This window comes from Eleutherodactylus coqui, chromosome 8 (assembly GCF_035609145.1).
Source record: "Eleutherodactylus coqui strain aEleCoq1 chromosome 8, aEleCoq1.hap1, whole genome shotgun sequence".
NCBI classification, from domain to species: domain Eukaryota; kingdom Metazoa; phylum Chordata; class Amphibia; order Anura; family Eleutherodactylidae; genus Eleutherodactylus; species Eleutherodactylus coqui.
This window is the reverse complement of record NC_089844.1, coordinates 209,124,211-209,195,983: the sequence shown is the minus strand read 5'-3', so window position 1 is coordinate 209,195,983 and position 71,773 is coordinate 209,124,211. Positions and strand designations below refer to the sequence as shown.

At 48.5% G+C, this 71,773-nt stretch overlaps 2 protein-coding genes across 2 annotated transcripts; one reads left to right on the top strand and one right to left on the bottom strand.

Moving 5' to 3' along the window:
- Positions 1–14,032: 14,032 nt before the first annotated feature.
- Positions 14,033–29,211, bottom strand: HSPD1 (heat shock protein family D (Hsp60) member 1). Its single transcript, XM_066577270.1, has 12 exons — positions 29,076–29,211; positions 28,745–28,923; positions 27,276–27,528; positions 26,614–26,696; positions 25,255–25,350; positions 23,255–23,348; positions 21,944–22,112; positions 20,575–20,674; positions 19,086–19,331; positions 16,989–17,163; positions 15,872–16,050; positions 14,033–14,576 (listed from the first exon to the last, which is right to left on the bottom strand). Exons 2-12 carry the CDS (start codon positions 28,919–28,921, stop codon positions 14,418–14,420), a joined length of 1,731 nt encoding a protein of 576 aa, XP_066433367.1. The 5' UTR covers positions 28,922–28,923; positions 29,076–29,211; the 3' UTR covers positions 14,033–14,417.
- A 53-nt stretch (positions 29,212–29,264) lies between these two features.
- Positions 29,265–40,754, top strand: HSPE1 (heat shock protein family E (Hsp10) member 1). The gene is made up of 4 exons (XM_066577272.1): positions 29,265–29,402; positions 39,371–39,535; positions 40,389–40,478; positions 40,576–40,754. Exons 1-4 carry the CDS (start codon positions 29,400–29,402, stop codon positions 40,624–40,626), a joined length of 309 nt encoding a protein of 102 aa, XP_066433369.1. The 5' UTR covers positions 29,265–29,399; the 3' UTR covers positions 40,627–40,754.
- Positions 40,755–71,773: the final 31,019 nt, after the last annotated feature.

Genomic DNA, 71,773 nt, shown 5'->3' with positions numbered 1-71,773 from the left:
GGGTCACTGTATATGGGGGAACCAATATCTGACAACCAATCACAGCACAGCTTTCATTTTACCTCAGCAGTATGAGAAGTGAAAGCTGCGCTGTGATTGGTTGCTATACTGCTGAGGTAAGGGGAAAGCTGCATTGTGATTGGTTGCCATACTGCTGAGGTAAAGGGAAAGCTGCATTGTGATTGGTTGCCATACTGCTGAGGTAAAGTGAAAGCTATGCTGTGATTGGTTGCCATACTGCTGAGGTAAAGTGAAAGCTATGCTGTGATTGGTTGCCATACTGCTGAGGTAAAGTGAAAGCTGCGCTGTGATTGGTTGCTATACTGCTGAGGTAAAGTAAAAGCTGCACTGTGATTGGTTGCTATACTGTTGCGGTAAAGTGAAAGCTGTGCTATGGTTGGTTGCTATGGGCAGCAAAGACATTTCCTTTTAGACCACTTTCATAAGAGTGTAATGATGGCCTACTATTCCACAGTCCACACATATGTATGGGAATATGATTTAGTTTGTTACCCCACTACAGTCCTCTTCTCCTCATTCTGAAATGGCTGGTAACAGGGAGCAAGAGATACCATTTAACAGGAGGAGATATTGGCGCACATGGAGAATCACTGGGATGATTTCCCCATTTTATCTTCTGATAGTGATGGGAATAATTAGACCCGTTCTGCTGATATGTCGGACCGCACACTTATGGCGGTTTGTGAGAATTAGTAGCAGACGGTAAATATTTAGGTCAGCGTTATCGATATTCGGTAAAATACAGGTTTAATTATTTGTTCAATAGCTTATTTTTGGCAAGTTTGAGTTCCTAGGTGCGTCAGATATTGTTTTCCCATAAACTCCGCCCCCTTCTCATCCCTTAGCGGTTGAATTTCAAAAACTCCTTTCTCAGTATATCTCTGCATTCTACAAAGAAGCTGCTGCCCAAACTCCATGTTTGTAACTCCAGTAGTTTCAGCTCTGCAGTGATGAACATTTCATTTCATATGAATAGATACTGCGTTTCCCCAAAAATAAGCCCTAGCTACACTACATTAAAAAAAGAATACATTACCTATCAGGCTTGGTCCAGGCCCTTCCCGCTGCTCTCTAGGGGTTTGGCGAGGTTCCCGCAGTCCTCAGCCGCTCGTACATCATCACTTCCTGATTATCGGATTCATAAATCCTGCCTCCAGGAAGTGATGGCTGTGATTGGTTCTTCGACAAATGCTTGGCCAATCAATGCAGCACTCAATGAACCAATCACAGCCATCGCATTGGTTCATCCAGCACTGCATTGATTGACTGAGCATCGGTCGAAGAACCAATCAACAGCCGTCCCCGTTGTGAAGGCAGGATTTATGAATTAGCTGGGGACACTGCTCAGTGGCTGATTGGCTGAGCAACAGTCAAAAAAAAACAATCAACAGCCATTGCGTTGTAGAGGCGGCATTTCTGAATTGGCTGAGCTGCTAAGACAGCCCGGGGGCCCTTCAGAAGGCCCGTGGCTGCCATGACACCCGCTTGTCTTCTGCATTCAGCTGTTATACAGCCGAGCGCTGTGAACGGAGGATGCAGAAGATAAGCGGGCGTCCCCGCCTGTCTTCTGCATCCAGCTGTTCCCTGCTCGGTAATAGTGACACCCCCACAGGGGCCCCAGCGGTAATAGTGACCCCCCCACAGCGGTAATAGTGACCCCCCAACAGTGGCCCCAGTGGTAATAGTGACCCCCCACAGCTGCCCGCATTATAATAGTGACATCCTACAGCGGCCCCCAGTATAATAGTGACATCCCACAGTGTCCCCAGTAGTAATAGCGAGCTCCCACAGCGGCCCCCAGTATAATAGTGAGCTCCCACAGCGGCCCTCAGTAGTAAAAGTGACATCCCACGGTGACCCCAGTAATAATAGTGACATCTCACAGCGGCCCCCAGTATAATAGTGACATCCCATACTGGCCCTAGTATAATACTAACACTCCACAGCGGCCCCCAGTATAATAGTGACCTCCCACAGCGGCCCCCTGTATAATAGTGACCTCCCACAGCGGCCCCAGTATAATAGTGATCTCCCACAGTCGCCCCCCTGTAGTAATAGTGACATCCCACAGAGGCCCCCTGTATATTAGTGACCTCCCACAGCAGCCCCAGCAGTACTAGTGACATCCCACAGCGGCCCCCAGTATAATAGTGACATCCCATAGCGGCCCCAGTATAATACTAACACTCCACAGCGGCCCCCAGTATAATAGTGACCTCCCACAGCGGCCCCAGTATAATAGTGATCTCCCACAGTGGCCCACCTGTAATAATAGTGACCTCTCACAGCGTCCCCTGTATAATAGTGACCTCCCACAGCAGCCCCAGTATAATAGTGATCTCTCACAGTGACCCCCCTGTAGTAATAGTGACATCCCACAGCGCCTCCCTGTATATTAGTGACCTCCCATAGCAGCCCCAGCGGTACTAGTGATATCCCACAGCAGCCCCAGCGGTAATAGTGATATCCCACAGCGGCCCCCAGTAGTGATAGCGCTCCTCCTAAGACCAATGTACTTACCCCTTCCTCCTCGTGGAAGCTCCACTCCCCCTCTGCTCAGTGATGCTGCTGACGCTGATCCCGGGTGCACACTGTGACATCAGTATGCTGCTGGGTGCCTCCTCCCCCTGCACTTTCGGAACCTAAGAGGAGACGTCAGGGGAGGGGGGAGGAGGATCCCGGCTGCACACTGATGTCACAGTGTGCGCCGGGATCAGCGCAGCTAGCAGTGCACCTAAGTGAATGCCGGCAGGACAGCTGCAGCCCCTGCCGGTATTCACTAACTTGGTGAGTGGCGTGTGCCAGCGGGGAGGGCTCTGCGTGCCACCTCTGGCACGCATGCCATAGTTTCGCCACCACTGTCATATATCCTTCAGACATTTAACTCATCTAAGCTCATCTGCAGCTATAAATATAATTTAATACTTAAATCTAGAATAATTTAGGCTGCAATTATCATATCATTCCCAGAATGACTAACTATCTAAGGATCACTTCCCGGAAGTCTGGGACTCCACCTACCAATTAGCATAATACCCAGGTAGCAATTAGACTGAATAAACACCATTCTACCAGTATGAGAAGGTTTCAAGGTACATCTATCCAGCAAAAGTTTGCCTCACATGCTGTTGCATTCATTTTGATCCCATTTGTATAACAAGCAGTACAGTACAAACACAGTACACACAGTTCAAACATCGTCTATTCATTCACACAAAATACCCTGATTGATAATTCGGCAAGTGAAATAGAAACAGAGGATTGTATCTTTTCTCCAAATAGAAACACAATGCACAAAAGAACAAAGCTCCTCTACGCTGCTGTTTTGTGCCTGTCTGGTATGTGCCATCCAGAGACCCTGACAATCCTTAGAACATTTCACTTGCCCGCATTTTCCACCAAAAACTGTTATAGTAATTAATTTTGGTGATACTCAGCGGGTATTGTAACCTTATCAATCAGGTATGTCAAATTATTATTACAATGTATCAGAGAAGGAAACACATGATACTGTATGGAGTCTCAGGTTCTCTTCTGAAGTATAGTTATTGGATACATTTATAGTAAATCTGACAGGCTGATCACATGCTCACCCCCTCAGCATTCATTTAAATGACAATAAGCATTTTACAGTAAATAATAGTAAGGTTATTGTGTGCACCAGTAACATAAAACAAAGTTTAGAATATAGCTTTTTAAGTCACATTCTGGGATTAACATCAGTGTATCTGAGGTATGAGTTGCCCCTTGTTTAAAGACAAACAACTCACTACACCTTGTGTAGAAGGCACAAATACAAGGTCATCTATCACAAGGAATACTATTAGAAATCATATATAACTAATGCTGAACCACTGCTTTAAAAAAGAGACACAATGGCTGAAGGAATGATGTGCTTTCAAACCACATTGGTCTTCTCCTATTTCAAACTCTTTGATTCCTGTAAGGTATGAACATCCCACAGTAAGTCTTTAAACATTTCCCATTTACGATCTGTACTCTTATTTTTGAGGACACTGTCCCAGTCAGTATGGTTTAGTTCATCTCTGAGCTGGTCAAACGTTGCCTTCCTAAAGTTTAGTATTTTTGTAACTTCCCTATAAAACTTTCTACTGAAAGACAAGTTGAAATGTATTATATTATGGTCACTATTTCCCAGGTGCCTCCCAACCTGCACCCCTGTTATCCTGTTAGGTCTGTTGTTTAGTATTAAGTCCAAAATGGACGCCCCTCAGTCAGGTCCTGTACAAGCTGGGTGAGGTAATTATCTTTAATTATTGACAGAAACGTGTTACCGTTATGAGATCCGCAGGCTTTGGTTTCCCAGTTTATATCCGGATAGTAAAAGTCCCCCATAATAATTACCTCAGTGTGATTTGCCTCAGTGATAGATTTTCGGTGGCTTCTGTTATATTTGGTAGTGCATAGAGAATCCCTATGAGGATTTTATTACTATTTTTCCCTCAATGTATCTCTACCCACACAGACTCCACATGTTCATCTCCCTACCGTATATCTTTCCGTAATGTGGGCTTTAAATAGAATTTTACATAAAGACAAACCCCTCCCCCTTCCGGTTTTAACAATCCCTTCTGAACAGACTGTAACCCTGTAAATTCACTGCCCAGTCACAGCTTTTGTCCAACAAGGTCTCCGTTAATCCCACTATGTCAAAGTTTTCCTCACACATTATTACTTCCAGTTCATCTACCTTATTGCTCAGACTTCTAGCATTAGTCACCATACAGCTTAGAGAGTTGTGGTTATTTTTTATATTAAGTGTATCCCTAATAACTGTTTTTCCAATTCTAATTGTACTAACACCTCCCACCACTCCACCCCCATTTCCACTACTTAGTCCCAGGTCACTTTCTACACTATCTTTCCTCCTGGTTCTTCTCCCCCCAGTCCCTAGTTTAAACACTCATCCAACCTTCTAGCCTCTTCTCCCCCAGCACAGCTGCACCCTTCCTAATGAGATGCAGCCCATTCCTACGGCAGAGCCTGTAGCCAACAGCAAAGTCAGCCCAGTTCTCCAGGAACCCAAACCCCTCCTTCCTACACCAACTCTGGAGCCACTTGCTTACCTCCCTAATCTCCCGTGGCCTTTCTGGTGTGGTACATGGTACAGGTAGTATTTCAGAAGATACTACTTTGGAGGTCCTGGCCCTCAGCTTACATCCTAGTTACCTGAAATCATTTTTAAGGGTCGTCCACCTACCTCTAACTCTGTCATTGGTGCTAATGTGTAGCATGACCGCTGGATCCTCACCAGCCCCTCCCAGTAATCTGTCAACCCAATGCGCTGTATTCGAGTGCCAGGAAGAATACACACCATTCGACGATCCTGGTCTTTGCGGCAGAGTAAAGTCCCCCATAATAATGACCTCCCTGGGATTTGCTGCGTCAGCTATTTCCTTCAGTAATGGATTTTCCGTGGCTCCTGTCATATTTGTTGGTCTATAGAGCAGCAAACTCCTTTCCACGATGCAAATGGATCTCAGTGTTACAAGCTGCGCATTTAGACCCAGGATCTGGGCTTCCAAAAGTGCAACCTGCTCACATCTCGTACAGCGGTATGCACCCTCGTATGGCTGTACAGTATAATGTTAGGTCATGGAGTTGGGTCTATAGCTGTGTTTTTTTGTTTTTTTTTAACCCTTTCATAACGGAGGTGTTTTGGATCTTTCTACTCCTACTATGGACCAATTCACATTTCCGTATATTCGGGACATGTGTTGTCTGTGTATGCCAAGGACAGCACACGGCCCCATTATGGCCTATCAGGGTATTCACTTGCATGATTTTTCACACAGACTGATGGTGGTGGCTCGGTTTCACATACTCATCATCTGTCTGGAGAAGCCGCTAACCATCACTTCTGTGAATGGAGAACCCCTTCCTGACCTTGTCCATTACATCACCAGTCCCCTGATTCTCCAGTCTGGTATGTAGAGGAGGCTTCTTTCTATATTCTTTCTCTGTGTATTACAGCCTGACCACCAATGATGACGTCCGGCCCCGCTGCACTGCCATGGGACCGGAGGATCAGCTGATCGGAGGGGATCCTGAATGGCGGACACCTGCCATTCAACTATTGATGACCTAATAAGACCCTGGAATACTTCTTTAAGCCTGGGTTCACACAGGGTGGATTTGCCGCACGGAATTTCGCCGTGGCCGCTAATCTTGGGGTTAGCCAGCCATGTGGCCGAGATTTCTCAGAAATCTCGTCCACACGAGACAGCCAATCCGCTGCAGTAAGTCCGGCAAAAGATGCAGCATGTCTATTTATTGTTTACTTCTGTCGCGGCCGCGCTCTCCTCTGTGGGAGCGCTGGCCGCAACGTAAAAGCGAGCGGCCGGGCCGCTTCAAAGCCGCTGCGGGTTTTTCCGCGGCGCTTCTGCTGGCGGAAATCTCGCGGTTTTTGCTGCGGCCAAACCGCGGGAATACGCCCAGTGTGAACCCAGCCTATGGCTTCCTTTTTAATCTGCGGGGTCAGACCATGTACTTTATTTACTTCGATGCCCTTGTATGTTGGACGCACTGTGCAACCAATATACACATCCAATATAGCTACGCAGCGGCACTGCACAAGTTAGGCAATCAGTACTGGAGTTATCCCCATACTGCAGATTCTAATTGGCTGTCGAAATAGATTTCAAAAACTGAGATTAAGAGTTTTTCTGGGGATACAGGGCGCCCAATTTATTTCTAAATGTTTAAATGAACCCAATGAAAAAAAGCTTTTGGATCCTCTGCATCTTAACCCCTTAAAGACCAGTGTTTCAGTCCTAAAGCAGCAGATCTTTTTTAGCGGTTTTCCCATGCAATGGTTTTTTGGCCTGCCAACATTATTTTTGCAGAGTATTTCTTCCATGACATATAGAACTATTCTTTAATGCCTTTTTTCGCAGAAATGGTTTAAACATTTTTTTTATTATGTGTACAATAAAGTAAAAAAAAAATACAAGCTCTTTATTTTCAAAATTATTAAATTTTTATTAAAATAAAGTACCGGAAGGGGGTCACCATTTTGTTTTGATATATAATACAGACGTATTCCCGCGGCAGAGCTACGCTGTCTCCCTGTAATGGAAATATTTTTATGGCTATTTTGTAGTCATTAATCCTTGATTCTATATGTATACTAGCTGATATACCCGGCTTCGCCCGAGTTAATTTGGTACTGGTGTTTATCTGGTGTTCACACGGAAAATCTTCTGAAGTCGTGGTTACTTTAGAGATACTGGGGAAAAACATATGTTCACCATTTTGCATAGTTCTCTGCGTTACCCAGGAAACACCACGTGGAGGTAACCATGCGACGCTTCCTTTATATAAAATGACATCAGGAAGTGAGAGAATTAGATTACATATGTAAAATTTGGACGCTAATTCTTTTGCGCTTAGCATTGAATAATCGAGTTGGGACCCATTAACTTTTCATATTTATGACACAATCAATGCTCGTGCCAAATTTCACGTTTCTATGACACCGAAAAGTGAGAAAATTACATTCCGCACGTAAAATTTCGACGCCAATTCTTTTGCGCATAGAATTGAATAATCGAGTTGGGACCTATGAACTTTTCCTATTTATGACATAATCAATGCTTGTGCCAAATTTCAAGTTTCTATGACACCGGAAAGTGAGAAAATTACATTCCGCGCGTAAAATTTCGACGCCAATTCTTTTGCGCATAGAATTGAATAATCGAGTTGGGACCTATTAACTTTTCCTATTTATGACATAATCAATGCCCGTGCCAAATTTGAAGTTTTTATGACATTGGGAACTGAGAGATTTAGATTATGTACGTTAAATTTCGACGCCAATTCTTTTGCGCTAGAATTGAATAATCGAGTTGGGACCCATTAGCTTTTCCTATTTTCGAGATAATCTATGCTTGCGCCAAAATTCATGTTTCTACGACATCGGGAAGTTGGAGAACTTTTGGCAAGTCAGTCAGTCAGTCAGTCAGTCAGTCAGTGAGTCAGTGAGTCAGTGAGTCAGTCAGTCAGTCAGTCAGTCAGTCAGTCAGTCAGTCAGTCAGTCAGTCAGTGAGTCAGTGAGTCAGTGAGTCAGTCAGTCAGTCAGTCAGTCAGTCAGTCAGTCAGTCAGTCAGTCAGTGAGGGCTTTCGTCTTTATATATATATAGATACATATCTGAACAGGCTTTAATATATGAACTAGACCCCACATTCTAAGCACCTAACTCCAGACCTGTTCTACATGTTTTATTGTGGGTAACTAAGAGAATGGCTTTGGTGTTTGTTGTAACCACATGTGATCCCAATCTGTCTGTCTGTCTATATAGGAGCCGCCATATACATATCCATTGTCTAGGAGGTAGACCTTGTCTGACTAGATCTGGCCAATTCTACAGTTTGGTAACATCTTTGTTTTATGACGATACAAAGCTTGGCTATGACTAAGCAAGTCTTAGTGTATAAAATAGGACACAAATTGTAACAGATCCGAAGCATCTTGTACCTGTAAGGAGATGATCTCCTACAGTGTTGGTCCATGGAACCCGTCTGCCCGTCACTGTGGCTTCTCCAGTGAAAGATGAACTCCAGGCAGAAATGTTTAAGGCCTCATGTCCATGGGGAAAATCAGGCCCGCTCCGGATTCTCCATGTAGAATCTGCAGCGGGTCCCTCCTGCCCCGCGGACATGAGCGCTGAAAATCAGAATAAATGAGAATAAACTCACCTCCCATGCGCTCCGTTTCTTCTCTTCGCGGCGGCGCCATCTTCTCTGCATCGCGGCCGGATCTTCTTTCTTCGGCTCGGCGGATGCGCATGATGACGTCGGTGACGTGCCCCGCGCATGCGCCGTCTTGAAGAAAAAAGATATGGCCGCGACGGAGAGAAGATGGCGCCACTGCGAAGAGAAGAAACGGAGCGTGTGAGTAAATTCCTATTTTAGGTCTCCCGCGGATCCGGACGGCTTCCATAGGCTTCAATAGAAGCCCGCGGGAGACCCGCATGAAAATGGAGCATGGTCCAGATTTTTTCATACTCCATTTTTTTAAAATCCCTTTTATTGACGATCCGCGGGTATTTATCTACTCCGCGGGTGGTCAATGCATCCCTATGGGGTGCAGATCCGCGCGCGGGAGAAGAGTTAAAATCCGCTGCGGATTTTAATTCTTATTTTGCCCGTGGACATGAGGCCTTAGGAAGGCTCCTACTTATTAACGGATGCAGTTTGTATGTTGTAAGGATGTCTTGTAAGTCTTTTGTTGTAAAGTGTGTTTATGTTTGATCACTTGCTGTAGGTATTTTACCTGTAGAGTATCATTGTAAACATTTACACAATATCACCTCGTTTTATGTAAATTTGTTTTATCATAATCATTTATTCATTTGTATTAATAAATTGTGTTGTATCCACCCACTTGTCCTTCTTTAAAGCCGGATCCGAACTTGTTGTTTGCCAGTTGGCAAAACACTCCCCCCGCCCAATGGCGCCTATATGCGCTGGGCCGTCTACACGTAAAAACACTTACGGCCGTGTGAAGCAGGCCTTATGCCCTAATACAGGGGTCCCCAACTCCAGTCCTCAGGGACCACCAACAGCTCATGTTTTCAGGATATCCTATAGTAAGAACACTTGTGACAATGTCTGAGGTGAAGACAATAATTACATCACCTGTGCAACACTGAGGAAATCCTGAAAACATGACCTGTTGGCGGTCCCTGAGGACTGGAGTTGGGGAACCATGCCCTAATACACTTCACATCTGTACACACACAGGTACGGCTTATACAGCTTTATACGTTGTTGTCGTTAGCCGATTATTCGCTCATGACCCTAAAGGCTCCCTCCCTCCATGTTTTTCGGTTTTGCACTGCTTCTTTTCAGTTGTGTGATATCCATGCCAGTATCAGCCATTATGTTCTTTGGCGCCGGGTCTTCTTTTGCCGCTGATTTGTCCAAGCATTGTACATTGTGTATTTTTCTAGCGGCTCTGCTCGCATTACATGGCCAAAATACGTGAGCCTTTATGACTACTACCCAATTTATATAAGAGGACTGCCCATAATACAGAAGCTACTCCTATTTCCTCATAGATTATAAGCTCTTGTGAGCAGGACCCATGCTCCTATTGGACCATTGCTTTATCCGTTTAACCCCTTCCCGCTGCAGGGCGTAAGTTTACGTCCTGGCAGCCTGGTACTTCCCGCAACAGGGCGTAAACTTACGTCCTGGAGATAGCGCGGGATCACATAAGATCCCGCGCTCTCTCGCAGCGGGAGCCGGCTGTCAGTCACAGCCGGCGTCCCGCTGCAACAGTGGGGGGGGGGGCATCGGAGATGCATCCCCCGCTGTTAACCCCTTCCCTGCCGCAATCTAAGTAGATCGCGGCAGGGAAAGAGTTCACAGAGGGAGCGCGGCTCCCTCTGTGTCTCCGGCCGGAACTCGCGATGTCATCGCGAGAGCCCGGCCTGTCACCATGGCAACAGGACGCCAGACACTGGCGTCCTGTATTGCCTATAATCACTGTACAAGCGATAAGGCATGGGAGAGCAGTAGCTCTGCCATGCCTTATACCAGCGATCATCAGGGCAGTGGTTAAAGTCCCTCAGAGGGACTCAAATAGTGTAAAAAAAAAAAAAAAAGATTAAAAAAAGAATTTAAAAAAATGTAAAAAAAAGTTAAAAAAAAACATTTTTTAATGCTTTTTCTCAGATTAGCATAAAAAAAGGTAAAAAAAATATAAAACCCCACATATTTGGTATTGTTGCGTCCGTAACGACGCGTACAATAAGTTTAGCATTTTGCCTCACTAAAAACGCAATAAAAGTGATCAAAAAAGCCGTATGTACCCCAAAATGGTACCAATAAAATCTACAGCTCGTCTCGCAAAAAATAAGCCCTCATAAAGCGCCGTACATCAAAAAATAAAAAAGTTACAGGACTTTGAATGCAGCAATTTAGAAAAAAAAAATTACCCAGAAAAAGGGTTTTTATTGCAGAAAAGTGGGAAAGCCTAAAAAAAAGTAAGAATTTTGGTATCGTTGTAACCGTACCGGTCCGCAGAAAAAATGGAATGTCTCATTTATGCTGCATGATTAACGCTGTAAAAAAAAAAAAAAAAAATCTATGGCAGAATTGATGCGTTTTCTCTCCCTGCTATCATTAAAAAAAAAAAGTTTTACAATATAGTCTATGTACCCAAGAGGGGCACCGATAAAAACTACAGTTCGCCACGCAAAAAACAAGCCCTCATACGGCCGCGTCGGCGGAAAAATAAAAAAGTTATGACTTTTGATAAACGGAGAAGAAAATCCGCCAAAAATTGTTGCGTCCTTAAAGGGGTTGTCCCGCGCCGAAACGGTTTTTTTTTTTTTTTAACCCCCTCCCCGTTCGGCGCGAGACAACCCCGATGCAGGGGTTAAAAAAACAAACCGCTCAGTGCTTACCTGAATCCCGGCGGTCCGGCGTCTTCATACTCACCTGCTGAAGATGGCCGCCGGGGTCTGCTCCCTCCGTGGACCGCAGCTCTTCTGTGCGGTCCATTGCCGATTCCAGCCTCCTGATTGGCTGGAATCGGCACGTGACGGGGCGGAGCTACATGGAGCCGGCATTCTGCACGAGCGGCTCCATTGAAGAGAGCAGAAGACCCGGACTGCGCAAGCGCGGCTAATTTGGCCATCGGAGGGCGAAAATTAGTCGGCTCCATGGGAACGAGGACGCTAGCAACGGAGCAGGTAAGTATAAAACTTTTTATAACTTCTGTATGGCTCATAATTAATGCACAATGTACATTACAAAGTGCATTAATATGGCCATACAGAAGTGTATAGACCCACTTGCTGCCGCGGGACAACCCCTTTAAGCCCAAAATAGGCCGTGTCATGAAGGGGTTAAAAGACATTGCCCTGTTGAGCTTCTCTTTAGGATTGTACACGCTCCCGATCCACCAGAGAAGCTGGTCCGACCGCTTGAGTTTCGCTCTCTCCTCTACTGAACATCCTGATCATTGGATTTATAACACTTTGTTATCGTCGTACATTAGCTGAAGAGAAAGCGGCTGCAATCCAAGCGACATCTCGTCCACACGACATTTCCAGAGCTGGCCCTCCCTGCCGGATCTGACGAGTACACTGTGGTTTGTACAGCACTGACCAACTTCATAGCATTTTTATATTCATTTTCTTAAAATTTAGTTATAAGTGAATTATAAAAAAGTTACAGGTTAATGAAAGGGTCAGTCCAGCGAAAACACATTTTTCCATGCCAGCCCCCTCACCGGATTGTCACATTGTGGGGGTGTCCTCGGGGTACTGCAGCCGCTTCCCTGGAGTGCAGCCCCTCTCTGATGCATGTCAGACACCATCTTGAGGTTAACATTTTTTCTACTCTATGCAGCCCATGATACGTCAGAACAGCATTAGCTGAGGCCGTATCCATAAAGTCACTATTAGCTCACGGTTCCAAGGTCATATCTAGGTTATAGGGTCCGCTCCCCCATCCACACTCTTTGCCTACCGCTGAGCCTCCTGCTTGGTAGAGACCTGGTGAAGAAGAGGGCTCCTTTTGTCACATTTTCTGGGCCTGGCCGCCTTCATTTATCTCACTTTTACGTTGATGCCAAATGTAATATGTTTTTTGAAACTTTTTTTTTTTTTTTTTTTTTTTTAATCGCTGCATTTAAAGTCCTTTAACATTTTTCTTTTTTTTGTCAACGGTGCCATGTGAGGATGAGTTGAGCCAACAAAAGACAAACCACAACACGAAGAGGTAGACCCTTGGCACGTGGGGTAGCGCTTTACTGCTAAGACTCTGGGGGCCCAAAATGTTCCAAGTAGTAACAGTTTTTATAACAAAAATCACAAGGAATCATTCACCAAAACTCATAGCAACCAATCAGAGCCCAGCTTTCATTTCTAAAGCTGCTCTGGTACAGTGAATGCTGTGATTGGTTGCTATGGGCAAAGATTTTTTTTTTTAAAAAAGATAGTTTCATTAAATGAAGCCCCTGAATATATATGAAAAAATATTTAAACCGGTTATTGAAGGGGGTGGGGTCTGGGCTGCTTGCAGTGGATAATGGATTGATATGGGTCCGTTGCTCAGAACCCCCATCCATCAGCTGATTGTGCAGCCCGCTGTCATCCGTAGACAGTACAGGAAGTGGGAATGCTGGCTTCACTCCCATTGACATGAACAGGAGCGCCGCGCTGCTACTCCACTTCCTCACCAGAACAGGATGTAGGCAACGAGCAGGGAGTGGAATAGCAGATCAATGGGAGCGCTGAGTTCTATGAGAGTGAAGCCAGCACTCCCACTTCCCCCTCTTTCTGTTGATTACAGCGGGGAAGACAATCAGCCATTCTGCCAGTGCTGTGCTGGAAGGGACCCTCCTCTCCCACACTTCTTGTGCCACCTTGCATAGCTGTGCTCCAATCAGCAGCAGGGTAGCACCTGAATGTCTATCCTTCTGCATGTAGTAACTAGTAGTGTTCCCATGTCCCTGTTACTAGAGAAGCCAAATACTTATCACAGGCAGTGGATTGCTGGAAAGGGCACCCCTAGTGGCAGATACTTCAAACTTGATTTTTTAGTGGTAAAAAAAAAAAAAAAAAAAAAGAAGAAGAAAAGAAAAAAAGGAACTATATTGCAAGACTGATGAGACACACATACGCTGATCAGAGGTTGCCATCTATTTAGGGGTTTCCCCATACACGCGTTCCTGCTGAATAAACTCCTCATGAAGTGACACAAACCGTGTTCTTGTGAGGCAAGGAATGTCTGTGTATTGGATAGGGGGGAATGAAGCTGTTGGCTTTACTGAACTCTCACACTGCAACGCTCCCTCATCTCCCGCAGAAAGTTTGGACTTCTCTGCAACCATCTGCCCTGTGCAGGAACAGAGAAACCCCCGACGGTGGGGAGAGGAGTCTGGCCTGCGGTTTTCCTGTCCGTCTCATTGGTGCCGTTGTGAAAGCGACCACGGGAAAAGTTTATTTTTATGAAAGAGACAAAACAGCCCCAATAACTTTGTATAGTATATTCTACTGTTTTTGAAGGGTTACAATACACAAAGGTGTTACCCATCCATCACACAGCCTTTCATACTAAAAGAGGCAACTTTATTGAGCTATCAACACAGCTGTGCAACTCGCGGACCTTTTAGTAAACAGACCTACAGAAATGGCGAAAAATGGCACAAGCGGACGTCTAAGGAATGTACAAAGATGGTTTGAAAAGTACAAAATAAATTATGTAAAAAGCATGATTAAGAATGAGACACTTGCAAAATGCGATATCCACTTTTCCAGCCAAGCTTCGCTGATCTTGAACCAAGTTTTGAAGGTCTGCTGAACATCATGGCGCAAAAAAGAAGAAAGAAGAGAAGAAAAAGTTTTTCCACTTGTCCCTTAGAACATTCCTCCGCCCATGCCGCCCATTCCTCCCATGCCCCCCATTCCGCCCATGCCAGGATCCTTCTCTTCTTTTGGAATTTCCGTAACTACAGCTTCTGCTGTTGTCAACAACGATGCTACACCAGCGGCATCCACCAAGGCCGTCCGTACAACCTGAAGCAAAAACAAATATTCCGTTACATCCTTGGCTCCATTATGGCTTCTCCCAGTCACATAAAAAGTTAGGGGAGAAGGAGAAAAACAAAAAAGTGTTTCACTATCTACTTCTACGTCACATATCGCTTTCTTAAAGAGGGTGGGGGCTATGCAGCCCAATTCATAACACTTTTGTACAAAAGTGGCAAACTATGCTGCACACCATCATTTGCAACTTTTTGCCTTTTTACAATCCACCGGTTCAAGGCTTCTTTTTTGACCAATCAAGATGGCCAACGCAGTTTTCAAACTATCTAATGCATTTGTAGGGTTATCTGATCTCTGATTGGCCAGAGCCATTTACGTGATCAACCACAGAAGTACACCATGTGCATTAGGTAGTTAGAAAATTGGTGCAGCCATCCTGGACAGACGACAGTGAGGCCAAGAACTGGTGATTGGGTAGGGGGGTAGGGGGGACAAACTGCAGGTAACAAACCATCACTGGAAAGAATTGTGTCCTGTAATCCAGAGTGTTACGTTCGTTAAAGGAGGTCATCAGATTATAAAATCAATCTGCAATACACATTGAGCAATCTGCTATACAGCATATTTAGCTCAAACACCTTTTAGAGTTTTCCCCTCTCTAGCGGTGCCATCAGTTTGTGTATATTCCTTTCTTGCACTTCATCTATGTAACCCATAGGGGGCAGTGGGAAGCGAGTGTGCATGCATTGAAGCTCACGCACACAGGCGGTACACATCACGCCGCTCAGCCAGGAAGGAACGATGCGTCAATCACGTGACCAGGGTTTGCAATGGAGGATCGCTGCACCTTTTGAACACCAAGTCAATTGTACATTGCTCGGCCGTGGCAAGAGGAGGGAGGGTAATAGGAAAAAAGAGTTATCTGTACTTGGAGAACGTCCACTATGCTGGGAATAGACTATTAAAATTAAAAATGTCATTAAGAACCACATAAGATAAAATCTAGAGATGAGCGAACGTAGTCGTTTTGAGTACTTACGCACCCGAATACCGCCATTTTCGAGTACTTCAGTACTCGGGTGAAAAGATTCGGGGGGCGGGGAGAGGCGTGGCGGTGTGGGGGGTAGCAGCGGGGAACAGGGGGGAGCCCTCTCTCTCTCCCTCTCCCCCCCACTCCCCACTGCTACCCCCCGTGCCGCCACGGCGCCCCCCGAATTTTTTCGCCCGAGTACGAAAGTACTCGGAAATCGCGGTATTCGGGCGAAAAAGGGGCGTGGCCGAGTACGTTTGCTCATCTCTAATAAAATCCTATTCCATCCTTTTACCTTTGTGGGATCAATAATTCCTTTTTCTACCATATTCACATATTCCCCGAGTAAAGCGTCATATCCAGTTTCAGGAGGGCTCTGCAGAATTTTTTCCACCACCAATGACCCCTCCACACCGGCATTCTTGGCAATCGTCATGGCGGGAATCTTCAGAGTTCTGCGAATTATTTCAATTCCTAAAATTAAAAAGAAAAAAAACAAAAAAACACAGTCATCCAATTATAGAGGAATGCTGGTGATTCAGTGACAGCTTTATGCTTCCCGAGGCAACAGCATATAACTTCATCTGATGTGAGAACTAGTTTTACAAGATATATTATAATATAAAATATAATATAAAAAATATAATATAAAATATAATAAAATATAAAATATAATACAATAAAATATAAAATAAAATATAATATAATAAAATATAATAATAAAATAAAATATAATATAAATAATAAAATATATATATTTTTTATTTATTTATTTATTTTTTTTCTGCATTACTTTTAAAAACTAAAATAAGTCTTAGAAAAATCTAATTACTTTCTTCCACTATAACTTTCCTTTTGTTTATACTGGTTACCATTTTGGAGTATTAACGACTTTTTGATCCCTTACTACATTTTTTTGTAATTGGGTGGCCAAAAAGAAGCACAATTCTAGCGTTCGTTATCTTTCCGACTATGTTCACTGTGTGAGATGGTTTACTTTGATAAGTTGGACTCTTACGGATTGCAGGGATATTAAATACGCTTTTGTTTTATTTTCAATATAAATATGGGAAACGTTTTTTCTTTTCTTTTTTACATTTATTCCTTTTTACTAAAACCAATAAAACTGCTTTTGAATTTCTAATTAGTCCCAACAGGGAACATGAAATTGTCCGATCACATCTACAGTCTAAAGCAATACCACAGTATCAGGCCATGTCACACGCCTTCAGAAAGCGACCGGGCTGTCATGGCAACTGAAGGCACCTCACCATCTCACTGAGAGGCGTGGAGTGCTTGGGACCCCCGAACACCAATTTAAATACAACTGCCAGCAACAGCGGCATTAGAAGGGTTAACAGTCAAGTCTATCCGGCACCCGGATAGAGCGAAGACCCTTTGGAATAAAATACCTATTTTCTGATCTTCATTCGATGGCGTCAAAGAGTCCAGCGCTGGGATGCAACGTAATAAGGCACAACCGCCTCCCAGCACGATGCCCTCTTCTACGGCAGCACGGGTGGCGTTTAGTGCATCAGTTACGCGGTCTTTTTTTTCATTAACTTCAACATCACTGGTCCCACCAACCTGCAGGGAAACCACAATGGACATATACAATACTGCAAACCACTGGGAAAAGGAGAAATATGCCAGAATTCCAACATCACAAGGATGGGGCTGCAGTATTCAGAGAGCAGCACTCGTTAGATGCTGGGGAGCAACAGAGTAACAACTGAGTGAACAGTCATAATGTCCTGCCTTCCCCGTGACTCCAGGGGTCCGACTGGTTGGCGTTAACAGTTTATGTAGACCATTTTGTCTGGTTGTCACATTTACCCCCCAGCAGTTTAGGATGAGCTCAATTCGTTCTGCAAGAAAAGGCCGCTACAGTTTGGGATGAACAGAACTCATTTTGCTTCATCAGCTGTTTGTTCGATCAGAGCCACCAACAGCTAAGATTCTTGGCTTTAATATGGCACTAAAAGCATGCTGGTAGTCCTTAAAGGTCCGGAGCTACAGCCGTTTGAAGTAGGGTTGGGAATACTGAGTATTCAGTGGGTGGGAAAAGCAAAAGGAGGGAGGAAGGTCATCCAGCCCAAGTAGGAGATGGGCTTGGACATCTCAGAGTGGTGCACCGTTGCCACGTAGGGGAAGTTTGCCTGTTGCGGCTTAGACAACCTGTGAGGGCAGAGTGGTGAAACACATGTAGATCCGAATAGGTGGAGACCCTTTCAGATTATTGTGCGCTTATTAAATACTTTTACGTCATCTGGCAGAATCCTACATTTCCAGAATTCCAGTTCCTGCTGGAGTCCTATATATTAGTCAGCTAATGGACTCTGGCGTTTTGAAAATTTCTGAGCAGTTCTAAAGTTGGGACACCGAAAACCGATACATCGAAATATCGTTAACCCTTTGTGATACTTTAAGGCGATATATTATCCATTTTTGTAGAGAAGCAGCCTGTCTTGCAGTCCGGTGACCAGATCTTCTCTCTTTACATTCCGCCCTTTCCTTTGTGTTGTACAGGATGTAGTATTGTTCGCGGCACTAATGAACTTATAAACAAGTTCTAAAAACTTTTGGAAAGTGTCAGGTGACTGTCACCAATAAGGTTTGCTCCAGGAGAAACGACTCTCAGAATAGTGGGGTCTTCAGCCCCTCCTCCACATGTGTCTGTTCATAGCGTTAGACGCAGGCTCTGAACGCTTCCGTCTAACGCGATGGCTGTGGGCAATGCTTTCTAAATGAAAGCATATCCACATGCAGATGAGGGCTGCGCTGAACGCACGAAGGTCGCGTCCAGAAGAGGAGACGTGACATGCCGTGTGTTCAGCGTCTAACGCCAACGCAGTGCCCATAGGAAAGATAGGAGACCCATCTAACACCATTACAATTGCGTTTGTGTTACCAGGCCCTGCATGGTTTACAAGTTACCATGGAGACTGAAATGCAGGGCACGCAGCCACGCACGCACACACACAGAGAGATCACGCTCACATCCCGTCAGGTCTACTTTGGGTACAAAGTAAAAGGATGACTATGGGGGTGCAGGACGACGCAGTCGTAGAGCTGCTGGCGCCAGATGGGTCTACATCAGGTAATATTCATCACTTACTGTGCATGGGTAATAGAAAGAAAGTCAGTCAACACTTTGTGTTACCAACTGAATATACTGGTAGATGTCAGACGATATGTCTCTGCGTCTCCACAGTCCAGATATCATCAGTGAAGTGCGCCGTATGCTGCATGCAAAGGAGCGGTGCCCCATCTGATGGGCGGTCCGCCGCCGGCTGCAGTCCGGCTCAAAGATTACAAACGACATGATGTCTCCAAGCTTTAGTGGTTGGAGACGTCATGCGCTCTACCATCAGAGAGAAGCTGCGTGTCTGAGGTCAGTCCCAGCGCACCCGCCGGCTCACGCTGGGGTCACTTTGGGGGGTTTATGTAAAATGTTTAACAGAAGTTATCAGATTTCTATAAGATGCGGTAATCGGCTCCCGCTTTACCTTCAGAACAGCAACGCCGTCAGAGAGCTTGGCCAGCCGCTCGTTCAGCTTCTCCTTCTCATAGTCACTGCTGGTAGATTCCAGCTGCTCTTGGATCTCGTTGATCCGCTTCTCTATATGAGACTTGTCTCCTCTTCCTTTCAGAATCATAGTGTCATCTTTAGTTACAATAACTTCACCCACTTTGCCAAAATCGTGAGCCTGAATGTCTTCAATGTTCAGGTTTAAACCCTCTTCTCCAAATACCTAGGGGAAAGAAGAACAAGTCGTACAAGCTTCCAGGCTGCAGTCCTCACATTACAGGTTGTAAGCCACTTTTACCCCTTAAGGACCAGACACTTTAGGGGTTCTACCCATGTGGCGGTTTAACTGCCCTATATTGTTTGCTTTAGCTACCAAAATTGTTTTTGCTGTGCTTTTTTTTCCTGTGACATAAAGGGCGATTTTTAAAATATATTTTTCACTAACTTTTCCCCCCTGTTTTTTTTAGTTTTATTAGGGGTAAAAAGCTAAAAAAATTATTTTAACATGTTTAGCTTTTTTTAAAAATTAGTATATTTATGCTAAAGTAAAGTATGGGAACGGGTTCTTCTATTTGTTTCGGACGTTTTGATATATAATATGCATGGTTTTTGTTTACAGGGCGCATACGGTGACGGTTTGGGGTTATTTTCTTTCTTCTATTGTTGTTTTATTCTGTAATTATATTTTTACTATCTATGTCCCCCATGACGTCATGTAAGACCTCTGGGGGACATTCACGTTTTTTAAAAAATTTTTATTTGACACTTTCCCACTGTAGCTGGGGCATCCATACAGGGAAAAACAACCCATGTAGTGACATTAGTCACTGGCAGAGCTGGTCAGGGTCTACTATGACCCTCCAGCTCTGCTGTAGCAGGGAACCCCGGCGGTCACATGACCCCCCCGGATCCCGCAGTGGAAGAAACCCTTCCACTTTCACACTGCTCATTGAGCGCTGTGTATTTGGCAAATGAAAAGGCAGAATGGGCTAAAACCCTCTCCTGCCTTCTCCTCCAGGTCATCAGCTGTCACTAACAGCTGATAACCCGTCCTGGCTTTGATTGACTGCAGAAGCAGGAGGCTTAAAGCGCTGCCGTAATTTTACTATCGGAGAGGTTTTAAGCCCAGGACCAGGTGCGGTAAGTTTACTGTGCCTGGTCCTTAATGGGATAAAAGACGACTTGATCGAAGCCTAAATTAATATAGAAGGGCAAAAAAGCTTCTAACATTCTGTTGTCACTTTGTCATTATGGGGTTTTGAGTGCAGAATGGTTGGGAACACAAACCCACGAGACAACAAAGTATAAAGTGAGCGGGTCTGAAGACTTCACTTATGCAGACATCTGATTAATGTGATTTTCTCTCTTCTGCGGGGGTCAGGATCCGTGAGAAATCAGATATTTGAGGGAAAGTCGGCGCTTTCAGGCCCTTGCATGAGAAAAGCACATTACAAACGTCTACTTACGGCTCCACCAGAGGCAACTGCCATATCTTTTAGCTGATTCTTCCTGTTATCTCCAAAACCGGGGGCTTTCACAGCGACCACTTGAAGACCAACCTTTAATCTACAAAGCAGACACTGCCATTACCAACCATGACGCATGCGAGGCGTCCAACTGCCTTCAGGATAGATTTCACTCTCATCACCTATCCATAGTATAGATGGTAAAAGTCTGAGCCATGGGGTGGCAGGGGTCTCACCAATTCCAAGAACAGGAGTCACGTGACCCCCTCTTCCCTACAGGCTTGCTGCACTTACCTGCAGTGATGACAGAATGAAGCCGCAGTCGCACATGCACGGCGCTGACAGAAATAGCAAAGTACAAGCACTCTGCCATCTCCGACAGTCCCGATGAAATTGAAGAAAGTGGCACTGCCCGTGCCCGGCCGCTGTGCTGTTCCGTCTCCTCGTCACTATTAAGAGTGCAGCCAACATGCAGTGAAGAGAGGCGACACGGGACCCCCGTTCCCAGGACCGCTGGGGTCTCAGCAGTCAGGCTTTTATCACTGGTCCTATGACTATCTGATAAAAGTTAATTCTATTACAACCTCTCTAAACTATATACTATAGGTGATGCAGGCGTTTATGGGAACTGTAGTTTCCCAGTTTGAACCGCCGGTCATGTGACGGAGCAGCAGGACCCCCCTGTTTGCTCAGTGACGAGTCCAAATACATAGAAGGGAGGCACATCGGAGCCTACTTGGGCACATGGCATTCTATTTAATGATGTTACAAAGGTGTCGGCCTCTTGACAGGAACACTGGATTGCGAGAACTTCTTTAACCCCTTGCTGACAAGCGCCATATATGTAGAGTGCAGTGAGCCAATAGTTCCAGCATCACGCCGTACATGTATGAAACTGATTACCAAGGGGCTCAGAAGTTGAGTCCCCAATAATCAGAGTGGGATCAGGGCTGTCACCAACCACCATAGACCCACTGCAATTACCAAGATGGAACTTCGTTACGATCCCGGCAATTTAACCCTTTAGATGCCGTTGCCTGTGCAGACAGCATCTAGAGGGTTTGGAGAGGGTTTCTCTCCCAACGGCACTTCTCTGATGAGATCATAGGATGCCGATGATTGGAATGACAACCGGATATCAGATCAGGACCTCCAGGCCTGCCATTTACGGTGGCCTATGAGTGTGTTAGTTCATCACTGACAGTAACAGGACGTCTAAGAATCACTTGCAGAAGTAAAAGCATTCCAAAGTGATTACCACTTAAAGTGACACGTCAGATTTGCAAAATGGGGTCTGGTCAGGAAGGGGTTAAACAATAGAAAGTATTGCCAAAGGCCATTGAAGCTGGACTTTGGGGACAATCTTTACCTGTTTAGAACGAGGGTACTTAACGCTTCTCCATCAACATCCTCAGCGATTATAACCAGGGGTTTGCGATGTGCATTAGCAATCTCGAGGGCCGGCACGACTGACTGCACGCTGGAGATCTTCTTTTCACTCAGTAAGAGATAAGCGTCCTGGAATTCACATTTCTGGCCTGGAAATAGAAAAGCAGATATTCCAATTTAAAAAAGGGGGGAAAAAAAAGAAGAAAAGATATTTGTACTTTCTATTAAATCTGTTTCTTGTCCGCATCATTGGGGAACACAGCAAGGATCTTGGGTATAGCTGCTGCCACTAGGAGGCGAGCACTAAGCAAAAAAGTGTTAGCGCCTCCTACAGCTGTACCCCTCCTGCAGGCACCAAGTAACAGATTGTATGGCGAATGCAAAACTCTTATTTTCTCATTCCTATCATTGGGGGCACAGTAAAGACTTTGTGATGCACTGAGTAGTCCCCGGGGGAAGGAGAGACATTATACGTGCATGGATGCAGTTAGTTTATCACGGCCTGTAACACCTTCCGACAGACTGGCGCACTTTGTAGAATTTTGAAAGAATGTGGAGAGAGGCCCACTTGACAACCTTGTAGCGCCAATGCTCCATGTTAAACCATCCCAGAGGTGCCCACTGCCCGGGTGGAATGTGCCGTGACCCAGAAGGGAGGTTCTCTTGGCACGGTACGCCTTATCAATGGTAGACCTGATAGAATGACTTTAGAAGCTGCGAGTCCACGTCGTGGGTCATCCAGGATGCAAAAAGGTGCATCTGAACGATAATCAGAGGACTTTTCAGGTAAGTAAATTTGCAGCTCATGGACAAAACAGTTCGTGGAGAGAACGTTCCCTCGAAAGAGGAGCATAGCAACGGCAAGATTAGATTGTCATTAATGTGGAAGGCGGATAACCGCTTGGGTAGATAGGAGGGGACGGGGCGCACCGTGTCCTGGTGAAGGACAGTGAACAGCGTTTTAGCATACAGGGCTGTGAGCTTGGCTACCCTGTGAACGGGTATGAAAGTGTTGCGGCGGACCCCGGTGTTCACCGCACAGCTCAAGTAGAGAGTACTGATGAGTCCCGACTGCAGCAAGGAGTGAAACGAGATGGTGGGGTTTGTAGAGCTAACACACCCAAAGAGGGGGTTGTCCATTCATTTCAATGGGGCTGCTGGAAATAGCCAAGTGCTTACTGAGCGGGTATCTCCGAAGTCATTGAGTGACCAACGCTTCATTGAGCCGCCTCCTCCTCAATGTGGAGGTTGCAGTAACTCCACAGTAAAGTGCACTAGAGACACAACTTACCTTTACTGGTGTTAATGAAGTATGGAGAAATGTATCCTCGGTCAAACTTCATTCCTTCAATGATTTCTAACTCATCATGAAGGGTTTTGCCATCCTAAAAAAATACAAGTTATTATTTAAAAAAATAAATCAAAAAATCATGGAAAATGTACTTGTAGGCCTTCATGGATCAGCCCAAACCATCTAGTGCCACAACACGTAAACGAAAACTCCTTAGTGGTCTAAAGCCCGTGCCACAACTGGACTAATGGGAAGTAGCGGTGCTCACAACTTTCCTGCTGTTATATCTTATAGATCAGGATCTTTTTTCCCATCTGAGTGAGAAGATAAAAACTCCCATTTAGAGTTAATCTATGAGCATCTGCCACCCTCAACATTTGTCCCTGCGCTTTGCTAAAAAGGCGTTGCAAAAAGAATACTTTTTTTTTTTGCACTTACCGTAAAGTCTCTCTCGTCTCGTCCATTGGGGGACACAGCTGAAGACTGGGTATAGCTGCTGCCTAAAGGAGGCAGGCACGATGCAGGAGTGTTAGCTCCTCCTACCAACTATTCCCTTCCTGCAGGCACCATGTTACCCAGTTAGTATACAAGCAGTAGGATGAACCCAGTAAAGGGGGGTTTCCAGATTGACTCCACACCATCAGCCGCCTTGGTGGGGTAACAGGGAGAGTCTAGTGCCTGCCCTGTACTCAAAGAAACAGACACCAGTTGAACACCAGCTCATTAGCTTGGTGCATGCAGGAGGCTATAGCTGGTAGGAGGAGCTAACTCTTGCTTAGTGTCCGCCTCCTGGTGGCAGTAGTTCTACCCGCTGTCTTCAGCTGTCCCCCCAATGAACAGGACAAAAACAGTTTAAACTGAGAAGGACTATCTGTAGGGATAATCCACATTCTTGGTATCAAGACCCTTTCTCCGCAGCTGCAACCAGCTTTGGGGACTATTACCTTGCAGGCATACGTCGTTGCATAATTTGGGTGCATTTGTTTCTCCTAGTAAAATTGTTGGTGCTTGACCTCTGTCGCGGTGGAGGCAGATAGTCGCCATGATGGTTCTGTTTACTTCAGAGTATCAAGGCATACTTTATGGATAGACAATATTGGCTTTCTGCGAGCATTGAGAGGTGTGCCTTTCTCCATTAGCAGTGAGAGGTGTGCCTTTCTCCATTAGCAGTGAGATGTAGGTTCCTCCCCTCAGAAGACTCCAGCTACAAGGCCCGTCTCCATCAGTGACAACATGAACCTGCTGGTTGTATCAGCAGAAGGCGTCTTAGTGTGTCACGTGTGAGTGTATCTAAAGACTGCCAGTCCCCCCTGCGTGGGCAAGACCCAGTCGCTCTCTAGGATGCATCTCAAATTGCGTCTTGCAAAAGATGGGCTTCCCTTTGGGAACTACTTTCATTCTAAGTTTTCATTGTTTTCTAGTGACACTATAGACCCTGTGATGACAGTTAAAGGGAACCTGTCAGCTGGAACACGCTGTCCAAAACTGCAGACATCATGTTACGGAGAAGGAGGAGGCAAGCGGATGGATCTATAGATTTATTGGGAACTTGTATTATAATTATTTATATCTTTGCTTATTTTGAGCCAAACCGTCTAGTGGGCGGAGCCATCAGTAAAGGACAGCTACCCCTGTATGTACAGTCCAGTGGGCGGAGCCATCCGTAAAGGACAGCTACCCCTGTATGTACAGTCCAGTGGGCGGAGTTATCAGTAAATGACAGCTACCCCTGTATGTACAGTCCAGTGTGCTGAGCCATCCATGATTGGCAGCTACCCCTGTATGTACAGTCCAGTGTGCTGAGCTAACTGTGATTGGCAGCCTCCCCTGTATATAGTCACACACAGCCCTCAATAACTAGAGGAGGGAAACAACGGGATCCCCTTTTTTTGGGATTTGTGAGGGTCCTGATGAGGAGACCCCCCACTGATCAGACTCATCACCTATCCTATGCATGGATAAGTCTATCTTTGGGAATCACCCCCTTAAGGCAAACATACCTTGACTGTTATAACTCCATTACGACCAACTTTTTTCATAGCATCAGAAATAATTTTACCAATTTCATGATCTCCGTTGGCAGATATTGTGGCAACCTGTATTTACACAAATAAATAAAAGAGAACTTAAAGGTTGTGTACATCACGTCTTACCCATCTGGTAAACTATAGTTGGTCATCGTTCAAGAGGGCACTTTTGACCTCCCTTACATTTGTGTACATTCTTGTGGAGGGCCCTGCGGCCCAGATAATACCAGATTTTTTGGACTATAGGATGCCCTTTTTAGTGAAAGGAACTCTTGCTAAAAAGTTTGTGCGTCCTATTGTCTAAAGTGAGGAGGGTCCAGCAGTGCCAGACTCCCCTCACCGCTGCTTTACTGCTTGGCTAGAATGCTGATCAAGCGCCTGCCAGATCACTTTAGACTTACAGTCCTGTCTCCCTGCTCAGCACCCACCTGTGTGATCAGCGCTGGGCAGGTACCTGCGGGACAGCAATGAAAAGCCTGCAGAACCTTTCTTATGTCATCAGCATGTGAAGCAGGTATAGACTATTAGGACGATTCCTGAAGCAGACTGTGTTCAGTAGGATGGTTACGTTTGTAGCAGCAATCGATGATTGCAAAGTGAAGGGCTGCAGGAGCCTGTGATTGGGCCGATCCCTCCCACATTATGGGGTGCCATCAGCATTAACAGCCAATCACCTCTAGTATAGAGATGAGCGAACGTACTCGTAATGAGTACTTACGCACCCGAGTACCGCCATTTTCGAGTACTTCAGTACTCGCGCGTAAAGATTCGGGGGGCGGGGAGAGGCGCGGCGGTGCGGGGGGTAGCAGCGGGGAACAGGGGGGAGCCCTCTCTCTCTCTCTCCCCCCCCCCACTCCCCGCTGCAACCCCCCGCGCCGCCACGGCGCCCCCCGAATTTTTTCGCCCGAGTATGGAAGTACTCGAAAATCGCGGTATTCGGGCGAAAAAGGGGCGGGGCCGAGTACGTTCGCTCATCTCTACTCTAGTATCCATGAGGGGCACACTGATGGCACACCGTCACAATGGTGTTCTAGTATCCATGAGGGGCACACTGATGGCACACCGTCACAATGGTGTTCTAGTATCCATGAGGGGCACACTGATGGCACACCGTCACAATGGTGTTCTAGTATCCATGAGGGGCACACTGATGGCACACCGTCACAATGGTGTTCCGCAGCCTCTTAGATCATATCTTCAGGTCTCCACGCAGCAAACTGGTAAGCATGCAGTGCAAGGCGTCTAGGCGATTCCTTAGCCAGCACCCTTAGGTCATATAGCCTAGTCAGTAGCAGAAACCGGAATAGTGGATCCCCCCCGCAGGACACTTACCTGAGCGATCTCTTCAGGAGTTGTAACGGGCTTTGATTGTTTCTTCAGTTCTGCAGTGACGACATCCACCGCCATCATCACACCTGCAGAAAACAAGTCATCTGGTCAGCTGGACCACCTGGGAAAAACTACAGCCCCTCCAGCAAGGAACAAGCCCTAATACAGCAACGGAAACAGAAAAGCTATAGCTTTTGAAGAGTGGTGAATGGAGCCTTAAAAGGGGTTTTCTAGGAAAATACTAGCGGTGATTGATCATCAGAACAGGTCATCAATAGTTGATCAGCTGAGGTCCATCGCTCAAGACCCCGACCGATCAACTGAGCAGACCAGTGATGTCAGAGCAGAAGTCTCTGCGCCGACCTTTGTATAGTGGCCGGCGTTTGTAACTGCAGGCACGACTCTCATTAAAAAATGAGCTGTGCCCGCAGTTACAAGCGTTGGCCACTACACAGAGGTCGGTGAGGAGGCTTCCGCTCCAACCTCTGCGTATGTGCGGCGCTGACAGTCTGCGCCTGCTCAGCTATCGGTGGGGGTGCTGAGCGGTGGACCCTGGCCAATCACCTATTGATGAGCTACCCTGATGATAGGCTTTCCCTAGACAACGTCCGTCCGCATGTACACCAGATCACATGTAACACGGGAGACTTACCGAAAATACTTACCCCTTCTAATCTCTACAGGATTTGCACCTTTGCTGATCTTCTCAAAGCCCTCCTTGGCAATAGCCCTGGCGAGGACAGTGGCCGTGGTGGTGCCATCACCAGCTTCCTCGTTAGTGTTATTGGCCACATCCTGGACCAGCTTCGCACCAATATTCTTGTACTTGTCTTTCAGGTCAATCGCTTTCGCCACAGTGACGCCATCTTTGGTGACTTTAGGACTTCCCCAGCTCTGCTCAATGATAACGGTTCTTCCCTAGAAGAAAAACCGGTAAGTGAAGGCATCCGAGTCACATGACTACGAGGGGGGGGGGGGGGGGCAGGAAGGGCATCACTTCTTAAAGGGGTTGTCCGGCCAGAAACATTGCATGTCATTGCTTCTGTTTGCCCATTTCCATGCACTTTGTAATATACAAGTTTTGGACTTACCTGAAGGGGTAAGGCGGGACAGGTCTGCAGAGCAATGACTGGGAATGGAAAACGAGGCCAGAAGCCATACACAGACAGCTGTTTCGGGGTCTTTGCCCCCCATCAGTGTGCAGTAGGATCCTGGTTTGGCCAATGAGTGGCCTGTGATGTGGGCTGGGTAACATTACTCATTAGGGAGACACCTCTCGGGTGAGTGAGGAGGCTGATAAGGCCATGCACGCTCCTCTGGGTAATATACAGATAAGGGAGATGGAACAATTAGGCCTCAATGGCCAAGCAGTATTTGCAGTAATGCTGCTTTCCAGTAGGTGGCAGTGCAGAGGTACTGTTCCCACTTCTCTGTCTTTACTCTGCGGCTCGGGGAGTGTGACGGTACAATCTATGGAGTTTTTGTAGTTGCTTGTATTCGGCTGACATAACTTATTTCCCGGTGGATACGGTCGGCGGGACGTTCCGGGGACATCTGGGAGGACGGGCGACATGCTGATCCCCTTTTTGGCCTTGTGTCTGCTCACGGGATTTGAACTTCCGATAGTTTGCTCGCTCATCCAGTATAATGCATTACCCCAGTACTGCACTGTACCGCGGTCTAACAGTCCATCACACCCCACCTCAGCTATGACAGCCGACAGAAGACCCCCGGCTGCCATGGCAACCAAACAGCGGCATATAAAGCCATGATCAGCAGTCCGGCTGGTGCCGGCTGTCAGAGCCCGCCGCCCCCCGGTGGATGGAGCGGGATCGGCTCTCCTACAATCCCCCAGGATAGGAGTGTAAGCCCCAAGGCAGTGCAGGCTGTCCAATACAGCGGGGTGGGAGTGGACGCCGCTGCGCCTCCCCCATGTGGTGGCCGACGCCTGTAATTGCAGGTGGGGGTCTCTGAAACGAATGAGAGCTGCGCCCGCAGTTACAAGTGTCGTCCACCACACAGGGGAGGCGCAGCGGCGTCCTCTCCCACCCCGCTGTATTTGGCACCTCTATAAACCCTCCCGATCACCCGGCGACATCTCACACGCCCGGCGGTCGCTGGCGGCGGCCCGTACCTTCGGTCCCATGGTGACGGCGACGGCATCCGCCAGCAGATCCACTCCCTGCAGCATCAGCGCCCGGGCGTCTGCGCCAAACTTCACATCCTTGGCATAGGGGCGGCAGAGGGCGGGGGGCGCCAGCAGGCGGTGCGCAGGGCGCAGCTTCTGGAGGGCTGAGGGCAGGCGCAACATTTCTGGAAAGAGAGAGAAGAGACATGAACAGACATGAAACCCCCGGGTAACCGGCGGGGAGCCGCAGGGTCACACAGCGCCCCCGACAGGCAGGCACAGCACCGACCTCCGCGGCCCCGTCACCGGCCGGCCACCACACACGTGCCGCACTCACCCGCACACGGAGAGTTCAAACCCCGGATCTGCCGACTGTCACGTGCGCGCCGGAAGAACCACCCGCGCCAGAGGCCCCGCCCACCGCTCGTCTGGCCAATGGCAGCGCGGCGCCGGGGGTCATGGCGCGCGCTGGTTCCGGGGGCCGCTTCTAGAACGTTCTGGAATAAGTTCCCCGTCAAGGTGAGAGGTCGTCATGGCGGCCCCCCCGGAAGTGCTGTGAGAGCTTCTGGTGACTTCTCGGGGCGCTCAGCGGCAGCACGTGACCCGGACTCCACCCCCCGCTGGTGACGCGCGGCTCCTCACTTCACGTGCAGACGGTGAGATGGTAAGTGGCCGCGTGTCTTCGTGCCTCCCGTTACTTGGTGGCTGGCCGGCGGTGTCCCCAGGGCCTCCCGGTACACGGAGTGTCGGCGCTCCTGCGGGTCACACGTGGTGAAGGAGGAGGCCGGCTCCGCGGCGTGTTATCCGCTCGCAGCCGTTCGTGTCTCTGCGTACTATTACGGCTGGAGCGAGCCTCCGTGGGGGCAGCGATCATGTCGTGACATACCGGCCCCGCTGCATCCGTTTGACTTATTGCCACAACGCAGGGACATGAAGTGCGGGGGACATGAAGTGCGGGGGACATGAAGTGCGGGGGACATGTTGTCACGGATGAGGCGTAGCTCCTGTCCCCTCTCCTCTCCGGCGCTCGCTGATGTGTTCTGTACGAGCAGAAATGGCGCTTAATGACCGTTCTGTACTTTAGGACAATACAGAGCATCGGGGAGCGGAAAACCAGCGCTGCGGTCCGGGCGGGCCAGAGCAGGCAGTGACTAGAATGGCGTGCGGCTTCCAGCTTCCTCCAGGGCGGCGCTGCGGTCCGGGCGGGCCAGAGCAGGCAGTGACTAGAATGGCGTGCGGCTTCCAGCTTCCTCCAGGGCGGCGCTGCGGTCCGGGCGGGCCAGAGCAGGCAGTGACTATAATGGCGTGCGGCTTCCTCCAGGGCGGCGCTGCGGTCCGGGCGGGCCAGAGCAGGCAGTGACTATAATGGCGTGCAGCTTCCTCCAGGGCGGCGCTGCGGTCCGGGCGGGCCAGAGCAGGCAGTGACTATAATGGCGTGCGGCTTCCAGCTTCCTCCAGGGCGGCGCTGCGGTCCGGGCGGGCCAGAGCAGGCAGTGACTAGAATGGCGTGCGGCTTCCAGCTTCCTCCAGGGCGGCGCTGCGGTCCGGGCGGGCCAGAGCAGGCAGTGACTATAATGGCGTGCGGCTTCCTCCAGGGCGGCGCTGCGGTCCGGGCGGGCCAGAGCAGGCAGTGACTATAATGGCGTGCGGCTTCCTCCAGGGCGGCGCTGCGGTCCGGGCGGGCCAGAGCAGGCAGTGACTATAATGGCGTGCGGCTTCCAGCTTCCTCCAGGGCGGCGCTGCGGTCCGGGCGGGCCAGAGCAGGCAGTGACTATAATGGCGTGCGGCTTCTAGCTTCCTCCAGGGCGGCGCTGCGGTCCGGGCGGGCCAGAGCAGGCAGTGACTATAATGGCGTGCGGCTTCCTCCAGGGCGGCGCTGCGGTCCGGGCGGGCCAGAGCAGGCAGTGACTGTAATGGCGTGCGGCTTCCTCCAGGGCGGCGCTGCGGTCCGGGCGGGCCAGAGCAGGCAGTCACTATAATGGCGTGCGGCTTCCAGCTTCCTCCAGGGCGGCGCTGCGGTCCGGGCGGGCCAGAGCAGGCAGTGACTATAATGGCGTGCGGCTTCCTCCAGGGCGGCGCTGCGGTCCGGGCGGGCCAGAGCAGGCAGTGACTATAATGGCGTGCGGCTTCCAGCTTCCTCCAGGGCGGCGCTGCGGTCCGGGCGGGCCAGAGCAGGCAGTGACTATAATGGCGTGCGGCTTCCTCCAGGGCGGCGCTGCGGTCCGGGCGGGCCAGAGCAGGCAGTGACTAGAATGGCGTGCGGCTTCCAGCTTCCTCCAGGGCGGCGCTGCGGTCCGGGCGGGCCAGAGCAGGCAGTGACTATAATGGCGTGCGGCTTCCTCCAGGGCGGCGCTGCGGTCCGGGCGGGCCAGAGCAGGCAGTGACTATAATGGCGTGCGGCTTCTAGCTTCCTCCAGGGCGGCGCTGCGGTCCGGGCGGGCCAGAGCAGGCAGTGACTATAATGGCGTGCGGCTTCCTCCAGGGCGGCGCTGCGGTCCGGGCGGGCCAGAGCAGGCAGTGACTATAATGGCGTGCGGCTTCCAGCTTCCTCCAGGGCGGCGCTGCGGTCCGGGCGGGCCAGAGCAGGCAGTGACTATAATGGCGTGCGGCTTCCTCCAGGGCGGCGCTGCGGTCCGGGCGGGCCAGAGCAGGCAGTGACTGTAATGGCGTGCGGCTTCCTCCAGGGCGGCGCTGCGGTCCGGGCGGGCCAGAGCAGGCAGTGACTATAATGGCGTGCGGCTTCCAGCTTCCTCCAGGGCGGCGCTGCGGTCCGGGCGGGCCAGAGCAGGCAGTGACTATAATGGCGTGCGGCTTCCTCCAGGGCGGCGCTGCGGTCCGGGCGGGCCAGAGCAGGCAGTGACTATAATGGCGTGCGGCTTCCAGCTTCCTCCAGGGCGGCGCTGCGGTCCGGGCGGGCCAGAGCAGGCAGTGACTATAATGGCGTGCGGCTTCCTCCAGGGCGGCGCTGCGGTCCGGGCGGGCCAGAGCAGGCAGTGACTAGAATGGCGTGCGGCTTCCAGCTTCCTCCAGGGCGGCGCTGCGGTCCGGGCGGGCCAGAGCAGGCAGTGACTATAATGGCGTGCGGCTTCCTCCAGGGCGGCGCTGCGGTCCGGGCGGGCCAGAGCAGGCAGTGACTATAATGGCGTGCGGCTTCCAGCTTCCTCCAGGGCGGCGCTGCGGTCCGGGCGGGCCAGAGCAGGCAGTGACTATAATGGCGTGCGGCTTCCTCCAGGGCGGCGCTGCGGTCCGGGCGGGCCAGAGCAGGCAGTGACTATAATGGCGTGCGGCTTCCAGCTTCCTCCAGGGCGGCGCTGCGGTCCGGGCGGGCCAGAGCAGGCAGTGACTATAATGGCGTGCGGCTTCCTCCAGGGCGGCGCTGCGGTCCGGGCGGGCCAGAGCAGGCAGTGACTGTAATGGCGTGCGGCTTCCTCCAGGGCGGCGCTGCGGTCCGGGCGGGCCAGAGCAGGCAGTGACTATAATGGCGTGCGGCTTCCAGCTTCCTCCAGGGCGGCGCTGCGGTCCGGGCGGGCCAGAGCAGGCAGTGACTATAATGGCGTGCGGCTTCCTCCAGGGCGGCGCTGCGGTCCGGGCGGGCCAGAGCAGGCAGTGACTATAATGGCGTGCGGCTTCCAGCTTCCTCCAGGGCGGCGCTGCGGTCCGGGCGGGCCAGAGCAGGCAGTGACTATAATGGCGTGCGGCTTCCTCCAGGGCGGCGCTGCGGTCCGGGCGGGCCAGAGCAGGCAGTGACTAGAATGGCGTGCGGCTTCCAGCTTCCTCCAGGGCGGCGCTGCGGTCCGGGCGGGCCAGAGCAGGCAGTGACTATAATGGCGTGCGGCTTCCTCCAGGGCGGCGCTGCGGTCCGGGCGGGCCAGAGCAGGCAGTGACTATAATGGCGTGCGGCTTCCAGCTTCCTCCAGGGCGGCGCTGCGGTCCGGGCGGGCCAGAGCAGGCAGTGACTATAATGGCGTGCGGCTTCCTCCAGGGCGGCGCTGCGGTCCGGGCGGGCCAGAGCAGGCAGTGACTATAATGGCGTGCGGCTTCCAGCTTCCTCCAGGGCGGCGCTGCGGTCCGGGCGGGCCAGAGCAGGCAGTGACTATAATGGCGTGCGGCTTCCTCCAGGGCGGCGCTGCGGTCCGGGCGGGCCAGAGCAGGCAGTGACTATAATGGCGTGCGGCTTCCTCCAGGGCGGCGCTGCGGTCCGGGCGGGCCAGAGCAGGCAGTGACTATAATGGCGTGCGGCTTCCAGTTTCCTCCAGGGCGGCGCTGCGGTCCGGGCGGGCCAGAGCAGGCAGTGACTATAATGGCGTGCGGCTTCCTCCAGGGCGGCGCTGCGGTCCGGGCGGGCCAGAGCAGGCAGTGACTATAATGGCGTGCGGCTTCCAGCTTCCTCCAGGGCGGCGCTGCGGTCCGGGCGGGCCAGAGCAGGCAGTGACTATAATGGCGTGCGGCTTCCTCCAGGGCGGCGCTGCGGTCCGGGCGGGCCAGAGCAGGCAGTGACTATAATGGCGTGCGGCTTCCAGCTTCCTCCAGGGCGGCGCTGCGGTCCGGGCGGGCCAGAGCAGGCAGTGACTATAATGGCGTGCGGCTTCCTCCAGGGCGGCGCTGCGGTCCGGGCGGGCCAGAGCAGGCAGTGACTATAATGGCGTGCGGCTTCCTCCAGGGCGGCGCTGCGGTCCGGGCGGGCCAGAGCAGGCAGTGACTATAATGGCGTGCGGCTTCCAGCTTCCTCCAGGGCGGCGCTGCGGTCCGGGCGGGCCAGAGCAGGCAGTGACTATAATGGCGTGCGGCTTCCTCCAGGGCGGCGCTGCGGTCCGGGCGGGCCAGAGCAGGCAGTGACTATAATGGCGTGCGGCTTCTAGCTTCCTCCAGGGCGGCGCTGCGGTCCGGGCGGGTCAGAGCAGGCAGTGACTATAATGGTGTGCGGCTTCCTCCAGGGCGGCGCTGCGGTCCGGGCGGGTCAGAGCAGGCAGTGACTATAATGGCGTGCTTCTTCTAGCTTCCTCCAGGGCGGCGCTGCGGTCCGGGCGGGTCAGAGCAGGCAGTGACTATAATGGCGTGCGGCTTCTAGCTTCCTCCAGGGCGGCGCTGCGGTCCGGGCGGGTCAGAGCAGGCAGTGACTATAATGGTGTGCGGCTTCCTCCAGGGCGGCGCTGCGGTCCGGGCGGGTCAGAGCAGGCAGTGACTATAATGGCGTGCTTCTTCTAGCTTCCTCCAGGGCGGCGCTGCGGTCCGGGCGGGTCAGAGCAGGCAGTGACTATAATGGCGTGCGGCTTCTAGCTTCCTCCAGGGCGGCGCTGCGGTCCGGGTGGGTCAGAGCAGGCAGTGACTATAATGGCGTGCGGCTTCTAGCTTCCTCCAGGGCGGCGCTGCGGTCCGGGCGGGCCAGAGCAGGCAGTGACTATAATGGCGTGCGGCTTCCAGCTTCCTCCAGGGCGGCGCTGCGGTCCGGGCGGGCCAGAGCAGGCAGTGACTATAATGGCGTGCGGCTTCCTCCAGGGCGGCGCTGCGGTCCGGGCGGGCCAGAGCAGGCAGTGACTATAATGGCGTGCGGCTTCCAGCTTCCTCCAGGGCGGCGCTGCGGTCCGGGCGGGCCAGAGCAGGCAGTGACTATAATGGCGTGCGGCTTCCTCCAGGGCGGCGCTGCGGTCCGGGCGGGCCAGAGCAGGCAGTGACTAGAATGGCGTGCGGCTTCCAGCTTCCTCCAGGGCGGCGCTGCGGTCCGGGCGGGCCAGAGCAGGCAGTGACTATAATGGCGTGCGGCTTCCTCCAGGGCGGCGCTGCGGTCCGGGCGGGCCAGAGCAGGCAGTGACTATAATGGCGTGCGGCTTCCAGCTTCCTCCAGGGCGGCGCTGCGGTCCGGGCGGGCCAGAGCAGGCAGTGACTATAATGGCGTGCGGCTTCCTCCAGGGCGGCGCTGCGGTCCGGGCGGGCCAGAGCAGGCAGTGACTATAATGGCGTGCGGCTTCCAGCTTCCTCCAGGGCGGCGCTGCGGTCCGGGCGGGCCAGAGCAGGCAGTGACTATAATGGCGTGCGGCTTCCTCCAGGGCGGCGCTGCGGTCCGGGCGGGCCAGAGCAGGCAGTGACTGTAATGGCGTGCGGCTTCCTCCAGGGCGGCGCTGCGGTCCGGGCGGGCCAGAGCAGGCAGTGACTATAATGGCGTGCGGCTTCCAGCTTCCTCCAGGGCGGCGCTGCGGTCCGGGCGGGCCAGAGCAGGCAGTGACTATAATGGCGTGCGGCTTCCTCCAGGGCGGCGCTGCGGTCCGGGCGGGCCAGAGCAGGCAGTGACTATAATGGCGTGCGGCTTCCAGCTTCCTCCAGGGCGGCGCTGCGGTCCGGGCGGGCCAGAGCAGGCAGTGACTATAATGGCGTGCGGCTTCCTCCAGGGCGGCGCTGCGGTCCGGGCGGGCCAGAGCAGGCAGTGACTAGAATGGCGTGCGGCTTCCAGCTTCCTCCAGGGCGGCGCTGCGGTCCGGGCGGGCCAGAGCAGGCAGTGACTATAATGGCGTGCGGCTTCCTCCAGGGCGGCGCTGCGGTCCGGGCGGGCCAGAGCAGGCAGTGACTATAATGGCGTGCGGCTTCCAGCTTCCTCCAGGGCGGCGCTGCGGTCCGGGCGGGCCAGAGCAGGCAGTGACTATAATGGCGTGCGGCTTCCTCCAGGGCGGCGCTGCGGTCCGGGCGGGCCAGAGCAGGCAGTGACTATAATGGCGTGCGGCTTCCAGCTTCCTCCAGGGCGGCGCTGCGGTCCGGGCGGGCCAGAGCAGGCAGTGACTATAATGGCGTGCGGCTTCCTCCAGGGCGGCGCTGCGGTCCGGGCGGGCCAGAGCAGGCAGTGACTATAATGGCGTGCGGCTTCCTCCAGGGCGGCGCTGCGGTCCGGGCGGGCCAGAGCAGGCAGTGACTATAATGGCGTGCGGCTTCCAGTTTCCTCCAGGGCGGCGCTGCGGTCCGGGCGGGCCAGAGCAGGCAGTGACTATAATGGCGTGCGGCTTCCTCCAGGGCGGCGCTGCGGTCCGGGCGGGCCAGAGCAGGCAGTGACTATAATGGCGTGCGGCTTCCAGCTTCCTCCAGGGCGGCGCTGCGGTCCGGGCGGGCCAGAGCAGGCAGTGACTATAATGGCGTGCGGCTTCCTCCAGGGCGGCGCTGCGGTCCGGGCGGGCCAGAGCAGGCAGTGACTATAATGGCGTGCGGCTTCCTCCAGGGCGGCGCTGCGGTCCGGGCGGGCCAGAGCAGGCAGTGACTATAATGGCGTGCGGCTTCCAGCTTCCTCCAGGGCGGCGCTGCGGTCCGGGCGGGCCAGAGCAGGCAGTGACTATAATGGCGTGCGGCTTCCTCCAGGGCGGCGCTGCGGTCCGGGCGGGCCAGAGCAGGCAGTGACTATAATGGCGTGCGGCTTCTAGCTTCCTCCAGGGCGGCGCTGCGGTCCGGGCGGGTCAGAGCAGGCAGTGACTATAATGGTGTGCGGCTTCCTCCAGGGCGGCGCTGCGGTCCGGGCGGGTCAGAGCAGGCAGTGACTATAATGGCGTGCTTCTTCTAGCTTCCTCCAGGGCGGCGCTGCGGTCCGGGCGGGTCAGAGCAGGCAGTGACTATAATGGCGTGCGGCTTCTAGCTTCCTCCAGGGCGGCGCTGCGGTCCGGGCGGGTCAGAGCAGGCAGTGACTATAATGGTGTGCGGCTTCCTCCAGGGCGGCGCTGCGGTCCGGGCGGGTCAGAGCAGGCAGTGACTATAATGGCGTGCTTCTTCTAGCTTCCTCCAGGGCGGCGCTGCGGTCCGGGCGGGTCAGAGCAGGCAGTGACTATAATGGCGTGCGGCTTCTAGCTTCCTCCAGGGCGGCGCTGCGGTCCGGGCGGGTCAGAGCAGGCAGTGACTATAATGGCGTGCGGCTTCTAGCTTCCTCCAGGGCGGCGCTGCGGTCCGGGCGGGTCAGAGCAGGCAGTGACTATAAGGGCTCATGTCCACGGGCAAAATAAGAATTAAAATCCGCAGCAGATTTTAACTCTTCTCCCGCCCGTGGATCCGCACCCCATAGGGATGCATTGACCACCCGCGGGGCAGATAAATACCCGCGGATGGTCAATAAAAGGGATTGTTTTTTTTTAAATGGAGCATGAAAAAATCCGGACCATGCTCCATTTTCATGCGGGTCTCCCGCGGGGACGGCTCCCGCGGGCTTCTATTGAAGCCTATGGAAGCCGTCCGGATCCGCGGGAGACAAAAATCGTAATTTACTCACACGCTCCATTTCTTCTCTTCACCGCGGCGCCATCTTCTCTCCGTCGCGGCCGGATCTTTTTTCTTCGGGCCAGCGCATGCGTGGGGCATGTCACCGACGTCATCCTGCGCATCCGCCGGGCCGAAGAAAGAAGATCCGGCTGCGACGCAGAGAAGATGACGCCGCGGCGAAGGAAGGATCCGGAGCGGGCGGGAGGTAAGTTTATTCTGATTTATTCCTATTTTCAGCGCTCATGTCCGCGGGGCAGGAGGGACCCGCTGCAGATTCTACATGGAGAATCTGGAGCGGGCCTGATTTTCCCCGTGGACATGAGGCCTAATGGCGTATGGCTTCCAGCTTCCTCCAGGGCGGCGCAGCAGTCCAGGCGGGTCAGAACAGGCAGTGACTATAATGGCGTATGGCTACCAGCTTCCTCCAGGGCGGCGCTGCGTCTCATGCTGGTTTTTAATAGAATTCAGCAACTGAGGTGGTGAACAGAACCTTCGCCACCGGTGGGAGCGAGGAGGACCTCCAGCTGCTGCTTCCTCTTATGTGTCTCAGTTGACCTAAAGGGGTTGTAAAGCACCGATGGTTGATCAATAGTAGGTAGATGGGGGAAGAGGAGAGTATCGGTCGGGACTCCTGCCAGTCAGCTGCTCTTTGGGCTGCATTGAACTGACTTATTGAGGAAGCAGACAGCTCCGTTCTTATATAGTGGTCGGTCTTGGTATTGCAGGCAATTAAAATGAATCAGAGCTTTCCCTGTAATACTAAGCCTGGCCACTGCAGTAAGAACGGTGCTGTCTGCTTCCTGCAGTGTACAACTGTATCCCAGAGAAATGATCGGTGGGCGTCCTGGGCGACGGACCCCTGACTGCTGCTGATGGCTAATCCTGTGCATGGGACAACGGTGGTGTACAACCCGCTAACACCCATGAGATAGCAGTCTGACTTTGTGCGGGTCCCATCACGGAGACCCCCACATAATCCTGAGACCGACTCTGCAGACCCTCAGTGTAACTATAAGGAGCCATAAAGAGCCCTTCTGCAAGAAGCCTGCCTCCTGCCTGCCGCCTCCTGCCTGCCTGCCTCCTGCCTGCCTGCCTCCTGCCTGCCGCCTCCTGCCTGCCTGCCTGCTGCCTGCCGTTAATTCTAAAACCTAAAGGAAAGCTACATTGTAGCTGACGGACGGACGTTGTAGATTCCGTATTGTCCTACTGAAACACACAGTGGCAGCTAAAGGGTTAACCGGTGTGACCTTGGCCAAGGTCAGCGGCTGATGCAAGGATGTGACCGTCCCTGAGACAGCGAGCTCATGAAGTTGGGGGAAGCGCTCAACCGGCAAGACGGGCAAAGGGCAAGATGGATGGGGACTCCCACCTCCGTGTCGGCTTTTCAGAGACACTGCTGCGCCACCTGTAGTCAATATTCACAGTACAGTGCCAGAATGTTTAACCCTTTACATCCTGGGTGTGTGGGTATTGGCCGCTGAACATGTATGCGGCGGTTGGGGGGGGCAGCTCTGCGCTACATGTATGCGGCGGTTGGGGGGGCAGCTCTGCGCTACATGTATGCGGCGGTTGGGGGGGGCAGCTCTGCGCTACATGTATGCGGCGGTTGGGGGGGGGGCAGCTCTGCGCTACATGTATGCGGCGGTTGGGGGGGGGGCAGCTCTGCGCTACATGTATGCGGCGGTTGGGGGGGGCAGCTCTGCGCTACATGTATGCGGCGGTTGGGGGGGGGGCAGCTCTGTGCTACATGTATGCGGCGGTTGGGGGGGGAGCAGCTCTGCGCTACATGTATGCGGCGGTTGGGGGGGGAGCAGCTCTGCGCTACATGTATGCGGCGGTTGGGGGGGAGCAGCTCTGCGCTACATGTATGCGGCGGTTGGGGGGAGGGGCAGCTCTGCGCTACATGTATGCGGCGGTTGGGGGGAGGGGCAGCTCTGCGCTACATGTATGCGGCGGTTGGGGGGAGGGGCAGCTCTGCGCTACATGTATGCGGCGGTTGGGGGGAGGGGCAGCTCTGCGCTACATGTATGCGGCGGTTGGGGGGAGGGGCAGCTCTGCGCTACATGTATGCGGCGGTTGGGGGGAGGGGCAGCTCTGCGCTACATGTATGCGGCGGTTGGGGGAGGGGGGGCAGCTCTGCGCTACATGTATGCGGCGGTTGGGGGAGGGGGGGCAGCTCTGCGCTACATGTATGCGGCGGTTGGGGGAGGGGGGGCAGCTCTGCGCTACATGTATGCGGCGGTTGGGGGAGGGGGAGCAGCTCTGCGCTACATGTATGCGGCGGTTGGGGGAGGGGGAGCAGCTCTGCGCTACATGTATGCGGCGGTTGGGGGAGGGGGAGCAGCTCTGCGCTACATGTATGTGATGAGATGTGAATTCTGAACTAAACCCGTATTTTGCTCCTCCTTACAGGCAGGAAAAGCATTTAAGAAGTTCCTCCCCCTGCTGGACCGCGTGCTCGTAGAGCGAGTGGCTCAGGAGACCGTCACGAAAGGAGGGATTGTGCTTCCTGAAAAGTCTCAAGGCAAAGTCCTGGAGGCGGTGGTGGTCGCCGTGGGCGGTGGCTTCAAAGGAAAGGTAAGTCTACAAGTGTTCTAGAGTACTTGGGTCCCCTGACTTGCTGCTGTTTGCCCCTGGCTTCAGGTTTGCAGGTCCTGATTTTCGGACGGTCGTCCCCATTTTTCTGCGGCTCCGCTGTTTGCACGCTGCTATCCTGATGGCACCAACGACACCATGTAGATGGAAACAAACCACATAAAACTATTTGGTTCTCGTTGGACTGAGAAGATGTCAAATCCTTATTGCTGTAAGACTGATGTAAGATGCCAGAGGCAGAACCGTCGGCTGGGAAGATATGGCGAGACATCAACCGCCTGCTGGAAGCCCGGTCTGTATCGGGTACATGTGCGGTCTGATGTACATGGCCCAAATATACGGCCCTGTGAATAAGCTGCGGGAGCGATGGCACCTGGTGGATTGTGCTGCGCGTCTGCAGCACACCTCCTGTGGATTATTGTACAGGTGGACAGGTCGGCAGGAGAGTTCACTATTTCCATTGAAGGGGGGGACGTGTGCTGCGGATCTGCACCAAAGCTTCTACTATGTGGTCTCGATTTTGCTACTGCAGCAAATCTGCCACATGTGAACGTAAAGGCTTGGCAGCGGGTGGTAAAGGCTCGATGGCGGCTCAGGTGCTTGTGGGGTAAAGCTCGGGTGCTTGTAGTAAATGGTGCGGCGGCTTGGCTGCAGGGGGGGGGTAAAGTCTCGGCTGAGGTTCGGGTGTTTGTAGTACATGGCACGGCTGCGGGTAGCGAAGGCTCGGCGGTGGCTCGGGTACTGGAAGTAAGTGCCCGTGTCTGCAGCGCTGATGTCTGCGGGACAACAAACTTGTTTCTTCCCTCCCCTTCACATTTTGCGGTCTGTCTTGTAGGATGGAGACATCCGACCTATAGATGTAAATATTGGCGAGAAAGTTCTTCTTCCTGAATACGGGGGAACCAAAGTAGTGCTGGAGGATAAGGTGGGTACATCTGATACACGGTCTTGTGGCCCCCTGAACATTGTAACTAAAATGAGCAAAACTGATCTCTATAACTTTTTTTTTTTCTTCATTGCAGGAATATTACTTATTCAGAGATAGCGACATTTTAGGGAAATACCTGCCATAATCGCAGTCTGCCTTGGTTTTTTCCCCCCTTTTCTTTTTTTTCTTTCTCCATTTTTTCCATTCCAGAAGCTGTTGAAAATGAAGATTATGTGATTAATGTATTTGCTACAATAAAGTAAGAAAGTAACATTCTTGACTCTGGCTTGTGTATTCGGGGTGCATCAGTCACACTTCAGTCCAAATGAGCAGATTATAGAAGGAGCGGGGGTGGGGTGGGGGGTAAGCCTTTTGTATGGAAAATACTGATGAGTGACGAAGGCTTCATGAAGGGAAATCACTAAGCAATCACTATCTTACTAACATTGGGTTACTCACATGTACGAATGTTAGTGTTACATGCAAAAGCACGTGGTCTACACTTACTACTCCTAATCTGTAGAAGCCGTACACAACATCCGCGTGGAGGGCTGATCGCAACGTGTTGGACAGTCTGACTAAACGGATAAATATAGATAATCTTGTACATCTTCAATCCCCGCAGTGTCTCTTTACATGGGTTGGAGCACTGACATTCTGGACTGGCTCACTAGTTGTGCTGTATTGCCTACTGTGGCTAGTGATTGTCTGCAGCCATCGCATGCCGCCACGATACCCAGAACTGGAACAATACAATCGTGTACCTCTAGTAGTGACCTACAATCTGCATCAAGAGGTACCAAGGAAAACCGCAAAGAAACTCTTCATACCCAACACTAGGAGGTCTATCTGAAATATAAATTATATTCCGACCACAGGCAGGATATAGATCACCAACACGCAGTCACATATACCGACCACAGGCAGGATATAGATCACCGACACGCAGTCATATATAATGACCACAGGCAGGATACAGATCCCCCCCCAAACTCGCATATACTGACCACAGACAGGCTATAGATCCCCCACACACCATCACATATACCGACCACAGGCAGGATATAGATCACTGACACGCAGTCACATATAGCGACCACAGGCAGGATATAGATCACCGACACGCAGTCATATATAATGACCACAGGCAGGATACAGATCCCCCCCCAAACTCGCATATACTGACCACAGACAGGCTATAGATCCCCCACACACCATCACATATACCGACCACAGGCAGGATATAGATCACTGACACGCAGTCAGATATAATGACCACAGGCAGGATACAGATCCCCCAAAACTCATATACTGACCACAGACAGGCTATAGATCCCCCACACACCATTACATATACTGACCACAGACAGGATGCAGATCCCCCACACACCATCACATATACTGACCACAGACACGATGCAGATCCCCCAATGTACCAACACGCAGTCACATATACCGACCACAGGCAGGATATAGATCACCAACACGCAGTCACATATACCGACCACAGGCAGGATATAGATCACCGACACGCAGTCATATATAATGACCACAGGCAGGATACAGATCCCCCAAAACTCACATATACTGACCACAGACAGCCTATAGATCCCCCACACACCATTACATATACTGACCACAGACAGGATGCAGATCCCCCACACACCATTACATATACTGACCACAGACAGGCTATAGATCCCCCACACACCATCACATATACTGACCACAGACAGGATGCAGATCCCCCAATGTACCAACCACAGTCAGGATCCCCAACGCACCAACACAAGTACTGACCATAGACAGGATATGGTCCATCAAAAAAAACAAAACCCTGCAGTATATCTTATTTTCATCCATATCACAGATGGGAATAGTACATGCAATGTCCAATGCCTATGGGCCTTGGGCAGCACATGGATGTCTAATCGTAGTTGAGTCTAAAAATCTCAGACGCAACTTGCACACATCAATGTAAATAAGCCCTTCCAGACAGAACTACCTATATGCTGCTTTTTCTGTAGTGTAAATTTGTGTACTTACACAATGGCTGTTACACAATCTGGACCATTTCTTTTCCTCTCCTTGAGTCTGAAGCCTCAACATCTCCAACACTGCTTCACAAGTACTTCCACTTTATGAATCTGGAAGTCCTCCATCAGAAGCAACATGTGGGGCCCCAGACTCTTCTGTCAGACCGCCAGTCTCCTGCCATGGGACACTCCCCTACTTTAGATCCTCATCTCAGGGACCTACACTTTCCATATTTCTGCACCTCAAGCACGGCAGCATCATGTTGAATGTCACCCGTCTGATTCTACTGAAACATCTGTGTTAGTCTCTGACTAATTTCTTCTTCCACCGCTCCCATCGTAGTGTTTGCAGTTACTGTATTGTACTGGCCCAGTGGGTCCTACAGAAAGGTTGCACTAACAGTTGGTCCTGTCACACCTGTCTATGCACTTCCCTTAGGCATAGAAGGGGCCGTGCATCAGAGCAACCTTGTATTTTCCCTTTCCTAAGTGGAGAGCTTAGTGCGGGCAATAGCTGGTTGATTATTGGCTATATGTCACGCCTCTGCTCATTGGTAGGAGAGTCCAGAGCAGGAAAACACTAGATGGGTCCCTATGCAGAAGGGGTGGAGTTTGGAGAAAGTGCAGGAAAGAGAGAGGAAGTGAAGGAGGAGTTAGCCAGTTGGTTGTAGTCGAGGAGAGGCGACAGGAGTTCAGCGATTAAGCAGTCCAGCAAGAGTAATGAGGTCCCTTTCCGCTCCTTTGTCTTTCCAGCAGCCAAGAGGAAAGAGTTTAAGTTCATCGTTCCCACCTAACAGTAAGTCCAACTACCTGGTGCATTCAAAACCAGGATTAGTTCACCATTACAACTTGCATTTCACTCCTCCATACTACACTTCCAGTAAAACCTCAACTAGTAACAAGTAATACGAAGTTACCTCGCGTAGTAGAGAGAGAGCGTTGAAGATAAGTGGAACTCAAAATGTCAATCTACTATTTTCATCGTGCCAATTTACTCCATTATTGGGGACCCTGCTGTATCTGCAAAACGGTGCCTATCTGTAATTGCAACTAAGTTGTGTTCGCCCAGTTTACTAATTCATTAAGACTTGTGAAATCAGGTTGGAGTACTGGTGTCACCCGTGACAAATCAACTGTTCATTCTAAACGTATTCCCGTATACAATATTTGTGCCACTGTGTGACAGCTGAGCAGAGCTCTCTAATAGCCACGTGGCAACTATCTTTCAATCCCCGTGGTCTCCCCCATCTTGGTGCGCTCAGCTTGGCTGTTGCACTATACTTTTCTCCTTCACTGGACAGACATTTTGGCTGCCCCCCTCAGAACCCCACAAGAGTCTATTATCACCCTTCCAGATGTCTCTGGCTCCCTGACAACCATCATCCAATCCCCATGGTCTTCCCCCAACTTGCCTGCTACATACCTGCCGTCTTGGCATCATGAACAGGATAAAACCGCCTCTGTGCCGCATACACGTGGTTGTAACGCAAAAATCTCATCCATAACCACCATTTCCAAAATAAAAAAACTGCAAACGATCCTCATTAAAAATGTCGGATAATGGCGAAAACCCTGCTGGCAACCTGCCAGTTGTAGTAGATGCTCTGGTAGTGCCTCCGGATTCAGCGCCTGTTGCCGCACCAGTTGTCATAGTGCCTGCAAATACTGCCCCTGTAGCTTCAAGTACCTCTAGCTTTGCGCCTCTAGCCATGCCGAACTGTTTATGAGCGCCCTGGCTACCCAAATATGGTGGCGAGCGCCATACCCTCAGAGTTTAGAGGGAAGATGGGAGCGGTGTTCCGCTTGTACCCATTAGCAATGGAATAGACAATAGAGATCCTTGTGGGACAATTAGAAGGTGCCGTGGCCAGAGAAGTCAAAACATGGACGTGTGAACATAAAAAACACTGTAGAAGATAGTTTTGAATACTTACAAACTGTCTAAAATCAAAACCTGCTTTAATAAAACAAGTTTCGGGGACACTTTAGGGGGAAGGGGTTATCTTTACAGGAAGATATAAAGGCCGTAGTGCGTGCCGACACTAAGGAGGCCGCCAGTGCTGACCAGGCCCTGAGAGAATTTATTGAGGGCTCGTTAAATGAAACCCTCAGGACCCAACTAAAAATCCTATCGGTACAACACCCCGACAGCATGTTTCAAGAGTTCAAAGAGTTGGCCATAATTATTGTGGGCACTGAGCCCATGACACCCTCATAAGCATGACATCTACAGACGGCTGAGCAATCTAGCGACAACCCCCCTAACCGTTGTTAGAGATACAGGAACAGATGACTAAACTGACTGTCGCAGCCTTGTGTAAAAAAGTTAGTGAGCTGGAAAGTCCACATACTACTCCCGAGCCATCATTACTCGAGTGCAGGCCGACTGGAATGTATCCGCGCCCCCGTGCGGCCACTTTATGAGCATTGCCGCCAATATGGACATGAGTTTATTACATGGTACCGTTTAAATAGGAAGAAGGACCGTACCCCGGGAGGACAAACAATAGGTCCACACACCCCGAAAGGGATTTCTAAGTTTGTAGGCCCCCGTCCTGAGGTGACATTGTACGTGGACAGTATGCCATTGCCCGCCTTGCTTAATACGGGATCACAAGTGATCACAATTAGAAAATGTGATTTCGAAAAATATTGATCCCCTGAAGTCCTTTGCTGCCTGCTAAAGCAGCTCATTAATGTGGTAGCAAGTGTCATGGAATATAAGGTGTTAAGTTTCAGAATGCAATAAGTGTATGTTTCTTACCTTGTATTGGACTATTGGCCCTTAAATAGAAGACTGAAACCTATTCTTTGTAGTGTCAGGAACTGGGACTTTAAGATAAGAAGTCAACAGACAAATTAAATAAGGCTGAGCTATGTTAACAGAGAAAAAAACCCGTTTTGGCGCGGGACAACCCCTTTAAGTAATTTCTATGTCTGAGACGGGCCTTAAAAGCTTTGAGACTATTTGGTAGATGTCAATAATCTCTGTCACCTATGTAACACTAATCTTTGTACCAAGTAACTTGTGAATACGCCCTTGTCTTTCTGTATAAGAGTTGGTAATGTTGATAATAAAGTAGAATTCATTGGGTTAGGCCGGCTGCACACGGCCATGACGGGCTCCGCCGCGTGAATTCCCCGGCGGAGCCCGTCACGGCGCCCCCCCAGAGACCCCAAACTTACCTGCAGATCCGGCGTCCTCGCTTCGGCGTGACACGCCGAAGCGTCATGTGACACACCGGCCACGTCACATGACAAGCCCACCGCGTGACAGGACGCGGCGGCGGTAGGCGATTTCGCGCCATCTTCCGCTGTGCTACAGACTGCAATGGAAGCCGTCCGCGCGTTCACCCGTGGCAAATAGAGCATGCCGCGGGTGAGGACGGGAGATTTTACGCGGTGGAATTCCGCACCCTAAGCATTGAGCTATTAGGTTCAATAGAACCTAATAGCTGCGGGCAACGCGGCGGAAATCCGTCCGTGGGAAGGAGGCCTTCTAATGGAGAAGTGTCTTGACATAACATGGAGTGATTTCATGCTATTGATAGATAATTGCTAGCAAATCTTCTCATCACGGGCTTCCATATTTACCAATCTGGCACCTGGCAACGAGGTCATCAGATCGGTATCGGTGTGGTCTGATAACACAAGTAACAATTTACCCGTACCAATAGTTGGGTATTGGTAACCCACTGTCATAGCGGGCAAAGCAGAGTTGCACCGTCAAGGAATTCTGGTAGTAGATGTGCCAGATAAAAAAGCACCAATCATAACCCCAGAGCCATATCCCTGCAGCATCCCAGGCTCAACGAGCTGTATTGAAAACTTAGCAGTATAAGAAATAGCAACCAATCACAGCACAGCTTTCATGTAACCTGATTAGTATAAGAAGTAGCAATCAATCACAGCACAGCTTTCATGTAACCTCAGCCGTATAAAAAATAATAGCAACCAATCACAGTGCAGCTTTCATTATACCTCAGCCGTATAAGAAATAACGAATCACAGCGCAGCTTTCATGTTACCTCAGCAGTATAAGGAATAGCAACCAGTCACAGCGCAGCTTTCATGTTACCTCAGCAGTATAAGGAATAGCAACCGCAATTGTTTTGCGAAACATTCGGCAGATGCATCATTTTGTAGTTGAACACGCATCCCGTTGTTCGTCTGTTTCTGAAGCTCCTGATGCCTTTTTCTTTTGTGCTTGAGATGGAAATCGATTGGTCAATCTACGTCTGGGGAGCATAACTGTCGACGATAGATGTACTATGCCAGAAACTGTCACAGGAGTGTGCTCAGCAACTTCCCAAAGTTTCATGGAGATCGGATGAATGGTGTAGTAGCGCATAAAGGACAGACAGACAGACATTCATTTTTATATATATAGATTATACCAAGTTGACTGTTGCCATTGCCATCCAGGACTTGAACCCGAAAACTAGAGCCGCCATAGTGTGGAAACACTTTGTCCTAAATTATGGATGCCCAGATAAGATATTGAGGACCAGCGTTCGAATCCCAGTTATTTCAAGAGTTATAGGACACCTATACTTGCAAGAAACTTCAAACCACTGCATACCATCCGCAAGGAAATGGACTCTGCGAAAAAGCCAATCAAACCATTCTAGAATTATTAAGGACTATTCCACCCAGGCAGAAAGCTCATTGGTCCACTTTATTGCCAGAATTCATCTACACCTACAATAATACCCCACATTGTTCCACAGGATATACCTCTTACTATCTCATGTTTGGTCGTCAAGGAAGATTGCCCACGGATCTCAGATTGGGAATCCAACTTTCTGACGATACCCCTTGCCCAAGACAGAATAGATTCAAGATCACCAGAGATGCTTACAAGAAGCCCAAGAAATTGTTGATACCCGTCTACTTGAAGTCATAGAAAAACAGGCCAGAGACTTTAGCAAAAATGCCCAAGCATCAGACTTACAAATAGGAGACCAATTATGACTATGTAAGGAACACTGTACTGGAAAATTGGATAGCAGATGGGATATTCAACCCTACACTGTCATTACCATTGTCTCCCCCAAAAAAGAATTGTACCGCATCGTTCATCTAGTAGAAAAAATCCAGACTGTACACCGGAATCCTCTTAAGATCTGCCACGCTCAACCTTCTTCCTCAACAGACTCAGGCACTGAAGAGATCAAATCTGAGCCAGAGACTGAAACAAATGAAAGTCCAGTTACTGAGTGTCCTTCCCCCTATGATCTAGAAAATCAACTATCATGGTACCAGAACCTCTTTGCTCGCTTAGTTTACCAAGCACCAGCAGCAATACCACCTTCACTAAGCTCTTCACTATCCTAAGCCCCTTCACCAGTTGTTTCGCCCTAATAACGAAGGAGACTTTCTGGACTTCCCCCTATTCTTAGAAGATCCACCAGGTCCACCCGTGGACAATTGCTCATGTGATTTGCGATATTAATTTTGTTTCTCCAGAAGGAAAAAAAGACTGCTATTAATTCTATGGATTTTACATTTTTAATTTATTGCAACTTCTCCAGTAACTAAAGGCTCATTTAGACGGGACGAATGTCGGGTAAATGATGCCCGACACTCATCCCCGCATATACTAGCTCCTGTGCACCTGAGCTAGTATCGTTAGCTCACAGCGGGGCGGCTGCAGGATATTTCTCTCCTCTTGCTCCCCCGCCCCTTTCTATTGACTGAAAAGCGCATTCAGTGTCAATAGCAGCCATTTAGAATTGGAATGGCCGCTGTGTTAAGTCAACGGAGAGGGGCGGGGGAGAGAAATCTCCTACAGCTGCCCGCCCCCCCTGCTGGCCGCTCTGTGAGCAAGCCAGCACCTGTAGCTCCCGTGCAGGAGGACATACAGAGACGAGTGTCGGGCATCGTTTGCCTGACATTCGTTTCATCTAAATGGCCCTTCAGAGAGATTTCCCAGTGTGTTCTATCAGTTAAGCAACGTTCAAGACCTGCACCTCAAGAGGCTACTTGATAAATCCGTAGTAGTTTATTGTTTATTGTTGGATGCTCATCCCCCGCGCTACTGCATTATGTTTTACCTGCTCGATCAGTTATGGACTCATGCCTATCCATGTAGTAAGATAGCCACCTTTGTAACAGGTTTGCCAAGAAAACTACTGTCATTATTGCATACTTTCATTCCAGATCATACATGCCTATCCATGTAGTAAGATAGCCACCTTTGTAACAGGTTTGCCAAGAAAACTACTGTCATTATTGCATACTTTCATTCCAGATCATACATGCATATATGGACTGTTGCACAGGATTCTAAAGTGATGTTATGTGACTATTGCTCTAATGAATTCCTCTCCTAACAAGTCACCTATCATACAGTACATATCTTGAAATGTAATTTATTGTTTGCATTTATATTTATGCATATTCTGTTTGTCTGTGGGGAGAAAAGCTATGTAGGTGCCCCATAGCTAGCTGGGACCTAAGATTCAATCTTACCCCAATGTGACTTCTAAAAACTGGCTAGTACATTGAAACTCTAAAATAATGTACTGTCACACATACTTGGTAAGCACACTTTTCCACCCCTCACAGCTCAATACAGCGGAGGCGGCTGTGTTTTTAAGTAGGGGGGGAAGTGAAGAGGCCCAGAGGGTCCCTCAGAAAGGTTGCACTAACAATTGGTCTTTTCACACCTGTCTATCCACTTCCCGTAGGCATAGAAGGTTCCGTGCATCAGGGAAACCCTGTTTCTCCCCTTTCCTAAGCTGAGAGCTTAGCATGGGCAATAGCTGGTTGCTTATTGGCTATATGTCATGCCTCCACTCATTGGTGGGAAAGCCCAGAGTGGGAAAACACTAGACGGGTCCCTATATAGAGGGGGTGGAGTTTGGAGAAAGTGCGGAAAAAAGAGAGAGGAAGTAAAGAAGGAGTTAGACAGTTTGTTACAGTCAGAGGAGAAGAGAGGCAGCAAGTTGTGGGCGGAGAAAGGAGGTGTCAGCAGTTCAGTGTGTGTTCAGCAATTCAGCAGTCCAGGAAGGTTAGCGAGGTCCATTTCCGTTCTTTTGTCCTTCCAGCAGCGAGGAGGAAAAGTTGAAGGTCATCGTTCCCACCTAACAGGGAGTCAAACTACCTGGTGAATTCAAAGCCAGAATTAGTTCAGCAGCCATTACAATTCGCGTTTCACTCCTTCATACTACACTTTCAGACAACCCTCAGCTAGTAACAATTGGGAAGATTGATATTAAGTTACCTCGAGTACTAGAGAGAGAGAGCATTGAAGATAAGTGGAAATCAAATTGTTAATCTACTATTTTCATCTTGTCAACTTACTGCATTGTTGTGGACCATGCTGTATCTGTAAAACGTTGCCTATCTATATGTTATTGCAACTAAGCTTCAGTAAAACTGCGTCCTCCCAGTTTATTAATTCAAGATACTGGACTTGTCTAAAGTTATTCCGCCATCATTAGACTTGTGAGCTCAGGTTGGAGTACTGGCGTCACCCGTGACAAAACAATTGTTCATTCTAAACGTATCCGTCATTTGTGCCACTGTGCGACAGCTGAGCAGAGCTCTGTTATTGCTACTGTCGGAAGGGAGTACAGAGCCACCTGTGGCAACTATCTTTCAATCCCTGTGGTCTCCCCACCTTGGTGTGCTCAGCTTGGCCGCTGCACTATACTTTTCTCCTTCACTGGACACACATTTTGGCTGCCCCCCTCAGAACCCCACAGGAGTCTTTTGTCACCCTTCCAGATGTCTCCGGCTCCTTGCGCTAGCATTATCTCTTCTTCCCAGATTGGAGCATTCAATAGAGTTGTGATAGTAAAAATATAGTAATGGTGCAAACTTCCAATTTATAGAGAACACAAAACAGGGTGCATAAGTCAGACTTTTCTTTTTATTGACGGTAAGCCCCCTTCCCACCAAAATGGCACAACTGCATTTTCTTTCATTTCTCCCCATTTGAAAATGTTTTTAAGTTTTTCTGCACATTATACGGTACATTAAATAGTACCATTAAAAAAACAACTTGTCCCGCAAAATATCAAGCCCTCGTATGGCTAAGTCAATGGAAAAATTAAAAAGTTATGGCTCTCGGAAAGCGGCGACAAAAAAAACCCCAAAATGAAACATCTCTGGTCCTGAAGGAGTTAAAATACATTCCTTCACTGGTTTACATCAGTTTTGCTGACTGCAAGATAATGTGATCTTTATGTATTTTGGTGTGCTGAATCCAGAAATCCCATCCATTTCCTCCAGTCGCGTCTGTTTTTTCCGCAAAACTAATAAACTTACAATAAAAGCGTAATGTAAGCAAAATTATAATTGATTGTATTGGTATGTATGTGGCCTCTGGAATGTGTAAGGGATGTCCTTCAAGAGCACATGTTACACAGTGACTAAAATGTGTTGGATAGAAAGAGGTTCCTACCCACAAAAGTTCAGTAACCAATGCAATTATACTATATAAGATGTTCCCACTCCTTGTATTCAACATACAATAAAACTGGCTAAATTGATAAAAACGCTCTTTTTGGAACTGCACATGCTGTTGTGTGTTTCATAAGCTGAAGCCGTTCATTGATTATTCAAATAATCTAGTCCATGGAATATACATTGTACGAGGGGCTGCTGATGAGTCTTTGGCTTTACCCAGAAAGAAACAAGATAGGAAGATGAAACTCTCCATTTATTTCACATACTCCCCACTGATGTCAGCCACATATCACCATGAATATCCTTCGTGGACTTTCCTTGCAGAAACAAGAATTTTATCACTCCTCTGCTCTCATTTGCTGTGAATATCGCCTTAGATTCCGCCATTTTGTTTTCCCACGTGCCGAGATAATTGTTGCCATAAGCTCCAAACACAACATTTTGAAAACACATATTAGACACATAAGGCTTTCAAGTGTTGTAACATTCGTAACCATAGAAACAAAAATCGAACACAAAACCAAAGACTTATCAGCACCCCCTCGTATAAGGCTAATTTAAGCACTATCAGTAACATTCTATATATATGCTTTTGTTGAATATGTCAAGCAACCCTCCAACAGTTGGTGGACGGTGCAGGAATGATCCTGATATATTCTGTTACATTTGTGGTTGTTTTACAACATCAAAACAAAGGTCAAACATATCTGACTTTGTCCGCCTGCAGACGGCCAGGTTGGATCCCGCTGCGAGAATTCTGCGAACCCGTGCCCCTGCAGAGGCCTGCGGCTCACCCACTCCCGGCGTTTTCATTCTCTGCTATGCGTCGGCTCCCAATATTTATGCACTACGCTGCTCGCGTCACTGATCCCGTTGCACACTGTGACGTCAGTGTGCAGCCGGGATCCTCCTCCCCCCTCCCCTGATGTCTCCTACTACTTGGTTCAGCGAGAGCAGGGGAGGAGGCGTCCAACAGCACACTGACGTCATAGTGTGCACCAGGATCAGTGCTGCTGGCGCAGTGCCGGGCAGAGGATCAGCGGCGCTTCCATGAGGAGGAGGGGATAAGTATGTGGGTCTCAGAGGGGGGGGTGGAGAGGGGCACTGTGCGATGTCACTATTGTATGGGGGCCGCTGTCGGATATCACTATTGTACGGCAGGCTGCTGTGGGATGTCACTATTGTACAGGGGCGCTGTGGGCCGTCACTATTGTACGGTGGGTCGCTGTGGGGAGTCGTCATCGTACGGGGAGCCGCTGTGTGGGGCCACCATTGTATGGGGGGCCACTATGGGGCGTCACTATTATACTGGGGGACGCTGTGGGGCATCACTATTATACTGGGGGCCACTGCGGGGCATCACTATTACCGCTAGGGGGTCACTATTGATGCTAGGGCGTCACTATTATTGCTTGGGGGCGGATCACTATTATCGCCAGGGCCGCTGTGGGGTGTCACTATTATTGCTGGGGCCGCTGTGAGGGTGTCACTATTATTGCCAGAGCCGCTGGGGGGTCACTATTACCCCCGGGGCTGCTGGAGTGGGTCACTATTACCGCCGGGGCCACTGGGGGGGGGGTCACTATTATCGCTGGGGCTGCTGGGGGTCACTATAGTCCAAAAAGCAGTCAAAATCTGCACCCTCTCTATTTTGTTCAAAAAGTATTTTATTCGCTCCTTTTCAATATAAAACATACATTTGTCTTTCATGTTCTGAAAAGAAATAACATATGTTAACGAGTATTAATGAACTACAATAAACTCTTTCTGTAGCAAATTCGAGTATGTTTCCTTTTTCCCAACTTAGTTAATTGCTGTCCTAACAAAACAACACTTAAACTAGATCAGGGACGTAACTGATAGACAGGGGAACAAGGGGGCGGGGGGGGGGGGGAAGGTTGTGGGGGGGGGGGGGGGGTGTAGGGGCGCTAAAGAGCGCTTTGGTTTGGTCGAGCTTATCTCCGAGGGGAGCCACACCCAGGATCGAGTCCCCTCAGGGGTGTACCTGGTCGCCTCTATAAATGTCCCGTAGCCACCCAATTTTTGAATCTTTCCGTAGACCTGAAAATAGTCCATACTTGCCATGTATGGTAGAATCTCTCCTGAGTGTCGCTCTCCTCTGCCCCCAATTCGTCAAATCTCATGAGGTTGTTCAGTTCCTCAACCCACATCGCTCTTGATGGCGGTGTCGTGGTTTTCCAGAGTCTAGGGATGACTCTTCTAACCGCCAGTATAAAAAAATCTCAGGATACCTTTCTTAACATTTTTAATTGAACCTTGGAGGACTGAGAGCAGAGCCATCTCCTGAGTAAGAGTTAGTTGTGTCTTACAGATATGGTTGTATAGTTCTGTAGTTTCTTTCCATAGGTCAGACACTCCCGGGCAGTTCCACCATATGTGGGACATGCTCCCTCTGTCCGTGTTGCAACGCCAACAGGTAGGCGATGTCTGGGGAAAGATTTTGTGTAGAAGGTCGGGAGTTCTGTACCATCTGGATAAGATTTTGAAATTTAGGTCTTGGGCTCTGCAGGCTGGGGACATTTTGTGGCACAGGGTCCAGGCCCTCTCCCAGTCCTCGTTTGTTAGACTGTAACCCAGCTCCTTCTTCCAGGCTTCTGTATATGTGGGGTTCTGGGCCTCCATCTCCCGACCCTGCATCAGCTTGTATAGGGATGAGATCATGTGCCTCTGTGGAGAAGCTGACATGACCATTTGTTCGAAAGGCATAAGCTCGCCTGCCAAGTTCACCTGGGGGACCAAGGACCCCATGAACCCCCTCAGCTGGAAGTATTGCATCCATGAGCCAGAACGTGTTATTCCTTCTCCTATGATCTCTGACAGCGATTTTACGTTTAGGTTGGTCATCACGTCTTCAACTCTTGGTATTGGCGTTGCGTGTAAGCCTAGTATGGGTACCCCGTTCAGCGTTGTTTCGAATTGAGGATTGGTTATGAGGGGGGTTAATGGGCCTGGGGCCATGACCATGCCGTTTTTTTGGCCAAATTCTGTCCAAGTCCTGAATAACTGGCTTGCGAACGGGGAAATATTGAGGATTGCTTTTATGAGTTTGGGTGGGATCCAAGCTGCCCCTCGTAGGGTTCCCGGAACCAGTGCGTGCTCTGCAGTGACCCAGAGTTTGCGGTTCTCTTCTTTAAGGACATCTAGTATGCAATTTGACAGGCAAGCTTTATAGTAAAGGGTGAAATTGGGTAGACCCAGACCCCCCCTCTCTTTCTGTCTGGTGAGGAGTGAGAAGCTCGTACGTGGCTTCCTTCCCCTCCAGACAAATGCGGTGATAAGGGTGCGTAGGCGTTTTAGGTAGTAGTTTGGCAATTTCACCGGGACCGTCTGACATAAGTACAAGAATTTTGGAAGGGAGTCCATTTTAATTACATTTATTCTACCGCTCCAAGATAGGAACAGAGGTTTCCATTTGCTAAGGTCTTTTTCCAATTCTGATAGGTATGGGAGGTAATTAAGTTTGAAGGCCTGAGTGGTGTCCTTTGGGAGTTGGATTCCCAGGTATTTTATTGAGGAGCGTCTCCATTTGAATGGAAACTGTGCCTCTAGCTGTGACGCCTCGGCCTGCGGCAGCGAAATGTTCAGGATCTCTGATTTTTGGGTGTTTACTTTGTAATTACTAATCCTACCAAATTGTTTGAACTCCTGCAGGATCACGGGAAGTCCTACGTGCGGGTTGGCTAAATATAAAAGCAAGTCGTCTGCGAACAGGGCCATCTTGTGTTCAATTTTCCCTGTCTGGATCCCTCTAATTGAATCGTTTTGGCGGATCGCGTTCGCTAGTGTTTCCATTGTTAGGACATAGAGAAACGGGGAGAGGGGGCACCCCTGCCTAGTCCCATTTGTTATTTGGAAGGCTTCCGACAGGGAGCCGTTCACTCTGATTCTGGCTGTGGGATTTCGGTATAAGGACATGATTCGGTCCTTCGTTTTCGGGCCCACTCCTATCTTGTCTAGTGTGGCTGCGAGAAAATGCCAGCTAACCCTGTCGAATGCCTTTTCTGCATCGACCGCCAGAAGACATAAAGGGTCGCCAGTTACCCCAGCTCTGGCAATCAGCGATAGGGATTTAATCGTGTTATCCCTAGCTTCCCTGCCCGTGATAAACCCCACTTGTTCCCCATGTATTAGTAGCGGGATGACGTTTTGTAAGCGCGTGGCGATTAATTTTGCGAATATTTTTATGTCCACGTTCAGGAGTGAAATGGGTCTGTAGTTACCGCAGACTGAGGCATCTTTCCCCGGTTTGGGGATGACTGAAATATGGGCCATCAGCGACTGCATCAGGAACGGGCACCCCCGGTCCACTGCATTGAAGGCTCTATTAATTAGAGGGGAGATCTCTCGGAAGGTTTTGTAAAATCTGGCTGTAAAGCCGTCTGGGCCTGGGCATTTCCCCACTTTTAGATCTTTGATGATTTCCCCGAGCTCTTCTGAGCTGAAGTCTTCATCTAGGCCTGCTGCCTCTTCTGCTGTCATTCTTTTGGGGGCGTTTAGGTTCAGATAGGTCTCCGTCTCTTTATCTAATCTCTGAGTGTCGGGCTGTGTTGCGTCTTTGATATTGTATAATTTAGTATAGTATTTTTTAAATTCCTCCAGTATGTCCGTTGTGGCGTGTACTGGTTTGCTGCCCTCTACCTGTATTTTGGAGACATGAGATGGGGCGGGTCTAGGGTGGAGAGCTCTTGCTAGCCAACTACCGCATTTATCTGCGTATTCAAATGCCCCTCTGCGCAATTTGTCTCTATATGCTAGGGATCGTTGGGCGAGGATTTTGAGTATTTGGTGTCGTATGGTGGAAATTTCGGCTTTAAGATCATCTCTTTGGGATTTTTTGTTGGCCTCCTCTTTGGTTTGTAGGTTTAAGATGAGTTTGCGTAAGTTCGCCGAGTTTTCTTTTGTTGAGCCTTGATCCGTGCGAGATTAGAATTCCTCTAATGACGCATTTTAGGGCTTCCCATTGGGTAGGGGCTGATGTTTGGTCGTTTTGGTGGTCTGCTATAAATCCCGTGATTGCTTTTTTGATGTCCGAGACACACAAGGGGTCTTGGAGCAAATTGTCGTTGAGTCTCCACGAGGTGGCCCCTGCGCGCTCCGGCCGCCTCGAGAACCCGCAATAGACTGGGGCGTGGTCTGACCAGATGAAGTCGCCCAGGGAGCACCTCGGGGAGAAGTCCAACAGGTCCTGCGTGACCAGGATCATGTCTATTCTGGTGTATGTGTTGTGTACTGCCGAGTGGAACGTGTAGTCCCTGGTCCCCGGGTGAAGGATCCTCCAAAGATCCACCAAGTGTAGGGCATTAAGTGTTTTTTTGACTCGCTGTAGTGCTGATCGGGAGACAGAGGTCCTACCTGACAAAGAGTCCAGCTCTGGGTTTAGTATCAGGTTCCAGTCCCCTCCCAAGATGATTTTGGATCCACCTGCGAACTGTGTTAAGGTCCTCAGTATCTTGATGGCGGTTGGTACCTGTTCCTGGTTAGGAAGATAAACGTTAGCAAGTGTACATATCATATCAGACATTTCTATTTTTAGAAAGACGAATCTGCCTTTTTGATCTATTGTGGAATCAATTACGTTGTGCCGAAGTCCTCTGTGTAAGGCAATAGACACGCCTCCTGCTTTCTTCGTGGGGTGGGGGCTGTGGAACCAGGTGGGATAGAGTTTGGATCTGCATGTTGGGATACTGTCTGTTCTAAAATGGGTTTCTTGGAACATAGCTACCTGAACCCTTTTCTTGTGGAGGTGGTAGAGTATCTGACCTCTCTTCTGGGGGCTGTTTAGGCCCTTGGCATTGTATGTGCTACACGTCAGTTCAGCCATGCTCTTTTTTGGTTAAGATGTGCCATCTCGTGGGTTTCTGTCCGCTCTCAGCAGTGGGAGGGGGTTTGGGAGGAAGGGTGGGGGAGGGAGACACACGAGGCAAACCGCTCCAAGATTAGCTGGTAAGAATGCTGCTAAGCCTACTATTTTAAATTTGGTTCCCCATATACTGGATGTGACCTGAGCAAGGTAGTTATGCTGTGTGATATCATCTAGAGGAAATTCTCTTCGAGTTAAGCTTGGTGACCCAATTGAAGGCTTCCTTATAGGTAATCGAGGGGACCTTGTGATCTCTTGCGCAGCACGAGACAGTTTTGGAGACTTCTTACTTACCTGGTGAAGATGGCCGCCGGGATCTTCTCCCTCGGTGGACTGCAGCTCTTCTGTGCGGTCCATTGCCGATTCCAGCCTCCTGATTGGCTGGAATCGGCACGTGACGGGGCGGAGCTACGAGGAGCCGCTCTCCGGCACGAGCGGCCCCATTGAGAAAAGAAGAAGACCGGACTGCGCAAGCGCGTCTAATCGGGAGATTAGACGCTGAAAATTAGACGGCACCATGGAGACGAGGACGCCAGCAACGGAACAGGTAAGTGAATAACTTCTGTTTGGCTCATATTTAATGCACAATGTACATTACAAAGTGCATTAATATGGCCATACAGAAGTGTATAGACCCACTTGCTTTCGCGGGACAACCCCTTTAAACACTAGCCAGTTGTGCAAAAAAAAAAAAAGAAAAAAATGTTAACCTGCTATGTCTACAATACAGCTATTGCACATTTTGGTTATGCAGCTGGCCACATAAAAATGTTCAAGCTGTGCAATAAAATATATCGACAGTCCAAAAACAGTGATCCTTACAAGGTCCAGCAAGACAATTCTGTATAGGCAGTAGACACTGTCCCATGTTTGCTCTGCTCAGCGGATGTCACTGCTAGCTGTGACACCCTCTCTATTTTGAAGAAGTCCTGTCCTTTTTAGAACGATGGGGGTAAAATCATACGTTGTTATAAGCCCCGCCCCCTGACGTGTTGGCACTTTGCAATAAATAAGTGGATTTGGGGTTGCAGTTTGGGCACTCGGTAACTAAAAGGTTCGCCATAACTGTCCTAGATGGTCCCATACATGTTCTATTGACAATAAATCTGGCAACTTGACAGGCCACAGAAGTGTGACAGTGTTGTGGGGGCTTCCTGTGACCCCTTTGTGTGTGCGGTCGGGCATTATCCTGCTGTCTCTTGGAAGCCACCATAGGAGGAACACATGTGGCTGCAGGATGTCTTGAATATATCACTGAGCTGTCATTGTCCCTCGTACCACTACTAGGGGTGACCGACTGTCATATGTGATCACCCCCAGACCACCACACCAGCAGGGGGCAGTGTGCCGCTCCACAGCAAAAGCAGGATTGATGCGTTCACCTCGAGGTCTCGAGACACATACATTGCCATTGTCAGCGCCCAAACTAAACCTGGATTCGTCACTGAAGACAACCTGGTTCCACTCCGTAGTGTCCAGTTTCGTCATTCATGACATCACTGAAAAGAGAGGAGATGGTTGGTGTCAGGGGCAGAACACATAATGGTCACCCTCAGACTAAATATCCTTAAGACAAGTGCCTGGAAATAGTTCTGACAGACATAGGGGTGTAACAATGGCGCCACCTGTCTCTAGATAGCAGACAATGAAACAGTTGGAGCAGCTCATGTTTTAAAATGATCAGACACTCCTCTCTACTGGTGGTTGGTAGTGAGCATCCTGAGCCCAGTCACCTTGTGTGCCCTCACACATCCACTGGTCCCAACACCTCTTAACAGTCTGGTCAGATGGTCCTCTCTAGTGGTGGTCTGTAGGGGGCGTCCTGAGCTTGGTCACCTTGTGTGCCCCCATCCACTGTTCCCAACACCTCTTAACAGTCTGGTCAGATGGTCCTCTCTAGTGGTGGTCTTCAGGGGGCACCCTGAGCTCGGTCAACTTATGTGCCCTCACACATCCACTGGTCCCAACACCTCCTAACAGTCTGGTCAGACTCTCCTCTCTACTGGTGGTCTGTAGGGGGCGTCCTGAGCCTGGTCACCTTGTGTGCCCTCACACATCCACAGGTCCCAACACCTCCTAACAGTCTGGTCAGATGCTCCCCGCTACTGGTGGTCTGTAGGGGGCGTCCTGAGCCCAGTCACCTTGTGTGCCCTCACACATCCACTGGTCCCAACACCTCTTAACAGTCTGGTCAGATGGTCCTCTCTAGTGGTGGTCTGTAGGGGGCGTCCTGAGCCCGGTCACCTTGTGTGCCCCCATCCACTGTTCCCAACACCTCTTAACAGTCTGGTCAGATGGTCCTCTCTAGTGGTGGTCTTCAGGGGGCACCCTGAGCTCCGTCAACTTATGTGCCCTCAAACATCCACTGGTCCCAACACCTCCTAACAGTCTGGTCAGAATGGCCCAGTGGGGAACAATTCATGGATACAACCATCCAGCTTCTCACCTCCCAATAATACACCCCTCTCAGTCTCTGGTAATGGGGTGAAATCTCTTCTCTGCGCTGTAGAGGCGTCTAGTGGCCAACAAGATCTATACAAGCGGAAGAAGTCACTACACAGAAGGAGCCTCCGAGAGCCTCTTTTAGGCCAAGCGGGATCCACTTTTAGAGATTTAACTGCATGCTGAGTTTTCTACCAATATTACAAATTTTAGGGGCTGTATTTATTTGACAAAGAGTGTATATAAAGCACAATGGGTATTTTGGTGCGAAATTTTTTGGATAACTATACAGATAAGTCAATAAAATAAAAATTAATTATCATAACCCAGAAGAATAAAGAAACACACATACAAGCCAGGATTGGGCTAATATTGGTCCTCATTCAAACACGCCATCATATCCCCTCTGTTAAAGAAACCGACTCTTAACTCGTTCTAAACTGCCAACTATTGAGCCATCTCTAATCTTCCCTTCATCTCCAAACTATTAGAATGCCTTATAAACTATCTCTCAGAAAACTCTCTTCTTGCCCCCCTACAGTCTTCTGCCTTCTACATTCAAGAGAAACTGCCCTTACTAAAGTGTCAACCGACCTCCTGACAGTTAAATTGGGGGTGACTACTCCCTACTGATCCTCCTCAACCTCTCTGCAGCGTTTGACACTGTTGACCACAAACTCCTCCTCCTTGCTATGCTTTCCTCCATTGGACTAAAAGACACTGTTCTCTCCTGGTTTTCCTCCTACCTATCTGACCGCTCATTCAGCGTCTCCTTTGCTGGCTCTACCTTCTCTCCCCTTCCCCTTGCTGTTGGGGTCCCGCAGGGCTCGGTCCCTGGCCCCCTCCTCTTCTCCATCTATACAGCCCCTATTGGACAAACCATCAATAGATTTGGCTTTCAGTACCATCTCTGTGCTGACGACACCCAGCTATACACCTCTTCCTGTGACATCTCTGCACCTTTCCTCCAAAACATCACCAACTGTCTGTCCGCTGTCTCTAACACTAGGTCCTCTTTCTACCTAAAACTGAACCTCTCAAAAACTGACCTCCTGGTGTTTCCGCTCTCTACTAACCGACCTCATCCTAACATCTCCATCTCAGTGAGCGGCACCACCATAACTCCCAGCACGCCTGCTGTCTTGGGGTCATATTTGACTCTGATCTCTCATTTAGCCCCTATAGCTAATCTCTTGCCTGAAACTGTCACCTGGACGTCGAGAACATAGGAAGAATCTGCCCTTCTCTCACCGTGGGCACACGAAAAATACTCCCTGTTGTCAACATCCACTCTCGGCTGCCCATAAAAAACAGGATCCAATGTAATCATTATCTTCACCCACAAAGCTCTCCACAGCACCGCGCCGCCCTACATTGCTTCTCTCATCTCAATTACTACAGTGGTTTTGTTTCTATTCCCCCTGTTTTGTAAGCACCGCAGAATATATTGGCGCTATATAAATAAAGAATATTCTTATTATTCCCCCCCATAAAGTGAATGCATAGTATCTTTTTCACTTGATTCCATTTCCACTTCATTCTTGTGTGCTGTCTGCGTCTTTTCAAACTACTAATGACCACTTGTCTGTGAGTATGTATGTTTGTGTGTGGGTGCTTCTCATGCTCCACCCCTGGTGATGTCATCACTCCCCCCCTGGTGACATAATTGAAGGTCCTACAGCATATATAAAACACAGAGCCTGACCGACAGAAGAACAACACAGTTAGGGCTCTTGAAAAGGGGAGCACAAAAATAACAAAATGAGAATACAACTAAACCGCTATGGTCGGACACAACTCAGCGGTCCTGTCAGAACACACTGACCTACCCCCGCCACAGAGATCCAGTGGGCTGAAGGTTCTGTGGTGATGTCACTGCTGTGAGAGGAGCCAAGCTGTGTGTGTGATGTGTGGGGTGTAGTAGAGCTGTGTGGGATGTGTGGGGATCATAATACATCTACCATGTAGCAGAGCTGTCGCCACCAGAAATACTGGTACTATGATTTCCTAATAATTACTAGTATTTCATATATCGTCTAGCAAGGTGAGGAGGGAAGCCGTGGAAGGATCATCCACAGACAGACTATGGTATCATCGGCATATAGTGAGACTGTCAGTTAGAGAGACTCTAGGAATGTCTTTGATAGCTAAAAACTGATGAATGTCTAATGTCAGAGGTCAATGACGAGCACAAATAAAAGTAGGGAAAGAGGGCACCGCTCCCTGTTATCTCTTCCCCGAGAGAACAGTTCTGAAATGTCAGGGTTACGCCAGCCCTTAGATTGTTTGTTCAAAAAGTCCTTCACAGAATAGACTTAAATAGAATCACTGTGTAGAAGTACGCTACTAAGTTACACCCAAGTGTCTCCAAATGCAGGGTGGCAATACTAAAAGTCAATTAATTACTGCCAGAGAGTCCGTGGAGTGATCCTAGCCCCCTTCCTCCTCTGGAGTTCTCCCTGTCCAGGAGCAGTACCTGACAGATAATGTGGACAGCAGGACCGGAGTTATCCTGTGTATCCTCCCTGACCTCTGACCTCCCTTCTTACTTTCACTGGCAGGCATGTATGCCAGCCCAAACCACATCTTATATCCAAGCTAGAGGTGGTACAATAGGGTACTAGACCCTATATGCCCGCTTGTATCACAACTTGTATCCAAGCTAGAGGTGGTATAACTGAGTATTAGAGCCTCCATGTCCACCCATATTACATCTTGTATCCAAGCTAGAGATGGCACAAAAGGGTGCTAAAGCCTCTATGCCCTCTCGTACCACATCTTATATTCAACCTAAGGTTGAAGTCACACAAACGTATATCGGCTCGGTTTTTACGCCGAGCCGATATACGTTGTCCTCGTGTGCAGGGGGGGAGGATGGAAGAGCCCGGAGCAGGAACTGAGCTTCTGGCCCCCTCTCCGCCCCTCTGCACTATTTGTAATGGGAAGAGGCGGGACGGGGGCGGGGCAAAGTTCTGAGAATTAGCCCCGCCCCCGGCCCACCTCTCCCCATTGCAAATAGTGCAGAGGGGCGGAGAGGAGGCAGAGAGGGGGCGGGAGCTCAGTTCCTGCTCCTGGCTCTTCGATCCTCCCCCCTCTGCACACTAGGACAACGTATATCGGCTCGGCGTGAAAACCGAGCCGATATACGTTCGTGTGACTTCACCCTAAAGGTGGCCCAACAGGTTGTTAGAGTCTCCATGCCCGCCCTTTTCCCATCTTACAGATCCAGTAATTACAGTATTTGTCCATCAGTAAAAGAGAAGCATTAGGGCATATAGAGCTTTTATATAAGGTGTTATTGTAACCTACAGCGCCATCTACTGGTTTTATAGTTACCTACAGCGTTATCTACTAATTTTATATATACCTACAATACCATCTATTGGTTATATGGTATCCTACGGCGCCATCTATTGGTTTTATGGTATCCTACAGCGCCATCTATTGGTTTTATAGCAATGTATAGCGCCATCTATTGGTTTTATAGTAACCTACAGCGCCATCTATTGGTTTTACAGTAATGTACAGCGCCATCTATTAGTTTTATAGTAACGTACAGCGCCATCTATTGGTTTTATAGTTACCTACAGCGTTATCTACTAATTTTATATTTACCTACAGTACCATCTATTGGTTTTATGGTATCCTACAGCGCCATCTATTGGTTTTATGGTATCCTACAGCGCCATCTATTGGTTTTATCGTAACCTACAGCGCCATCTATTGGTTTCATAGTAACGTACTGCGCCATCTATTGGTTTTATAGCAATGTATAGCGCCATCTATTGGTTTTATAGTAACCTACAGCGCCATCTATTGGTTTTATAGTAATGTACAGCGCCATCTATTGGTTTTATAGTAACCTACGGCGCCATCTATTGGTTTAATAGTGTCCTACTGTGCAATCTACTTGTTTTATAGTGTCCTACAGCGCCATCTACCGGTTTTAAAGTTACCTACAGCGACATTTAATGGTTTTATGGTAACCTAAAGCGCCATCTTTTGGTTTTATAGTAACCTACAGCGCCATCTATAGGTTTTATAGTAACAGACAGCGCCATCTATTGCTTTTATAGTAACGTACGGCGCCATCTATTGGTTTATAGTAACAGACAGCGCCATCTTTTGGTTTTATAGTAACCTACAGCGTCATCTATAGGTTTTATAGTAACAGACAGCGCCATCTATTGCTTTTATAGTAATGTACGGCGCCATCTATTGGTTTTATCGTAACCTACAGCGCCATCTATTGGTTTTATATTAAAGTGCAGCACCATCTACTGGTTTTATAGTAACGTACAGCGCCATCTATTGGTTTTATAGTAACGTACAGCGCCATCTATTGGTTTTATAGTAACGTACAGCTCCATCTATTGGTTTTATAGTAACGTACAGCGCCATCTATTGGTTTTATAGTAACGTACAGCGCCATCTATTGGTTTTATAGTAACGTACAGCGCCATCTATTGGTTTTATAGTAACGTACAGCGCCGTCTATTGGTTTTATAGTAACGTACAGCGCCATCTATTGGTTTTATAGTAACGTACAGCGCCATCTATTGGTTTTATAGTAACGTACAGCGCCATCTATTGGTTTTATAGTAACGTACAGCGCCGTCTATTGGTTTTATAGTAACGTACAGCGCCATCTATTGGTTTTATAGTAACGTACAGCGCCATCTATTGGTTTTATAGTAACGTACAGCGCCATCTATTGGTTTTATAGTAACCTACAGCGCCATCTATTGGTTTTACAGTAACGTACAGCGCCATCTTTTGGTTTTATAGTAAGCTACAGCGCCATCTATTGGTTTTATAGTAACCTACAGCGCCATCTATAGGTTTTATAATAACGTACAGCGCCATCTATTGCTTTTATAGTAATGTACAGCGCCATCTATTGCTTTTATAGTAATGTACAGCGCTATCTATTGGTTTTATAGTAACCTACAGCGCCATCTATTGGTTTTATCGTAACCTACAGCACCATCTATTGGTTTTATCGTAACCTACAGCGCCATCTATTGGTTTTATATTAAAGTGCAGCACCATCTACTGGTTTTATAGTAACGTACAGCGCCATCTATTGGTTTTATAGTAACGTACAGCGCCATCTATTGGTTTTATCGTAACCTACAGCACCATCTATTGGTTTTATCGTAACCTACAGCGCCATCTATTGGTTTTATATTAAAGTGCAGCACCATCTACTGGTTTTATAGTAACGTACAGTGCCATCTATTGGTTTAATAGTAACGTACAGCGCCATCTATTGGTTTTATAGTAACATACAGCGCCATCTATTGGTTTTATAGTAACGTACAGCGCCATCTATTGGTTTTATAGTAACGTACAGCGCCATCTATTGGTTTTATAGTAACGTACAGCGCCATCTATTGGTTTTACAGTAACGTACAGCGCCATCTATTGGTTTTATAGTAACATACAGCGCCATCTATTGGTTTTATAGTAACGTACAGCGCCATCTATTGGTTTTATAGTAACATACAGCGCCATCTATTGGTTTTATAGTAACGTACAGCGCCATCTATTGGTTTTATAGTAACGTACAGCGCCATCTATTGGTTTTATAGTAACGTACAGCGCCATCTATTGGTTTTATAGTAACGTACAGCGCCATCTATTGGTTTTATAGTAATGTACAGCGCCATCTATTGGTTTTATAGTAACCTAAAGCGCCATCTTTTGGTTTTATAGTAACCTACAGCGCCATGTATAGGTTTTATAGTAACGTACAGCGCCATCTATTGGGTTTATAGTAACGTACAGCGCCATCTTTTGGTTTTATAGTAACCTACAGCGCCATGTATAGGTTTTATAATAACGTACAGCGCCATCTATTGCTTTTATAGTAATGTACAGCGCTATCTATTGGTTTTATCGTAACCTACAGCGCCATCTATTGGTTTTATATTAAGGTGCAGCACCATCTACTGGTTTTATAGTAATGTACAGCGTCATCTATTGGTTTTATAGTAATGTACAGCGCCATCTATTGGTTTTATAGTAACGTACAGCGCCATCTATTGGTTTTATAGTAACCTACAGCGCCATCTATTGGTTTATAGGAACCTACAGTGCCATCCATTGGTTTATAGGAACCTATAGCGCCATCTATTGGTTTTATAGTAACGTGCAGCGCCATCTATTAGTTTTATAGTAACCTACAGCGCCATCTATTAGTTTTATCGTAACCTACAGCGCCATCTACTGGTTTTATAGTAAGGTACAGCGCCATCTATCGGTTTTATAGTAACGTACAGTGCAATCTATTGGTTTTATAGTAACGTACAGCGCCATCTATTGGTTTTATAGTAACGTACGGCGCCATCTATTGGTTTATAGGAACCTACAGCGCCATCTATTGGTTTATAGGAACCTACAGTGCCATCTATTGGTTTATAGGAACCTACAGCGCCATCTATTGGTTTTATAGTAACGTACAGCGCCATCTATTGGTTTGATAGTAATGTACAGCGCCATCTATTGGTTTTATAGTAACGTACAGCGCCATCTATTGGTTTTATAGTAATGTACAGCGCCATCTATTGGTTTGATAGTAATGTACAGTGCCATCTATTGGTTTTATAGTAACGTACAGCGCCATCTATTGGTTTTATAGTAACGTACAGCGCCATCTATTGGTTTGATAGTAACCTACAGCTTCATCTATTGGTTTTATAGTAATGTACAGCGCCATCTGTTGGTTTTATAGTAACGTGCAGTGCCATCTATTTGTTTTATCGAAAGGTACGTCGCCATCTATTGGTTTTATAGTAATGTACAGCGCCATCTATTGGTTTTATAGTAACGTACAGCACCATCTATTGGTTTTATAGTAACGTACAGCGCCATCTATTGGTTTTATAGTAATGTACAGCGCCATCTATTGGTTTTATAGTAACGTACAGTGCCATCTATTGGTTTGATAGTAATGTACAGCGTCATCTATTGGTTTTATAGTAACCTACAGCGCCATCTACTGGTTTTACAGTAATGTACAGCGTCATCTATTGGTTTTATAGTAACTTACAGCGTCATCTATTTGTTTTATCGAAAGGTACGTCGCCATCTATTGGTTTTATAGTAATGTACAGCGCCATCTATTGGTTTTATAGTAACGTACAGCGCCATCTATTGGTTTGATAGTAATGTACAGTGCCATCTATTTGTTTTATCGAAAGGTACGTCGCCATCTATTGGTTTTATAGTAATGTACAGCGCCATCTATTGGTTTTATAGTAACGTACAGCGCCATCTATTGGTTTTATAGTAACGTACAGCGCCATCTATTGGTTTGATAGTAATGTACAGTGCCATCTATTTGTTTTATCGAAAGGTACGTCGCCATCTATTGGTTTTATAGTAACATACAGCGCCATCTATTGGTTTTATAGTAACGTACAGCGCCATCTATTGGTTTTATAGTAACCTACAGCGTCATCTATTGGTTTTATAGTAACCTACAGCGCCATCTACTGGTTTTACAGTAATGTACAGCGCCATCTATTGGTTTTATAGTAACGTACAGCGCTATCTATTGATTTTACAGTAACGTGCAGCGCCATCTATTGATTTTACAGTAACCTACAGCGCCATCTATTGGTTTTATAGTAACGTACAGCGCCATCTATTGGTTTTATAGTAACCTACAGCCCCATCTATTGGTTTTATAGTAACCTACAGCGCCATCTATTGGTTTTATAGTAACGTACAGCGCCATCTATTGGTTTTATAGTAACGTACAGCGCCATCTATTGGTTTTATAGTAACGTACAGCGCCATCTATTGGTTTTATAGTAACGTACAGCGCCATCTATTGGTTTTATAGTAACGTACAGCGCCGTCTATTGGTTTTATAGTAACGTACAGCGCCATCTATTGGTTTTATAGTAACGTACAGCGCCATCTATTGGTTTTACAGTAACGTACAGCGCCATCTTTTGGTTTTATAGTAAGCTACAGCGCCATCTATTGGTTTTATAGTAACCTACAGCGCCATCTATAGGTTTTATAATAACGTACAGCGCCATCTATTGCTTTTATAGTAATGTACAGCGCCATCTATTGCTTTTATAGTAATGTACAGCGCTATCTATTGGTTTTATAGTAACCTACAGCGCCATCTATTGGTTTTATCGTAACCTACAGCACCATCTATTGGTTTTATCGTAACCTACAGCGCCATCTATTGGTTTTATATTAAAGTGCAGCACCATCTACTGGTTTTATAGTAACGTACAGTGCCATCTATTGGTTTTATAGTAACGTACAGCGCCATCTATTGGTTTAATAGTAACGTACAGCGCCATCTATTGGTTTTATAGTAACATACAGCGCCATCTATTGGTTTTATAGTAACGTACAGCGCCATCTATTGGTTTTATAGTAACGTACAGCGCCATCTATTGGTTTTATAGTAACGTACAGCGCCATCTATTGGTTTTACAGTAACGTACAGCGCCATCTATTGGTTTTATAGTAACCTAAAGCGCCATCTTTTGGTTTTATAGTAACCTACAGCGCCATGTATAGGTTTTATAGTAACGTACAGCGCCATCTATTGGGTTTATAGTAACGTACAGCGCCATCTTTTGGTTTTATAGTAACCTACAGCGCCATGTATAGGTTTTATAATAACGTACAGCGCCATCTATTGCTTTTATAGTAATGTACAGCGCTATCTATTGGTTTTATCGTAACCTACAGCGCCATCTATTGGTTTTATATTAAGGTGCAGCACCATCTACTGGTTTTATAGTAATGTACAGCGTCATCTATTGGTTTTATAGTAACGTACGGCGCCATCTATTGGTTTTATAGTAACGTACAGCGCCATCTATTGGTTTTATAGTAACCTACAGCGCCATCTATTGGTTTATAGGAACCTACAGTGCCATCCATTGGTTTATAGGAACCTATAGCGCCATCTATTGGTTTTATAGTAACGTGCAGCGCCATCTATTAGTTTTATAGTAACCTACAGCGCCATCTATTAGTTTTATCGTAACCTACAGCGCCATCTACTGGTTTTATAGTAAGGTAAAGCGCCATCTATCGGTTTTATAGTAACGTACAGTGCAATCTATTGGTTTTATAGTAACGTACAGCGCCATCTATTGGTTTTATAGTAACGTACGGCGCCATCTATTGGTTTATAGGAACCTACAGCGCCATCTATTGGTTTATAGGAACCTACAGTGCCATCTATTGGTTTATAGGAACCTACAGCGCCATCTATTGGTTTTATAGTAACGTGCAGCGCCAACTATTGGTTTTATTGGAAGGTACAGCGCCATCTATTGGTTTTATAGTAACCTACAGCGCCATCTATTGGTTTTATAGTAACGTACAGCGCCATCTATTGGTTTGATAGTAATGTACAGCGCCATCTATTGGTTTTATAGTAACGTACAGCGCCATCTATTGGTTTTATAGTAATGTACAGCGCCATCTATTGGTTTGATAGTAATGTACAGTGCCATCTATTGGTTTTATAGTAACGTACAGCGCCATCTATTGGTTTTATAGTAACGTACAGCGCCATCTATTGGTTTGATAGTAACCTACAGCTTCATCTATTGGTTTTATAGTAATGTACAGCGCCATCTGTTGGTTTTATAGTAACGTACAGCGCCATCTATTGGTTTTATCGAAAGGTACGTCGCCATCTATTGGTTTTATAGTAATGTACAGCGCCATCTATTGGTTTTATAGTAACGTACAGCGCCATCTATTGGTTTGATAGTAATGTACAGCGCCATCTATTGGTTTTATAGTAACGTACAGCGTCATCTATTGGTTTTATAGTAACCTACAGCGCCATCTACTGGTTTTACAGTAATGTACAGCGCCATCTATTGGTTTTATAGTAACTTACAGCGTCATCTATTTGTTTTATCGAAAGGTACGTCGCCATCTATTGGTTTTATAGTAATGTACAGCGCCATCTATTGGTTTTATAGTAACGTACAGCGCCATCTATTGGTTTGATAGTAATGTACAGTGCCATCTATTTGTTTTATCGAAAGGTACGTCGCCATCTATTGGTTTTATAGTAATGTACAGCGCCATCTATTGGTTTTATAGTAACGCACAGCGCCATCTATTGGTTTTATAGTAACCTACAGCGTCATCTATTGGTTTTATAGTAACCTACAGCGCCATCTACTGGTTTTACAGTAATGTACAGCGCCATCTATTGGTTTTATAGTAACGTACAGCGCTATCTATTGATTTTACAGTAACGTGCAGCGCCATCTATTGATTTTACAGTAACGTACAGCGCCATCTATTGGTTTTATAGTAACGTACAGCGCCATCTATTGGTTTTATAGTAACATACAGCGCCATCTATTGGTTTTATAGTAACGTACAGCGCCATCTATTGGTTTTATAGTAACGTACAGCGCCATCTATTGGTTTTATAGTAACGTACAGCGCCATCTATTGGTTTTATAGTGACGTACAGCGCCATCTATTGGTTTTATCGAAAGGTACGTCGCCATCTATTGGTTTTATAGTAATGTACAGCGCCATCTATTGGTTTTATAGTAACGTACAGCGCCATCTATTGGTTTGATAGTAATGTACAGCGCCATTTATAGGTTTTATAGTAACGTACAGCGCCATCCATTGGTTTTATAATAACGTACAGCGCCATCTATTGGTTTTATAGTAACGTACAGCGCCATCTATTGGTTTTATGGTATCGTACAGCGCCATCTATTGGTTTTATAGTAACGTACAGCGCCATCTATTGGTTTTATAGTAACGTACAGCGCCATCTATTGGTTTTATAGTAACGTACAGCGCCATCTATTGGTTTTATAGTAATGTACAGCGCCATCTATTGGTTTTATAGTAACGTACAGCGCCATCTATTGGTTTTATAGTAACGTACAGCGCCATCTATTGGTTTTATAGTAACGTACAGCGTCATCTATTGGTTTTATAGTAACCTACAGCGCCATCTACTGGTTTTACAGTAATGTACAGCGCCATCTATTGGTTTTATAGTAACTTACAGCGTCATCTATTTGTTTTATCGAAAGGTACGTCGCCATCTATTGGTTTTATAGTAATGTACAGCGCCATCTATTGGTTTTATAGTAACGTACAGCGCCATCTATTGGTTTGATAGTAATGTACAGTGCCATCTATTTGTTTTATCGAAAGGTACGTCGCCATCTATTGGTTTTATAGTAATGTACAGCGCCATCTATTGGTTTTATAGTAACGTACAGCGCCATCTATTGGTTTTATAGTAACGTACAGCGTCATCTATTGGTTTTATAGTAACCTACAGCGCCATCTACTGGTTTTACAGTAACGTACAGCGCCATCTATTGGTTTTATAGTAACGTACAGCGTCATCTATTGGTTTTATAGTAACGTACAGCGCCATCTATTGGTTTTATAGTAACATACAGCGCCATCTATTGGTTTTATAGTAACGTACAGCGCCATCTATTGGTTTTATAGTAACGTACAGCGCCATCTATTGGTTTTATAGTAACATACAGCGCCATCTATTGGTTTTATAATAACGTACAGCGCCATCTATTGGTTTTATAGTAACGTACAGCGCCATCTATTGGTTTTATAGTAACGTACAGCGCCATCTATTGGTTTTATAGTAACGTACAGCGCCGTCTATTGGTTTTATAGTAACGTACAGCGCCATCTATTGGTTTTATAGTAACGTACAGCGCCATCTATTGGTTTTACAGTAACGTACAGCGCCATCTCTTGGTTTTATAGTAACCTACAGCGCCATCTATTGGTTTTATAGTAACGTACAGCGCCATCTTTTGGTTTTATAGTAACCTACAGCGCCATCTATAGGTTTTATAATAACGTACAGCGCCATCTATTGCTTTTATAGTAATGTACAGCGCTATCTATTGGTTTTATAGTAATGTACGGCGCCATCTATTGGTTTTATCGTAACCTACAGCGCCATCTATTGGTTTTATATTAAAGTGCAGCACCATCTACTGGTTTTATAGTAACGTACATCGCCATCTATTGGTTTTATAGTAACGTACAGCGCCATCTATTGGTTTAATAGTAACGTACAGCGCCATCTATTGGTTTTATAGTAACATACAGCGCCATCTATTGGTTTTATAGTAACGTACAGCGCCATCTATTGGTTTTATAGTAACGTACAGCGCCATCTATTGGTTTTATAGTAACGTACAGCGCCATCTATTGGTTTTATAGTAACGTACAGCGCCATCTATTGGTTTTATAGTAACGTACAGCGCCATCTATTGGTTTTACAGTAACGTACAGTGCCATCTATTGGTTTTATAGTAACCTAAAGCGCCATCTTTTGGTTTTATAGTAACCAACAGCGCCATTAATAGGTTTTATAGTAACGTACAGCGCCATCTATTGGGTTTATAGTAATGTACAGCGCCATCTTTTGGTTTTATAGTAACCTACAGCGCCATGTATAGGTTTTATAATAACGTACAGCGCCATCT

Bases quoted from the DNA above. Each gene is read 5' to 3' on its own strand.
- HSPD1 (XM_066577270.1), bottom strand. From the start codon at position 28,921: ATGTTGCGCCTGCCCTCAGCCCTCCAGAAGCTGCGCCCTGCGCACCGC. The intron at 27,529-28,744 runs GTACGGGCCGCC...TTTTTCTTCTAG, and splicing joins CCGTCACCATGGGACCGAAG to GGAAGAACCGTTATCATTGA. The intron at 17,164-19,085 runs GTAAAGCGGGAG...GTTTCCCTGCAG, and splicing joins ACGGCGTTGCTGTTCTGAAG to GTTGGTGGGACCAGTGATGT.
- HSPE1 (XM_066577272.1), top strand. The intron at 39,536-40,388 runs GTAAGTCTACAA...TCTGTCTTGTAG, and splicing joins GCGGTGGCTTCAAAGGAAAG to GATGGAGACATCCGACCTAT. The intron at 40,479-40,575 runs GTGGGTACATCT...TCTTCATTGCAG, and splicing joins AAGTAGTGCTGGAGGATAAG to GAATATTACTTATTCAGAGA.